This window comes from Tinamus guttatus, unplaced genomic scaffold, assembly GCF_059628265.1.
Source record: "Tinamus guttatus ecotype Peru unplaced genomic scaffold, ASM5962826v1 Tinamus_guttatus_pri_ptg000210l, whole genome shotgun sequence".
Classification (NCBI taxonomy): Eukaryota; Metazoa; Chordata; class Aves; order Tinamiformes; family Tinamidae; genus Tinamus; species Tinamus guttatus.
This window is the reverse complement of record NW_028288744.1, coordinates 879006-951094: the sequence shown is the minus strand read 5'-3', so window position 1 is coordinate 951094 and position 72089 is coordinate 879006.

The following is a 72089-nucleotide window of genomic DNA, read 5'->3' as shown; positions in this document are numbered from 1 at the left end:
TATACTCCTATACTTCTGTACCAAAATGTTTACTAAATAATTTTCTTGCTACCAGCCAGGACAATTTAATCAAATCCATGGAACAAGAGAATTATAACACTGTTGTTCAGGTCAGCAAGTTATCCAGAGACAAAGTTTGGACCTTTATGTTAAAAATGAACAGTACAGAGTACAAAAGGAGCACGGAATCCTGAAAGCTACCTTTTATTGGTCTGTAACACCAAATGAGAAATTCCTAAACAAAAGAAAAACATTGTTAAAGTAGAAATAGAAAGAGCTTATAAACAAACTCCTTTTACCCACTGTTGTCCCTATGAAGCAGACCCTTCTCCTGAGACTTGATTTCAGTCTAGAAAAATCTTGCTTCAGCCAACTCGTGGCTCAACCTTTTCATCTCTGGTCATCCTGCAGGATCTCTTATATTTTTAGCTTCTCCTCTCATCTCTTCCCTATAGAAAATTCACTTACCTGAATATTGTCAATGATTTCCAAAGTTGGAAATATATCCCAACATAGGAAAGCCACCACTCCAGGTTTGTCCACTTTTCTCACAGTAGACTGATTCATGGAAGTCACCTATAGCAATGTCAGGCAGGCACTGACAGGAAAAGCTGGAGAAATTGACCAAAAAGTCACAAACTCTTAAATCTCAAAGGAGCAAAGTTCTTCAACAAGACAGGTATATAGGCAAGGCTTTCACTCACTCCTTTCAGGGAGTTTCTGAGCCATGAAATACAATGAGGAGGATAGCAAGTGTACATGGGGGCTTACGAGCCTGATCAGCAAAATAACCCTCCTAGAAAATGAAAACACTAGAGTCTGCAAATATTTCAAGCTTAACAGAAAGTCAGAATGAGCTTGGAAGTGATCCAAGCAAGAAAGCAAGCATAAGAGGAGAGGTGAAAAAGAGAATTAATAGCAAAGACAAAGGAATGTCAGACAAAGGCCCTACTAGGAAGCTCAAGAAGACCAAGTCTACTCAATATGAATCAGAAAAAAAACCCCAAAGCCACCCACAGCTACAGGTGCAAAAGAGATTGAAAGCTTGATCAAAATAAAAATGATGAAACACAAAGCAGCAAAGATTCAAAATGTTGTCTATGAAGAAGTAAAATTACTTAAATTGGAAATGGCATCTGCTTGTTCAAACATACATAAATACAATAACAGAGGCAGAAGACTGGATCAAAATTCTTTTCATTATCCTCCTGGCTCACAGTAGAAAGGTGAACCTCACCCACTCCCTGTTTTACCAATGTTGGAGTGTGCTGACTGCAGCAGGGAGTCTTGAACTTGGTTGATTAGTCCATTGCTTGATTGTTTTTGAATTTAATGCACTCACCTCCAGAGAAGGAGAAAAAGATCAGCATTATCATTTTCACAACCATCCCCACTGCTGCCATTTGGGCTGGCAGTGCCTCCACAATCAGGAAGAACCTCGAGAACGACAGCCCATCCCTCCACAGAGGAAGAACTGAGAGCTCTCTGAGGCACCATAGGTAGCAGTGCTGGGAAACAGTGCAGTAAGTAGCACCTCCCGGGCTTTACGTTACTGTCCAGTTACGTTACGTTACTTCCCCTTCTTACTATAATTTCACAGCTGATCATATCTATTTATTTTCCATTTACTCTTTAAATGAGGTACGTGCTGATATTTGTTTTGTTTATCTACTTATAATTCATTTTGCCTTTGGCACTTCTTAAAGCTCTTTTTTTTTTTTTTTTCGCTGCTGATGACTATGCTTTTTCACAGCTTGATTAAGAAGACAGGGTGAAGAAGAGGAGCAGTTCCCTTGTTGTTAATGTATTTTTTCCATTGTATCTGTATCTTTCTATCTTTTCCATTTTCTAGAGTTGTTTTTTTTTTTCATTGATTCATCTCACCCCTTTTATCTAACAGTAATAGATAAGACTATTTAGCAATCTTTGAAGGAAACATCATTGTTAAAGTTATTATAATACATCCATATATATTGTATATCTACATTAAATGTATTTTGGATATGACTATTTTTTTTACATAATCCTGCTTAAACTGTAAACTCGTGCTTTAGCACTTTAAGCTTCTCTAAACAACAGGAGCACCTGCCAAACTATTTGGGTTGCTCCATCAGCTCTTCCTCAATTTCCTAACCAAAAGTTTTTTTCTGGTGATTTTAGGGTAAGTTTAATCAACTGATGCACAATTCCAGTTGTTTGATTGACAAACATATTGGGATATAAACAAAATTAAGTTTCACTTAATGACAAAAATTCATTAACGATGTTATCTGAAAGAGTAAATGAACCTGCACATAGATATTAAAAAAAAAGGACTAAAGACTATGAGAACTGGTATACTTTTTAATAACAGTGAGGTATTACCTTAAAATATAGAGAAATAGTGTGAACACGAATGCTTATTATTTTTCTGATTATGAAGTTCTTGTTTATCAAATGTCTTTGCCAGCAATACTTTGGTTCATTAACAGATAATAAATATTTTTTACAGCAATATTTATTTAAAATAACTAAGCACAATTTCACATTTAGAAGTATTCTTCTTTCAACAATTTTGAAACACTGGATGCGGCCCCAAATGCCAGATATTTGTCTGATTCCAACATATATGTGTCTGATTTCCACAAACTGAAAATGTTTTTTTAATGGCTGTATTCTAGTTTAGCCACAATTTACTGGGTGTGTTGAAAGAACAACTAAGGGAAAGTTCATGGCCTATTCTGTGCAGGAAATATGAATATATGAGCAGAATGGCCCTTTCTGGTCTTAAAAAATCCATCAATCTATGAACTGAGTCCAATTTCAGCAAAAACTAGCAGAGCTCAGCTTTATATAGGAGTTATAGATGAGCCTCCATTCTCCAAATAACAGTGCTTAGGATCAGGAGTATTTTTTAAGCATCTTGATAGAGTGTGAAATAATTACACATAATAAAATTATTAGACTCAGTAACATCTATGGGACCACAGTAAATTTATTAGAGTGTGTGTAGTATGTAAACAAAGCACAGAAATCTACCTCTCCCCCTCAAATGTTTTTTGTTCTTCTTAAACTGTAAATCTGATTTAGAATTTTATATAAAAAAATAGAAACTGTAGAAAAGAGATATTGATAGCAAGTTTGGAAAATCACTGAAGAAAATAATGGTTTGTTCAAGATTATTTCTCCACTACAGTCAATCAAAATAATTTATGAAAGATAGGAAAACATTTATCACACTTTCCCCTTTTTCTGGCTAGCTCCCATTTTAATCTACAGCTCTCCTGATTGATTAGGAGAAGTCTAATTAAGAGACTGCCATTCCCTTTATTTATTACTGTCATTCTTTCACCGAGTGAAATACAAGAGATGCTCAACTATTTCTGACCTGTTGCTACCAGGTCATCTTCCGAGAGGGATCTTTAGCTCTCCCCTTCCTTCCTCACCAGTTGCTTATCAAAAAGACTGAAGAAATCTTTCACATTATCCTTCCATAGCTCTTGTTAAATGCAAGGGTAAAGTGAGATGGCATTCATAAGGTATACATTTTACTACTATTATGTTAAATACTATGCTCGTGTATCTGTTGGCAGTATTATTTGAACTTTTGTTACATGTATCTAGGATTCCAGGTAAGTTCCTACTGTAATTTTATACAACTTTCTTGGGAATAAGTAAGTATTAAAAAAAGTACACGGAACTGGAAGTATGTTGGATTTTTTTTTCTTTTGACTGACCTGAGAAATAACATAGCTCTATTTGGAATATTCTGTAGCAGACCAGAAACACTCTGAAGTATATGCACAATTAATAAGAACAATTTATTTACACTTTATAAGAACAAATTAAAATCCTTTAGTATGTTCCTTCCCTCACTGACAGCTATAGACCCAGCCCTTGCCTTGATCACATAAACTGTAATAATATTTACTGAAATAGTTCTGTAATAATATCACAAAGTAAGAAAAGTAAAGTCTTGAAGACCAACACAAAGGAGTACAGTATATTGAGAATTTGATGTCTTGCTTATTCATTAGCAGCAGAAATGTGCTAATTTACTGAAAAATTGTGATGAAAAAGGCCTTTCATAATAAACCAAAAATGTAAACATGGATCCCAACTTCTAGGGGACAAACAGTTCTACAAAATATCACCTAAATTCCTGAAAAGGGCTAAGAATCAGAGTATGAAATTCAGACACTACACTGAGCATAGACCCCAGAGATGGGTGTGGTTAACATTTCTGAACTATACAGATGCCTGTAAGATTTAAGCATTTCTGGTGAGTGTATCATCAGAGACCTCTCTTTTATTATGTAATATAAAGAATAACAGCTTCCATAGATAAAATGAACACATTCAGAGTATCTGTAGTTCAGAAGCTAAGGCACATACTGAAATATCCAGTCCAAATTATACACTTTTGTCCTAGGTGAGTATTTACTTCACTTTTTTATGTAACGAACTAAGTGTTGGTGCTACATCACCTCCTCCTTTAGCCCTAACATAACCATGCACCTTAGAACTGTCTATGCAGTTGGAAGTGCAAAAGGAAGAAATCATCACAGTGGGTATGGCATGTCTTTCTCGTCCATACTGAGGCCTGTTTGTGAAAAGGTCTGTCAGCAGGAACAAAGAATGTGCCTGTAGGATCTATGGCTTCTTTTTTTCTTTTTTTCTCTCTAAACAGACTATTTGCTATCAACACAGAAGTAATTTATTTCCAACAAGGACAACACGATTTTACAAACAGACTACTTCTGTTTATCTTCTGAACTTGCATTACTCATTTATGAGAGTAAATCCACATTATCAGAATGTCACAGAATCACAGAAGGGTTGAAGTTGGCAGCAATCTCTGGAGATCGCCTGGTCCAGTCCCCCAGCTCAAATCAGGTTGCCCAGGACCACATCCAGTCAGGTTTTGAGTATCTCCAAGGGTGGGACCTCCATAAGCTCTCTGGGCAACTTGTTCCAACATGTAATCATCCTCTAAGTAAAAAAGTTTTTCTTTATTTAAGTTCCTGCATTTCATTTTTTTTACTTTGCCTAGTGCCCCTTTTACTGAGTATCACTAGCATATTACTGGCATCTGGATACAAATTTCCTGATCAAAACAGCCATTTCTAGGTTGATTTGGCTGATACATGATAGCACAAATAGCATCCCACAAAAATAACATACATGAGAGTACTGTTAGAACTGCTGAGTTAATTTTTGGTGGCCATAAGTTTGATCTCTGTGCTAGAACTTCGAAACATGAAAAATTACTTCTTCCAAAAATCGTTTCTGATCTTTAGATTACATCCATTATGTTGCTTCATTTAAAGGGGAAAAACCAAACTACAGTATTTCTTAACATCAGAAGAAATAGTTCCATCTACTGGCACAGAATTTCATAGCACTCTGGTTCCCTTGGAGGTCTTACACTCAGCTGCCTGTCCAGCCAAGGCTTCTTAGCTTGCCAGAGCTGATGATCACAACTCGAGGTGGTGTACCAGCAGGTTTATTACCTATTCATTCCGTTTCTGGTTGCTTAGGACCGAAACAACATTTTCAGCATTAGACTGAACATTCTATTTCCTTTGTGTTACTCCAGCCTGAAGCATTCTCATTTCGCATGGCTGAAAATAGATATGATAGTGCACTGTTTTCCCGATCATTGATACTGATTTGGTCACATTTGTCACAGCTTCTGTTGCTTAAGGATAAATCCCAGTATAGTGTATTTGCAATGAATCAAAAAATTTAGAATTTAGAATACTAGAAGATTGGGGAAAAAATCTAGTTAGTTCAGTAAATTCACAAATTTTGCATGGAAAATCACATGCATTTGTCATCTCTGGATACTGGAATATATAATTTTATTCTAAATGTTAATCATAAATGTTAAGTCATTATCAAGATCTAACCAGCCTATAAAGCTTAATAATAAAGTTGTGCCATGTTATTAGTAATCCTGGATGCTATAGTAAAGATTTTCTATTTTTACACATACAGAAGTAGTTGTCTTGGATTGAATAAAGCCTGGTCTTCTATATAGGAACCAGTCTTGTAATATTACACTAGTTGTAATATTACACTAGTAAAATGCCTTAATATATCGCTTGTATTTTTATTATTTCAAGAACACCAAAGAATAATTTTAAAATGTGAAACTTATCATCATGTTATTAGGGATTATGTCACAAGTATCAATTTAAGAAAGGATCCCTATTGAAACTATAGACTTATAACTGTAATTGCAAAAACATTCATGATGGATTGTGCACAGCATCTGGCATGTATGTCTATGGATGCCACATATATTAATCTTATTTTAACACTGCATATACTTTTTATATTAATACTTACGCTTCTACAAGTTGTTATTAACAATCAGTAAGGATCCATACTCTTCTAGCAGACTGTTTGATATCCTTATTATTATACCATGTACCTGCCAAGTGGCATAACGCTGATTGTGTAAGTTAGTAGTATACTGCAAGATGCCTTCATATAGGTTATGAAGATACACCTAGGGTAGGCATAGGCAAGAATGGCTACATTTGTATAGTCTTCTTTTTCCAAGTCTTAAAAAATACATATATAGATTGAGAGTAATTTCTGGGGGTCACATTTTTTGCTTTTCCACAGTGATCTAAAGCAGTTGAAGCTTCACAAGTTTTAATGTATAACAGGAGAGGTGGATAAAAAGCAGACCTGTAGTATGGGTCACAGAATTCTCTGCAGGCTATGTTCTTAAAAGCCAGTGTAGAATAGGCTTTTCATGACTTTAGTATATTTTATAGATTTCTTTTAAGGATGAGCTCATGAGATGATAAGACATGATGCCTGATACCTAACCAACTGCAGACCTTACTCAGGCAAAATTAGAAAAATAAAAAATTAGTGAAGCTTATAGATACACCAAAATGAGTTCACATATACATGCCCTTACATGCTCTACTTCTTATATCACTACTAAAAATAGCATGAAGATATGGTAGCAAGGACTTGTCTCTGAGCTGTCTACATACAGGTCATACGGCCATATCACCACCTCCTCACCACTAGTAATTCTTATGTAAACTACAGAAAATTTAGCATGTGCTTACCCTGTACATCACACAGAAGTGACTGCATATAAGTTCAGATAGGCTCATGGCTATCTGGAATACTAGTACACTCTGTGTTTGAAAATCGTCCATGAACACAAGATTTTCTCCACAAGCTTTTCTTTCTATTATGAAAAATACTGGTTATTTTAGTAAAACAAAGAAAAAACAATTATTCTTTGTTCTTTTTTGTTTCCAAAACAATAAGACAGGACTCTATACATAAACGTATTCAGTCTAATTTCCTGTGGCTTATGGTAGTTACTCAATATGCAGCAAAATCTATCTGAGAAACTGCTCCCATTAGGCAATTGTTTCTACTGAGCAATTACCTTGATGTATCAATAAATCTACTGATTTTGATTCTATCCATCTTTACGAGAAATCTCTCTCTTCAAGGGACTGATATTTGTCTATTACTTTCAGATAAGTTTCATGTTGTCCTGATATTTGGAATTTCATCTTCTGTTTATAATTTAATTCCAGGTATTTGCTTGGTGAGCTAATAACCTACATAAACACCACATTACTTCTGGGATTATTTCTCAAACGCAAAATGCGCACATACTTTCCTTATGCACCTTTCCTTTAATCTCATTACATTAAAGCATCAAGAAACTTACTATGCCTTTTGGCAATAAAATATTCCTCTAAAATGTACCTTTCATTCTAAAATTTATATTCAGTCATAACACTCCTGTACATGTATGTCTGCAATATTAAGGTGTGTGTGCAAAGCTTGTGCTTGAACACATGAACAAACATATAGTTGGAACATATAGTTCACATATGGATGTGAATAATTTTGACTACAAAACAGATCAGAAAATTTTTAATGATGGCCAAAAGAAAACTTAAAGCCAGGAAATAACCAGCCTGAACAAATATGGTGTTATTCTAAGAAGTCTTTCCTTATTATATTTCCTATCTACTAATCAATTGTCCAAAAATGAGAAGTCAGGGAAATTTGGCTTGGGATTTGATTATGAGGATATGCACCTGTGAATAATTTATTACGAAGCAATGTAAAAATGAAGCTTAAGAGGATAGACTAAGCGAGTTGGGCCTGTTTAGTCTGGAGAAAAGAAGGCTGAGAGGAGATTTGATCCACATGTTCAGCTACCTGAGGGGTGATTGTAGGGAGGATGGGGCCAGGCTCTTCTCCGTGGTGGCTGGTGACAGGACAAGGGGTAACGGGTGTAAGTTAAAACACAGGCAGTTCCACCTCCATACGAGGAAGAACTTCTTTACTGTGTGGGTGACAGAGCCCTGGAACAGGCTGCCCAGAGAGGTTGTGGAGTCTCCTTCTCTGGAGATCTACAAAACCACCTGGATGCCACCCTGTGCCACGTGCTCTAGGTGATCCTGCTGCAGCAGGGGGTGGGACTAGATGATCTCTAGAGGTCTCTTCCAACTTTAGGCTTTCTGTGATTCTGTAATACAGAATTTCATGACCTTAAGTGCATGCTAGAACATTTTGATTCTGACAGAATATCAGAAAACACCTCCAGAAACTCATTGCTAGTAACAAAAAAATAAGTACAGTATAATCTATTTTCTCTTATACTTCTTAGAACCAAAAATTCTTCAACTCTTATACTATACCAATGAATTCGTGCTATTCAATATTTCATGTTTCAATGTTCAATACAACTCTTTCCTCGTGGGAATACTGTAATAGTTTGTACTGTAAACGAATAAATTTTATAAGATACCTATTTATTATCATTGCTACGGTATTAATATACATAGTAGTACAGTAATAAGAAAGGTGATTGATAGAATGAATACCTCAATTATTGAAACAAACAGTACTTGATAATGTCATTACTGTAAAATTTCTGTAGTGTTTTGGTGACTTAGTTCTTTCCTGCTTAGTTACTTTTCTGCAGTAATTGGAATTTAAGTGTACAGTGAGGGGATTCTCTTGAGTTTACTTAGAGGGATTTGTGTGCAGAGCTACATACTGTAGTTTTCATTAAAGGGATAATGACAAAAATCATATGTTATCTTGAGTTTTAAATTTTACTCATAATAGAGTGGTGACAAATCCCATTACACAAGCAACATCTGCCCTTGGTTCCTTAATCAAAATCTCCCATATCATTTTCTTTCTGTAAATCTTCAAAGCACCATGGCTTGTGACTGTTCTGGAGGGAAATAGCATTTCCCTCAAGCAACCAGATAATCTGGGGCCCCTTCATAATCAATTAATTGCCAAATGTCTCCTCCTTTGCCGTATCCTTCCTTATTCAAGAAGCTATATCAGAGTTCTCAAGCAGCAAGAGGTCAGCAAAAAGAAAAGACAGAAAGGGATAATTCCCCCCAAAACAAACAACTGGGTGGGATTTACTTGCCAAATGTTAAACCAAAGAATTGTCCAGGAGAATTAAACGGGGCTGAAAATGAACATTCAGAATAGTAGCTTGCAGTAGACCAGTATCCGCAGGAAGGAGAGGCTGCAGTGCTCCACTAGCGCGGGCAGATCCACACTAACAAATGCCACCAAGTTAGGAAATAACCAAAATGTACAAACAAACAATCCCCACCTTGTATCCTGAAAACCTACAAAAGAATTGGTCCATCCTATGTAGTAGAGAAGAGATGATGCTCCATTTATGAATTACAAGTACTTTCATCTTCATTTTATTTCAGTTTCAGCAAAACATTGATATGTGGGCCTTGACTAAAGATTAAAAGAAAAAAATCGATGGGTAAACAATTAAAATTGAAATAAATATTTTGCATTCTAGTTCCATAAATAAATAAATAAATAAATAAATAAAAACAGTTTAAGCTTTTAGTTATAGTATGTCTCACTTTATGAGACATATTAATAGCCTCATAATGCAGGGATACAAATATATCTGATTTTAATATATATATTTTCTTGAATAGTCATGCTATCTTAATCTAACTAGTATAGGTAATAATAGAAATGAAAGCATGGCTTTTAAATGTGCTAAATGCTATAAGCTACTATAGTGCACATAAGAAATTTTAAAAATCCTTCAGTCACACTAAAATAAATTCTAAATTATTCTTTAAATTTACATTTGAATATTACAAACTAAATAATTTAAATAGCATTTGGCTTTTTTCCCCGTTGTCTACACCATATTTGGTTTATCAACATTCTTATTAATTATATCTCCAGGCCTGTTCAGCCTGGAGAAGAGAAGGCTGAGAGGGGATCTAATCAGTGTATATAAATACCTCAAGAGAGGGAGTGCAGAGGACGGGGATGGTCTCTTTTCAGTGGTGGCCACTGATAGGACTAGAGGAAATGGCCGGAAACTGAAACATCAAAAATTCCATAGGAACTTAAGGAAAAATTTCTTAACAGTGAGGGTGACAGAGCACTGGAACAGGCTGCCCAGAGAGGTTGTGGAGTCTCCTTCTCTGGAGATCTTCAAAACCCGCTTGGATGCAGTCCTGTGCCACGTGCTCTAGGTGTCCCTGCGTATGCAGGGGGGTTGGACTAGATGATCTCTAGAGGTCCCTTCCAACCCTAAGCATTCTATGATTCTATGATTTTTATATAATTCTGTAACCATTTAAATATTTGTGTTTATCTTTAGATCATACTGTTCCATTCCCTCACTGGTAGAAATGAAAAAGACAGGAGAAGGAGAAGTTCTGCTGCTATGAAAATAAGCAATCACAAAGGAAACTAATTTTAGGTGGATGAACTATGTTCTTAAAATACTGTAGTTGCTCTAATTTCACAAGACTACAAGATTAAGGATATAATCACAAAAAAAAAAAAAAAAAAAAAAAAAAAAAAAACAATTTCAATGCAATCTGAAATAACCACAATTTTGTTTAGCAGAACTGAAACACTAGAATCAATGAAGAGATCGACTAAAATACCAAATATGACACTTCATAGCAGAAGGTAACTTTCTCTCAACTAAGTAAATCCACAGCAGGAAATTGCCCAGAATACAGCTGTGCCTCAGGTTCTCTGCCATGCTGCTTTGGCCTGTTCAAGAGCACTGCAAAGGGAACTGGATGCAGTTGAGGTCTTCAAGGGTTTTCTTTGACAAACTGTACAGCTCTGGGTGGCAGCACAACCTTACCCTTTATTTTTTTCCTTCTGAAAGCCACAGAGAAGAACCACGCAGAAATCTTTAGGTGAGCACTAATTTTCCATAAATGATCCTTGAAATTCATTGGAATTTCTCTTTTTTCAATTAATGTTCACTAACTAGAAATAAAAGGAAGCACAGACATGATGCAATTGATTCCATGAGCCTGAAGCACAAGACTATTCATAAACCTTGTTTTTACCACTGTTTTAACTGCATATGTCTATAGGCAACTTTAGTGTACTGCTACTACAGATGGAGTACCTAGGCTTCAAAAGTATTGTGGAATAAAACTTTAGTATGATATATAGATTAAAAAGAACAATTCAGTCTTTAATGTGTGGACTAAGTAATGTAACAATGAATCCATGGCGACCATTTAAAATGGATTTCAAGAAAAAGAACAGTTTATTTGCTTCATAAAAACCTGTGAAGCATTCAGATTGAATAACGTAAGCAGAATGCAGCAATATAAATCTTCTTAATTTACAACTAGGGCTTCATTATGCATATTTTATAGCACTCCGCAGAACTTTAATTTACAGTTTTTTGGATCTTTACCAACCCCAAAAGAAGTATTAAACATGCCTGTTGGAACATTTAACCAAAGTAAGTCACTGGAGATTTCCTTAATGAGTGCAGAATTATCATTTATTTGCATTCCTAGTAGATTTAAAGCAGTAAGGCCTATTAACAAGATAATGGTAAATGCTTTTTGAATGTTAGTCTTCAGCAAACTATTCACTAAAATGAATAACTCAACCTACAAATTTCAAAGTATGTTACTGAATTGAGCCAGCATTTCCTCAACTCATTTAGATAGGTAATTTGACTCAAAATGACCACTTACTGAACAATGTGCAGTTGATCAAACTCAAGCAAATAACTCCAGTAAAAGCTCTAAAATACATCTCTAGTCTTTGCTGACCTTCACCATTAATTTCCCTAAATATTCAGCAGTGTATACAAAACGAAATAACTCCTTACCACTACAACTACGCTATAGAACTAAGAATATTTTGGCCTTTTGGTGAAGGTATAATCAGAGAATTTAACAGTTCTTTTATAAACCTACCTGTCAAGAAATTTGGCAGGTTAAGTGCAATTACACTTTTACAGAATCAAAATGCCGAGTCTTCATTCTAGTTCTAAAAGATATAGTGATTTTTAAGGGCTTGGGGCAAGGCAAATGTTGAATTAAGAACAGAAGCTGGTATCCATTGATGGGAAACACTTATTTCTATAAGAAGATGTAGTTCTAGCGTCCATCTTCGGGAAATAATGACCTGCCAGAGTATGTGTGCATCGGACTGACTAGTTTTTCTTATGTCACGGAGCTAGAAAACTAATTTCCATTACGAGTTATAAAATACATTTCCCATGTGAAAAGTGTTTTCTAAGAAAACTACTAAAATTAGAGTGAATTAGACAGCATTAAGCTCTGTATGAAATTTGGCTGGTCTCTGGACCTTACTAGAAAAAAGTGCACTTTATCAGTGTAAGTTTGGTTTTTCCTCTAAAAAATATGATTTCTTCTATTAAAACAGCACATGAACTTTGAACTTTTTCTCTCTCTCTCTCTCTCTTTTTTTTTTTTTCATATCAAGTGAGTAAGTTTTCAATAAGACTGAAGGGAAGAGAGACAGAACGAGAGTGTTAGGCTTCTAAGATACAGATAGTTTGGTCTTAGTCTAGGGCTTTTGTGTTGTTATTGTTGTTGTAGTTTTTTCACTATTTGTTTTTTGCAGTTCGTTTTTGCAATCCTTTGGCTCTCTCCACAATGTAAATACACAAGATAATTCAGGAAATAAGAAAAATATAGGATTTTCATACTCATTTTTCTATAGGGCTGCAATGCAGCCAACAAAAACGTCACAGAATCCCGGATTAACAAAATCATCAGCAGCTAGTTTAGGAAGCATCTCTTGATCCTAATTTATCCTACTACACTGCAGATTTCTCTCCCCAAGTTTATGAGGTGGCACAAATTGAATTTCTTTCAACACCAGGTGTAAACCCTGGTATCCTAGGCCAGACTTGTACCTCCTATTCATAGACCCTAAACGCCTTTGAAGAAAGGCAGGGAATACAGATTTCTACATTCCAGTTTCACAAGCAGCTGGAACAAAAACAGCATCTGGAAATCAGATTGCAAAATGCACCATAAAGTGCACTTGTCATTCACGGTATAACAAGGGTATAACAAAGCAATGTGCCAGACGCACAGGCATAGTTTTCAATTATTTAAAAAAAAAAGTTTTGTTAAATCCTGAGACATGAACTATTTTTGAAAATAACATATGTGATGCTACATCATTTATATACTCAAAAGTGAACAGCTGAAAATGACCAAAGCAGATGCAAAAAAATCACTTGTTAATTTAAGGATATTTGGGACTCTGCAGTTGAAACATTAAGAATATATTTTAGCTTAAGTTAAATATAACTTTTTTTTTTTTTTTTTTGACAAATCACCTCCAAGTGCAAAGGACCATATTTTTATTTTCTTTTCCATACAACAAATGATCATTTTTTTCTATCCAAAAATTTCATTTTGCCTTGTTGAAGACAATTAGGTCAAACTTCTGGAAAGCAGAAGATGCGAGTTTGAATTAACTTATAGAAAAAGGAAGAAGTAATTCCTAATATTCTGAGTACTTCATCGACTCAGCTACTTAATTAAAGATGACTTTCTTCTCTGCTGATAGTTATGTGAAATTCTAGTTCAAACCCTTCTTCTTGCCCTGCTGCTCTGCTTATTTTTCCATATTAAAATTGTTGTGGATTTAGCTCAAATTCAGAAATACTTGGGAGATAACAGAATGTTTTTGTCTATTTGATAAAACTTACATTTGATTTAATTGCCAAGCAAAAAACTTTCAAGATAAAACTGCAGCTCTTGCAAAATGGTGCAGATGAACTTGGATACCATACTCTTAGGAGCTTATATTATGACACATGCTGTAGAAGCATGCTGTGAAATTATGTCATGTAAAGGTTATAATTTGCATAAACATATATATAGCTTTAAAAGAAAAAAAAAACAGGCATTAAACAGGATCAGATGCATTAGATTCTGAACATTTGTAATTTCTTTTTAGATTAATACTATCTGCAAACAGTGGGGAATTTATGAAATATTTATACACTGTTAATGAATGACCTCTAAAACTGATGATTACTGTTTTATTTCTCAATAACATATTAACATCTCCAAAGACAAATGCTGAAACATGATCATATAACTCCATTCTTTCAGGGTTATATCAAATGGGATTTTTGTTCCGAACACTTTTCTTTTGAATAAACGAAGCTTTAGTTACAGGGACCACATATTAATGAAGAATATGTCAATGCTACCAAGTACCAAAGTTGGGGAAATTTACACAACTTTCACATTTACTTTCCCTATCACGGGACAGGGTCTGGTGTATGCAATTTAAAGGTAAGCATGGACATAGATAAGAAGAAGAGAAGCTTTCAAAAGGTGAAAATATACATGTGTTTGCCAGTTCAGGTCTGTGACCGTAAGGCCAATGGACGGTATTATAGAAATATGATCAAGTGAAATGAGAGAAAAAATGATGTTGCCAGGTAGATGTAGCTCTGTGAATTGTAAACTGTCCTATTCATTTCAGCAATTAACTTCAAACTGGTATCCTAAAGGTATTCATTTGTAATTAAAAGAATAACAGAAATGCCAAAGTAATGAGTAACAGGTGTTTTTTTATGACTGACATGACATAAATTTTCCTCTTTTTAAGTGTTCTGACCCAAGAAATCTGAGTATGTAACCTAGCTGACCTTGTACCTCGGGAAATTGGTAGGCTGACGCAAAAAGAGACTTTTTAAACTTCAAAACGAAAAATAAGAACTGTAGACTGTGCCACCACATCTTCTAATATGCAAGATCAGAAACTAAAAGTGAGTTTAGAAAAAAATACCAGGTAGAAATACTTAGGAGGCAAAATTTTAAAGAATACAGTGTTAGCAGCATATCTGGCAACATGGATGGGGAAGATCTTTCTTATGACATTTGTTATAAACATGAGTTTGTCTGCATGCATATAGATTTCTATGTATTAGCTGCCTCTTCTGTGAAATTCCTAGTTCTTTCTTATTTGTGACCGTAGCAGCAGTTAGTTAACAAACATTTGTGCCCGGTGTTCATTCGTAGGACATTTTTCAGTTTCATACTAAATTTACAACGTTAGCTCAGTGGTTTATACTCCCCTACAAAGCAATTACTGATTTTTCTGCTTGCTAGGTACACTTTTGGAAGCTAAGACCTTTCAATATAATCAGGGGTTAGGTGACAAGTACCTTTGTATAAGGTACTCAATTCTTTTGTAACATGTACCTTTAGGCTTATCTTATGCTGTCAGAGACTGCAGCAGGCAGTAAGTTTTACTCCCCATTAAAAATAAGAATGCTGCTGCCTTCTTTTAATCTGGCATTTTATTACAAGCAAAAATTCTATCGATATATGACTCCCAGGCCCCGTACAGCTATCAAATAAATCCATGCTATCAATAACTCTTACACTATAGCTGCTAGAGACAGATCCAAACTCACACACTAGTAGGTCCCTGAATTAACATTAATAAATACTGCTGCTTACTAAACTTGGTTTCTAGGCAAAGTTTTAATTATCCACCATGAATCACATAACACTGCAGTGCCACCGTACTTAAGGGCTTTGTTAAGATCACTGAAGACGGTGTAATACGAAAACCCCAGTAATGCTGCCAGCTATTTGGACTTTTCAAGAATATTTTTATTCAGATGAACGAGTTGTCATTAGACCCAGAAGGATCCGTCTACATAGTGTGTCTCTTGCCATAACAGCTCCAACGCCCTTCAGGTGAAATCAGGCCTACGCAGAAGGCAGGCTAAAAACATAAATTACTAACTCCATATTCTGAAGTTGTAGGTGAAACATGAGGGAAGTATCATCCTTCAAATAAGGATGCATTACACAACACAGAGTCTCTTGGGCTCATTATTTTCCTCAAGAGCTACAGGCCTAATGATCCTGGAAGAGAATTTCTTTGTCTTTAGTTTTGAAAAACATAGTGTAATGTGAAACTAACTTCCAAAAAGCATTACATTTCTGGGATTCTCAAATTTAAGTAAGTAGTAGTGGCATGTTGGAGCTTGTTTTTCTAAATCTAGCCATAGACATAGCTGTAATTCAAGATCCTTGGTACTGCTGGTAGAATTTCTCTCATACACAGCTGTTTTAGAAATACATTCAGGTTCAGGAAATTTTTAGTAAAATGATAGACCTATTCTTTCCAGAAGAAAGAATATTTTTACTTAAATATTTTTAAGTGCAGAAAAAGGGTATTGTATAAATATACCGATACAAACATATACAGAAATAAACATATCTCCATCCTAAATGTATCATATATACATATAACACTAAAAAGATCAGAAAGAGAGACATCTTATTTTGCCATTGTATACAGTAGCTTTACTGTCTTGAATTCTCCTTAGAAAAGCTAAATTATTGAAGATAGAAATATTATTTCAAATGTTTCTTGATTTTCATAAATGAATTACTCCTCTTTGTGATCACTTTTCCAATGTCTGTCATTATCTGGTAGCCTTTAACAGATTTTTGTTGATCTCTCTAATGCTTGAATGCCTTCTGGGTTATGTGAAACTGGATTTTTGTTCTGAATAAAAACAGTTATCAGTTACTTTGAATAAAAACAGTTCTAGCACTCAAAATCACAAAGAACTCCTTACATTCTAGACTTCTGCATTGCCAGTTACGAGCACATTAGCTTCACTAGCACATTCAACCCTCTACAAGATTTTCACACTCGCCATTTTAAAGCATGCTCCATAAATGGAGCAGTCTGCACTCATACATATATGTCCACAATACGGAAGCAAGATCCAGGGAAAAAGGTGCCATATAATGCAAGAGACAGAAGGTCCATCAGCACTAGGAGACAAAATGCAATTGAATCCATTATTTTTGTGACTCAATATTTATTCCTGCAAATTTTATTTAATAATGTGTATTTAGGGAAAAAAAAATAAAGAAAAATAGTTTAGGACATCATATTAAAAATTGTGCAGTAGGATTCTTGCTTTCATAACTTGAAATCATGAAATTGGTGGGAAGCAATGTACATAGTGTTCTTGGAAAGGTGCCTATTGTCTGAAATTAGACCCTAACAGAATGATTGCAAGCTATAATATTAATTTAAGAAACAAGACTGGAATTGGGAATCCTTTGCTACATATACAGCTCTGCTCTTTTGTATGAATTATCAGCTAAAAATAAATGTATGCACATCCTCAGACGCTGTTCTAGATTTTTGGGGGGAGTAGAAGAGGGGAGGACAATCCTTACAGCATTCTTCAGCCATTATTTATGGTAATTATAAAAGCCTACAGTATTATGGACTATATGAGCAAGTTTTATTTTCCTCTATGACAAGCACAGCTTGCTAAGGAAATTACAGCCTTAAGCAAGTAGGACTGTAAATTCCAAGAGCAGTAAAGACCATAAATGTATTGCTTCTGCATGCTAAAGTGCTATTTGGAAATTCTGTACTGATGGCTAAATAAAATCTTTTGAACATGAAGAGACTTTACTGTTTCTTAATATTTAACAGGTTATATTTTAAGATAAACTGGAAAGAAATTATTAGGACCAAGTACATTTAAGAAAAAGGAATTTGAATTTTCTTGCCATTTATGCAAAATTCTCATCATTATATGAGGTAATACATATAAAGAAGTCTATTTTAAAAAGATGTACATAGACCTCTGTTCACACTAATCATGGAAACAAAATTACAAGCAGCTGCCTTCAGAGACAGTCCAATTACTCATTCATAGGCTAATTTGCTGTCTAATTAGCCAGCTCGAGTTAAGATGCAAAACTTCTACATGGTGCCACACTCCAAGTCACAGGCTTGTGGGGCAAACTGTACTAGCTTACTGCAGCTCCATGTAAATGCAGCTATCATTTTTCTAGACCAGATCTGGTTTGGTGCTATAGCAACCCAGGCCCGAGGCAAACACTATCCTGATTTTACTGGGAATAACAGTGCAATGTTTCACAGTTCGCAACTGCGGTCTCTCTTAGATTTTTTTTTCTTTTTTGTACTTTGTTATTGCATCCATCTTTACCATGAGCTAGTCCTGTTATCTCTGGGGAATTTTATAACCGTTGTTGGAATAGTCAAAATAAAACAAAAATAAAAAACGAACAAACAAAAAAAAGCCAAAAGATCTTTATTTCCACGTCTAGTCTTAACTACTGTGTAGTAGCCAAAAACATGCCACTAGAGGTTATATATGACAAAAAATAAGCTCTAATTCTTGTTAATGAGCTACTACTGATATGCAACATAGCAGCATTCTCTTTCACCGTCACTCTTTTTAGTGTCTTTTTTACAGGTGAATTTTTACAAGGTGAGTCTCAGATGGGTCCTCGGGTATATTAAAAAAGATTTATGAAATCTTTCTTTTTATAAAAAAATGAAAATTTATGAATATAAATCATAAAAAGCAAATTATAAAATCTTCATGAAATCTTTGTTCTTATAAAACTAAATCCCATTCACTTTTTGTATTTTACAGGTATTCTGGTTTTAGCCCTGCTCCCTCTTGATAATCACAGCAAAATGAATTTCTTTGTAGTAGGACTGAGAAGCTTTATTGATTTGTTAGAACAAAGCTCAGAGCTAATATCCAGGTTTTTCAGTTAAACTTTCTAAAAAGGATAAAATATTTCTGACTTCTGATATTACTGGTATTAGCACAGTAAATTGCTGTTCATGCATGCTACTGCTATGACTATAATATCTTTTCTCATGTTTCCTTGATGTGTTTTAGTACATATGCTTGTGCATTGTGAAAATATTAAGATTTGAAGAATCTTTCAAGATTCAGAGGATGCTGAGTTTCTTTTTCTGAGTGCTTCTGCTTATCCCAAAATAACCCACATCTGTCAGCTTTCTCCTTCTGACACTGTTCTTGTCTTCCCATTAAAAACTATCATTAATTTAAATATTCTTTAAGAGGCTTACATTACACTACACATGACTTAGAACTGCATGAGCTGCATGAATGCAGTACAATACACATGGGGCACTCAACTCCGGGCGATCTGCTAAAGACAGCCCTCTGCAGTGAAATTCGGGACACTACTGCCACAGAAGGCTGTAGAGACAGTATCAGCAAGTTCAGAAAGATGAAAATTCCTGCACAAAAGATTAATTTCTTACTGTCTTACAACCTATGTAAAATACCTGCCATTGCGGTAAACATTTTTCCTTCAACATCTTATCATCTCCTTGTCCCATATGTAGACAGGAGTCACCCCTTTTTGCTTTCCTCCAAATACAGCTTTATTCATCCAGAGAAGTGGCCCTAATTTATGATGATGTAAAAAGCATCCTTACATTTTAGGTCATATTACAGAAGGTTTTCCCGCTGTACTAGACTAATTTATCTTACACAATTGTCTGTGCCAAAGGCAATCTCCTGAGATTGTGTAGCCTGCAAAAGAGGTTGGCTCAGGAGCTGGGTGTCTGTGTATGAAGGAGTAACTTCCCAGATCCTGTTTGCCTATGAAAAGGTAAATTTCTCCATCCTTGGTAAAAAAAACACAGAGAAAGAGGCACCTGCAGATTTTTACCAGAATAATAGGAATGCCCCTTAAACTGGATTGTAGCTGAAGGTGACCTCAGGATTTCTCTAGTCTCTTGGTCAAAGAAGGGCCAGCTGTGAGGTCTGATCACACAGTTCAGGACTTAATCCAGTTGAGTCTTAAAAACTTCAAGGATGGAGATTGAGTAATCTCTCAGGAGAGCCTGCTCTACAACAGCCTGCCCATCCTTATAGGGGAGAAATTTCTTCTCATACCTAATCTGAATTTCACTTGTAACAATCATGTATGGCCATTGTCCCCCATCACCATGCGGCTCTGTGAAGAGCCTGGCTCTGTCCTCTCAGTCACACTCCCTGTAGGGGCAGGGCGGCTGCCTTTAGGTCCCCCCAAAGCCATCTCTTCTCCAAACTGAACAAGCCCAGATCCCTCACATCAAGTGCTCCAGATGCACAGTCAGCTTGCTTGCTCTCCACAGAACTCATACCACCTCATCAATGTTTTTCTGCTACTGGGGAGCCACACCTGGACACAAGGACTCTGGATGCCATGTCACAAGTGCTGAGGAGAGGAGGATAACCACTACCTCTACTGGTTCCTGCTAGCACAGCACAGGAGGCTCTTGGCCTTCCATGCTGCCAGGGCACACCACTGGCTCATGCCCAACCTGCCATCCCCCAACATCCTCGGGGCTTCCTCTGCAGATTCCCAGACAACCAGGCTGGAACCTGCAACATGTGTCCTTGAGGGAAGATCTTCCCTCCCATGATCAGGATTTGACACTGCTCCTAGTTGAGTTCCATAAGGTTCCTGGTGTCCGACTTCTCCAGCCTAAGTCCCTTTGGATGTCAGCCCTGCCTTCAAATACATCAACCATTATACTGCCAATTTGGGGTCATCTGCAGACTTAATGAGAGCACACTCCATTCATGTCCTCTAAGCCACTGATGAAGATGAAAGACAGGATAGGTCCCAAGATAGACACCTGTGGGGTAGTCATTTGTTAACAGCCTCCAACCATTTTTTTTTCTGCCCATGTAGCTGTGCACCCAGTCATACTGTTTGATACACCAAAAAAAAAAAAAAAAAAAAAAAAAAAACCTTGATGCAAGAATACTGTGGAAGACAGTGCTGAAAGATTAACTCAAGTTGAGGTAAAGGGCATCCACTGCTCTCCCACCATCCACATATTCATCATTTCATTATAGAAAGCAATCATGTCGGTCAGGCATGATTTTCCCTTGGTAAAACCATGCAGACTGTTCCAAATCACTTTCTTCTCCTTCGTGTGTCCAGAAATGTGTTCCAGTAGGCCTCACTCCATGATTTTCCCAGCTGTTCCCAGCTAAACCAGGACATCTGGTCATTTCAGCCTAATTCCACTTTCACATTAAACTCATGGTGCAGGTCATAATGAAGTGACGCCACATATTCACTTTCAGACACTAACATCTGTACCAGTGATGAAATGGGGATGATTGCATAAAGTTGGAGCTAAAGATAGTTTTGCAAACAAAATGCTATTATTTGTAAGCAATTTCAGCGACTAGGAAAGGAGCAAGTATAGAACAGGAGAAGGTATAGGATATTTCACTGCTAATCTTTTTTAAAATGCGAAATGTCATTTGTAGCTTTTTCAGACTTACAGTGACTCATTACTCTCTATCTATGATCATTTGCTGAAAGTGTCCAGCTACCATAAGTGTTCAAATCAGACAAATAAACACATAGTCAGGGAGCACCAAGGGTCAGGTCAGCCCCAGCCCTGGGCATTGGCCACCCTGCGAGGCTCAGCCCTGACACCAGACCCCAAAGCAGGGTTCCCTGGGTTCCCACACATATAGTCTATATTGAGAGCATCTTCTTGACTCTTGCCTTTAGAATTAGCAGGTATTTTATACAAAAGGGAACTTTTGACACCTGCTCAGCTGCTGTATATCGGAGCCATTCTTAAAGCTCAGTCTCAAGCACCTCTGCTTGAACTCCAGAGATACATTCAAATTATGCTTATATGCCCCGTGACATTGTAGATGACATGCTTAGAGACAAGGTTAACAGGTACAGTGTTGAGGCTTACAGTTGGACTCAATCTTGAAGGTCTTTTCCAACCATAATGAGTCTATGATTTATACATTTTGCAGACAGAAATTCAAGCTGTGTACATCAGCAAGCAGTATTGCAATATTACTTAGAACTAGACATGTACAGGTTGCAGTGTCCTTAAAGCAACTAGATCAACCTGTATTTTCCCACTCCCCACATTTTCTTTCTTCAACTACAATGATCATAAAAAGGAAAGGTGAGGTAGGAGCCCTTTACCAGTTTTTTAAGTTTCTCTGTATTATAGTTCAACATTGTTTCCTTTCCGGACAGTACTTCTAAATCTAAGCAAATTTTTTACCCTATTGTGACTTTTTTGTTTTCACTCACAGACCAGCGCAGTCACTAAATCAGGAGCAAGTCACAAGTACCGTGACATCCAGTTTCCTCTCTGCTATATTTGAAACAGCAGTATAATGATTTGGCAGTTCAGGCATATAGCTTTTATCTGTGGTTATCTTGCACATTTTTATACCTGAAAAACTTCAACTGCAAATTATTTGAAGCATTTCCCAACTTATTTTCCATTAATTAAAACCTACATAAAGGAACTCCAGGAAAAGCCCACTGAAGCAGGCATCTGCTGTGATGTTAGTATGAAAAATATGGTTGATGTTGATTTGTGGTTCTTTGCATTGCTCTGGTTTTTTTAGTAGCACGGCACAGCTTTATCAAACTACATTGTCAGAAGCACAATATGCAAAGTGTCAAACTGTCATTTTTTGATGGATAAATCCAGAACTGAGCAGGAAGGCCTTAGGGGAAGAATGGGGGTGGAAATTTTTAAATAGAAAAGACATTTGAAAGGGAAAATTAGTAGTATTTGAGTAGGCCATTCTTTTACTTAACTTTTAAAAGCAAAAATTATTTCAATTCAGAAATTGCTAGTGGACACTCCATATTCCAGAGTATAAAGGTTTCTTCTGAAATGGACCTCCAAATTTGCATATCATTTTGAAAGAGAAATTTTGTGAAGCCATATTATAACCATCCTCATGTTATTGCAGTGATCCTTAAGACAAAAAAAATACTGTTAATCCCAATTTTGCAGCTGAACTTCATATGAATTTAGAGTGAAGGTATAGATGCTCACTGGTTCTGAAAAGGAGACTCTAATTGACCTATCATGTGTAAAATGTTCTCACTGGTTTATGACAAATGAGAGGAACCGTAACTCACCAAGATGTGAATTATGTGTTTTTTGTTTGTTTGTTTGTTTTTTGGGTTTTTTTTAGCTCCCAAAGACTCGTTAGGAGTAAAAAGGGATTTCCTCTAATTTGAACCAGCGTAATTGTCTCCAAAACTCTTCCTCAGAACTACAGTGAGTAGTTCAAGTAGCCCTGTTCTTGTCTATCATACATGAGCCATCCTCTGTTTTTTCAAGTAATTACTCAATTATAAATGAAAATATAATTTCACTCATTTGGAGAATATAAACATTTCAAATTCTGAGCTGTTTTTAATGCTTAGTGCTACATTTTTAACACTTAAGCAGAGTTCGAAAGACTTGGTTTAAACATCATGATCATTATGTACAGGGCTAAGGAGGTGATATTTCTCTGAAAATGGCAGACTACCATATTTATCTCTTTTACAACACACAGAAAAACTGCAGAGAGAGAGTTTTAAGGATGGAATTCTCTGCTTTCAGCTAATGATTATCTCTAGGAAATTATGGCCCTGTGGCCCAAATTAAATTTTGACTATATTTTCTTACACATTGTATTTTCTCTGTATCAAATACTTTCACAGTTTCTATTTCATGTAAGCTTTTTTTTTTCCCTGTAGTTATACAAACAATAATAAATGACTATGCTCCACATTGGAAAGGAAAAATGGAACTCAATGTATGTCCTGGAGTTCTCCAAGAGCCCGAGAGTATGTCCAAGAGTTCTCATAGCCAGGGCATCAGTCAGGACAATTTATTTGTGGATCTGATGAAACAGGAGAATAAAGGCTTCCTATCTTGTGATGAAAAACGAAAGTGTTCAAATGCCATTAAACTCAAACACAAAGCTCAATGAATTTCAGTCAGTGCTCTAGAACTATAGAGCTTTTGCTGAGATTTTAATTTGAGATTTGCTTTTAATTAGTTTTCCTGGAATTACAATAGACCTGCCTGGTATAAAAAAAAATAATAAAAAAATAATAAAAAAAAACAGAACAGTTCATAAAACCCACATTTCTAGGTAATACTTTGAAATTTCAAGTTTGTCAGTGGTTTTGAAAAGTTTTTTTTGTTTTTTTTTCTTTCATGCACACTCAGACAAAAGAGGATGGCTGCAGTGGGATTCTTCATGTTTCAGTAACTTTAGAACATGAAATACTATAAAAATTGTACATGTGCGGGCATATAAAACACATTAATGAATACTACTACTATTTACATTTACAATCAAAAATATTTTTACATCTATAGCTTTGGTTTGCTAGCACATATTAAGATTTATGCTAAATGAACAGAATGATATAAGCATATATTACATGTTTTCAAGTGTAACAGTGTTTTTTTATTGTAGTAGCACAATGTTGGAAAACAATATCTTAGCATTAGAACACTTTGAAAGTAACTCTCAAATGTTTTTTTGAAAAATGAAGATTCAGATAACAGAATTCTGACATTTTTACAAGTCCAATATATGAAGGAGCCTTCTATGAAACTAAAATGACTGTGAAGTTTCCTACATATTTGAAGTTGAATAGGAAAACTTGTGATAAGAAAGAAATTAATCATTTAACTTCAAACTTTTTTAGAATGTACATTCCCAAAGTGGCAGAAGTTAAGCCGTACAATAAAATTTTACTTATTTTCATTCTTTTGAATACAGCACTCAGACTTGTATGGTTAGTTATATAAATCTTAAACTAATCTGTCTGGAACTGTCTACACCACTCGTATGAACCTGCAGTGATTGCTGAATGCCATTGATTTTGTTAAGTTTGCCCAATTCTGCCTATTCTGATATCTTGTTTCTATTATTCCTAATTCTATCAAGATTTAATTGTTTGGATTCAAACATCTCATGCCCATGGTATTTATCATTCTGCTATAATTTATTCATTTATTTATCTTAATTTACAGCAAAATAGTGTGTATTTCTGAAAGTATAGCAAAGAGAATTATATCCTAGTCCAGTGCACAAAATGCTTCATGATGGTTCATCTAAAAGCCTCTAATACAATTAGAAAGATCCCATATGGGTCCTGGACTTGGACTGTCTTGACTATTGTAGACATTTGTGGCAGTTTCATTTTTCTGGTTACCCACTTTTCCTTGGCTTTTAATAAATTCCCTTATCAAAGCTGAAAGTATCTGTACATCTTGCAGGATTCTTCAACAACAAGTCTATCCCAGAGGTAGTTCTGAATTAATTTCAATAGATTTTTGCACTGGAGAAATCATTCTACATTTCAGCACTCACCATCAAATGACACTGTTGCGTAGAGCTTTTTTTAATATTCTCTCCAGGTATACCCCTGTGGCTGCTAAGGCTTCTTGCTCTACAAACTGTTCCTGCCAGGGAAAAGGTGTTGCTATTGCCGCAGGCTAATAGTAACTGCCAAGCCTGATTTGATGTCATTTAGTCTACACCTACACAGATTCAAAGGAACCTGTCTTTTTGTCTCCCCTTCACATCTCTGGGGCTAATCACTATTACTCATCACTACAAAAAAAGTATTTTCTTGCCTCATGGAGTAAAAATACAGAAATTCCCTGCTCAAATTGAGAAGTTCCCAGCTAAGCATGATGCCAGTGAAGACATTCAAATTTGTAATACATAGTTAAGGAAAAACACAGTAGTATACTGAGTTTCAAACTGTCTAATTAATTCCTAATTAATCTAAGAATGAAACTGTCAATTATATGTTTGAAGCAGCATATAGTTTTTAAGCTTAGGGAGAAGGAAGAGATAAAGCTAACGTATGTTATTTTCAAAACTTTATGCAATATTTAATATTGTTCATTCTGCAGGTTAGAATAATTTGACAACTGACTGATGAAAGAAAGATCAGACTAATCAGCACTAAGCCACACTGGAACAAACATGCTGAAGCCTTGCATGTCATATTGTCCCACACATTTGCCTTTTCCCTCAGTTCTAACCTAAGCCCCAAGTTTTTTATCCTTTACACTCGATCTAAGGCGTAGGTATTATCCTTTCTGTCAGGCCTATTTAATAACTCAATGCAAATTACTGTTTTTTTTCCGCTACTACTGTTGTACAGGCTGCCCTTAAGACCTTTCCTATCATTTTTTTTTCCTGCTGTAGCAATGTTTACTGCATGTTCTTTCCTTCTGTTAAGAAAGCTGTTCTTTTAGCTTATATATTAACTGTATACTGAAAGCTGTGTACTTTTAGCTTTCTGGAAGGTAAGGTCACTAAGGTCAAGGCTGAATTACCACCTAGGCTGAAACTCAGAAAGTTCACTTTACCTTGCAAACTTTTCCTTCAGTGTTTTTTTTTTTTTTTTTTTTTTTTTTGGGGGGGGGTTAGTTTATGTATTCTTCCTCTCTCTGGATATTTTTCCTTTGTTTGTTTTCTTCACATCTAAACTATTGATGCACCTGATTATGCTCTTTTTCACCAATCAAGGAATCAACCTGTTGTATCCAATCAAAGGTTGTAAAGCTGTGACTCAGGCCATCTGTGGCTTGGTATGAAGGCTCACTGCGCACATCACTGCTGTTGCCAGGGGTTGTAAACTGTGCCCTTTGATCCAAGTAATTATTTGTGCATATATCAATCTGCTTAGTCCTATATTATTTTGTATCTATATTCAATTTTCACTAAGTAACTCCTTTCAAAAGATGGCCTTCAGTTTGAAAGCCTTGTAAAAATATGTCTGTATATCCATTAAAGGAGTATTCCTAGAACAAGGAGAGATTCAAATGAAATTGACACTGAAGATGCTGACGAAATTACTGTTCCTCTCCTGCTTTATATGTAATATAGAATATTGTATAGAATTTAACAAGTTAAGAGTTACTGTGGTTTCTCTGATGCAATCAGGATAATTATAAATTTTACATTTAAGAAGTTTCTTCCATAATGACAAATAACTGATTCAGGATATGGACCATGGTACCATGTTATCCAAGCTATCATTTCTGTGCAGAGATATGCAGAAAGATTTCTTTGACACAGTAAGCAGACTATCAGTCATGATGCAGCAGTCCTGTTTCTGCTGTTAGTCCTAGCTCCTAGACAGCCAGTTTCAAAATCTTTGCAACATGCTCCCTCTGGCATTTCAGGTCCAGAACTACCTTGCACAGAACAGACTTAGGAGTTTCTGAATATACAGAATAGATGGGCTTTAAATAGTGTTATTTGACACCTGGGATAACAGGCTTTAAAATTAGCTTCCATGTTTGAAAGAATCACATTCCCTGTAGAACTCAGAATGACCCAAGGATTTCATTCATGCATGGCTTTTTTGTTGTTTAAGTATGTACGTGTGTATGCATGTATGTGTGTGTATATATGTATTATTTTTAATCAAAGAAAACACAAAATGTGGCCTATAAATTGTTCAGTGGATGTACTGCTTGATATTTAGGTAAGAGAGAGAAAAACAAAATTCTTTGTTTTTAAGGAATTTTTGTATCCAAATTGCCTCAAAATAAATTTGAAGTGAAAGATCACAGATGTGAAAGGGTAGAGAAGTCCCTTGTATACACTTTGAAAGTAGCCACAGCTGCAATACACTTACTTTCCTACTAAATAAAAATATTTTAATAAGCATTATATCCTTCCTTGTTATGCATTTTTAGTACCTGAAAAGTAAAATATTTATTTAAATATTGCTAATAAAAATCAAACTTATTCTAAACATTCTCAGAAAGAGATTCTGTTTGAGAGATGCTAGGATCTTAATCAAAGAACAGAAGAAACAAGAAATGAAGGAATAAGATGATTTATAAACTGTTGACCTGACAGTTAAGTGCAAAAATGTGCACTAGAAAAACAAACAATCCCTTTTATATTGGCGCTTTATACATACTAATTAAAATTGTTTCAAAATATTAAAATATGCAGGTAGAAATAAGTTAATATAATACAGCGAGTAAAGAAAGAGTGCACAGATGGGCTACCACAATTAGGAGAAAATCTAACATGTAAACCAGTAGAATGACTCCAGTATCGCTCTCTTCTACTCTCTAGGAGAACTAGGTGGAGAAGATGTATGTGTGCACAAAGTAATCTTGTAAATATGTGAATACAGGTACTGATTTAAAAAAAAAAAAAAAAAAAAAAAAGGTTGAATTCATAGACAAAGATTGAATAACTACTAATTTCTAGTTAACTTGTTTCAAAAATCCATTATATTATTACCTAAAATTTCTTAGACACTAGGAAAAAATATTTAGAAATTATAATTTTAGTTCTTACATTTAGGTTCTGTTTGTTTCTGGACCAAAGGATATTTCACCTATTTTGCCAAACATTTACCTTAAAGGTGCAGCTGATGGTAGGTGCTATAGAGGATGCATTCAGAAAGAATAATTAAATTATAATAACATCACATAATCATTTCATTGATGTCTGTAAGCTTATTAATGTTGCTAAATGAAACACCCTAAATATGATTTAAGTTTCACAGAGTAGAAAATAAAGACAGTAGAAGCATTTAAAATAGCTGATGTATCAGATATACTGACATAAAATCATCAGTAAGACTCTGAATTAATAACAAGTACACTGAAGTTCATGGCAGAAGATTATATATCTTGCTGCATACATTAAAAGAAAAATGACAACTAGCTTTACAAAATAGATTACAAAATAAAACTAGGTGGGGAGGTGGTTTTGGAAGCACTCAGGGTAGAAAATGAGTATTTATATATTTTTTTCTTAGATTTTTTTTCTTATAAATGATATAAACTATAGAATGAATTATGATTATTCCCACATGATATTAACATTACATTTTATAGACATTCAATATATGTATGTTACACTAAAATGGTCACCTAACCTTTAATGGTCAAAATTCTGTTACTATCTGGCTGTAATTTAAGGCCTTCCTTCTGTCCTTCCTTCCTTCCCTCCCTCCCTACCTCCCTCTCTCTTTCATTAGAACATTGAGTGAAGAATTTATATTCGCACATACACAAAATAATACCAAATACGATTCATGTTCATCTATGTAAAAGCTAGATGAGTAAGCAGTACGTAGATGTGTAAGCTAAATGCGTAAGCAGTATGTACCATAAAACTATCTAAGGATGGACACTTGTTTTAGAAATGATAGCATGCATTTCTGCAGCTAACCTTTTCACCAAGCCTGAAATGCGAACTTTGATTATTCTTCTTTTCTTTTAATAGACAGGGAAGAAGATGGAAAGCAGTGGAGTTGAAGCAGAATATATACATATTCATAATTCTGGGAAGTTGAATATCAATTGACTACATATTAAGCTTTTTATGTTGTTGTTGAAACAATATGCAACAAAGCGCTGGTATCAAAAAGTTATAAAGGGCTTATTTTTAGATTTGACTTGGGGATAACCATAATGAATACTTATTCAGCGTTACAAGTCTGAGAAGTAATTCCCATTCAAAGACAAAGTCATTATGAACTCAGAACATCTGTCCTCAAAAGTTCTAAAATAAAGATTAGTAATAGACTAGGAATAGAAAACATATCACTCTTCTTCTATCCAGGTGGGCTTACTCCTGTAATTATCCTATCTCATCCTTCCAGCATGCACCTCTGTGAAGAGCCTGGCTCCAACTTCTTGGAGACTTCCCCTGTAGGAGCAGAGCGGCTGCCTTTAGGTCCCCCCAAAGCCATCTCTTCTCCAAACTGAACAAGCCCAGATCCCTCACATCAAGTGCTCCAGATGCACAGTCAGCTTGCTTGCTCTCCACAGAACTCATACCACCTAATCAACGTTTTTCAGCTACTGGGGAGCCACACCTGGACACAAGGACTCTGGATGCCATGTCACAAGCGCTGAGGAGAGGGGGATAACCACTACCCTCAACCAGCTCCTGCTAGCACAGCCCAGGAGGTTCTTGGCCTTCCTTGCTGTCTGGGCACACCACTGGCTCATGCCCAGCCTGCCATCCTCCAACATCCCCAGGGCTTCCTCCATAGAGCTGCTCCCCAGCCGGTCAGCCTGTGTCATTGCAAGAGGATCTTCCATGATTAGGAGTTGACACTTGTCCTAGTTGAGTTCCATATGGCTTCTGGTGTCCCATCTCTCCAGCCTAAGTCTCTTTGGATGCCTACCCTATCCTCAAACATATCAGCTGATGCCCCTCACTTCATGTGCAATCAATTATTAATTGTCACTCAATAATATGAAGTTGACGATAATCTAGGCCTTTTTGTTTTTAAAGTATATTTCAGATTTGTAATAATTGCAAGGTCATAAATTCATTAATAAAAAAAAGTAGAAAGGACACAATACTCTGTACAAAATGTTTTGTAAAATGTGACCATAAAAATAACATTTTCTTCCACCACACTTCTGCTAAAAAATAAAAGCTCTTCTTCACCCAAGTGTTCTGTCAAAAAGATGTAGTAAGACATAGACCACATCATCTAAATGACATTTAACAGTACTTTTATTTAGATTGGCCTGATGTCCTCACAAGTGTTACAGCGAATTCTCCTGAATAAAAGAATTAAGGATGCAAGGAGCAGCATTGCTGAATATTACACTAACATTCAATGCTCAAAATACATATATTATCAGAATGCATATTTGGGACCAAAATTAAGGAGTCTTCTGACAATGTTATAAAGCTGCAACTAAAGTGAATTTTTCAATTAATAGATTGCAGAAAAGATAACTGAGATGTGTACATAAAATCTCATCAGGGAATGAAAGAGGTTATCCAGCCTGTCCAAGTTCATCCATTCTTAGTACTTCATTCCCCTGTGGAAGGCATCTCATTTTTCTCATATGACCCCTGTGTTTTTGCCTGAACAACTTTGCCTGACAGCCTGTTTCACACATTTATCATTCTCTGCATGAAAAAGGGGTTCTGACACCTATTTTGAATGTGATTCTTTTCTCTTAAATTATCACTGTTTTTTCTGTTTTTCTCTTCTATGTTATTCTAAAGATAATAAGCCAAGTATTATCAAAACTATTTAAATTTTACATATTGTAAGCTATAAATCTCTTTAAAATTTCTTAGGTAATAAGCTTTTGGCATAATGTAGAATCCTCAGTTTTAGCTGATCCTTAATTACTTTTTTTTTCTTTGCTGGACTTAATTATCAAAGCGAAATCTTCCCCTAGTCCTGCACTACGAGCTTCCTACAATATAATTCTTAAAATATTTTAGCCTAACATTCTTATCTGGTATTAGAAGTGCATACAGAGCTGCTAAAACCTTCAATGGGCAAGACATAAAGGGGCAATTTCACAGCTAATGTGACTAACAGCTAATTGACAACATTTCATGAATTTCAGCAGTGACGATCTATACTAGTTGAGATCCTGTCCCAAAATCTGTGAAAATGCACAGAGCCTTTTCCCCATGTATATGCTTGCGTATTATTTGTATAGTTTGAAATGCTTCTGAAAAAGTACATTGATTTCCTAGATCTCTTTCTCCTTTGCTTCAGTTCTGTAACTGTTGTCTTAATATAAATTTCCCTTCTCCTGGATGTTTCAGCTTTATATTCCTGTATCTTATTTAAGATCTGTTCTGAATGGTCATTGAATGCTGTCTACCTATTTAAGTTAAAATTTTATTTATGCATCAGTATGCATTTCCAAATGGCAGATCAGAATGCAAATTTGTTTATTGTAGGCTCAAAAATACTGTAAACTATTTCCTTATTATAGCAAAGAAAGAACACAAAGTGAATAAAATTCCTCTGAGACTTGATTTCCTACCAGTATTGCTTTCAAGATGGTATCCGCTGTACAAGATGGAAAGCAAAAGCATAAATTACCCTTTGAGGAAAATGTATCTGTGGATTTTTCCATTCAGATAATAAAAATTTCTAGACTTTTGAGTGAATTGTTATCTATTGATCACTGCCTACTAGAAATTGTTTCTTAGTAATCATAAAATAATATCACTCATGCTTTATTTTACATTTCTGTAAAAGTAAAGGAATATTCTTTCTGCTATATACTACATAATATATTTTGTGATGCCTGTTTGTTTTATAAATTTTCTGAGAGCTGACACTTGACAGATTTGCTTTACCTTAGCACACCAGCTTGTAATTGCTTTGTACAATATTATATATATGAGCTACATATTCAAAGATGCTCTAGTAATTTTAAAGTACAAATATGGCAATCTGTAGCTTCATAGCTCACTGGCCTGATTAAAAACCAGTGGAACTTTTGGAGTAACTACCATAATGAAGAAGTTTGACATCCTGGCACTGTTGGTACATATTTTACCACAAAAGGGAGTTACAAAGCCTTGAGTGCATCGAGTTAAATTCCAAGTTCTACAACCAGGGACAGATGTTCAGTCTTTCCAGTTTTAAAATCCTCCTCAAGTCTCAGAAAAAGCACTTTTAAGTGTTAGCTTGGGAAAACATTAGAAAATCTTTTGAAGCAGAGAAAATCCTCTTCCCTCTATTTTTCTGAGGATTGACTCTTGTTGAAAAAGAACTTCAAATTTACCCCAATGGACTTTATAGAAAGAATAAAACCTGTTTTTCTTTAAACCCACCACTGTTTACGTTTTTTTATCGTCTGTTTCAGTAATTCCCATGGATGCTCACATACATTCTTTATTATTTCAGAAATATTTTCAAGGGCAACGGAGTGGATACTGCTAATAGATTCTGCATTGCGGCTACTTCTCTGACAGGTTGGCTGGTTAGGTTAAGGGTCTTCTTATTTACATTTGCTCTTGAGCTTTAGTGCTTCAGATATTCTGCTTCCACAGCTAACTTCACTAAATCTCATACATAGCACATTCCAGAAATGTGCTTTAATTCAAATTTTCATTTGGCTCATAAAAATCACATTTATAAAATTGTCTTTGGTAGAATACGAACAAAAATAGAAAAAAAAAATCACAAAATACTATTAAAATCTTAAATGTAAGTCACAATAGAGTGCAACCTACTGTGACAAACTGTAGTTTACCCTTCTAATATCTTTCTTATTCACTTAATTCCTCATTTATTAAAATTAAATGGACTATAATAATCCTTTAAAGGAAAATGAGGAAAAAAAGGTTAAATTTTGAGAAATAAACAACTAAAAAATCATAAGCAATTCTTTCTTGAATTTCAAATGTTCAAATTGTTGTAAGATAATCATTTCTTCATAACTTATCAAAGGTGGCTACTATCTGCTATAGTACTAACACCAACAAACTGTTAGTGTTACTAACATTAACATGCAGACATTTTCTGTCACTATCAGCATTAACCATTTTACTGGATCTGCTGGTAGAGACAAATAGTCTTTCAGCCAGCAGCCCCAACTGCCCGTAAAGATCACACTGTAATCTCCTGGACTGGCAGAACCTCACCCTGGTTCAGCAATTGTTTCCTCTATTTGATCTGCACCTTTGCTTCAGTATTTTTTACAGCTCCTTTCCAAGATTCCTAAATATACAAAAATGTCCACAGCATTTTCTCCTTCTTCACAAGTAATAAAGATTTACAAACAGAGAAGGATTTCGGTTTTCTTTGATCTTTTCAGTTCTTTTTTCTCAGCCCTTACAAATAAGCCATTATGTAACATAAAAAAATATGTATTGTTTCAATCCCGGGAAGAAGAAAAATGCAATATATAATTCACTTGTTCCTGCACCTCACAAGCAGCATTTCTGACCTTTTATCAGGTTCTCTTCAACTGAAATATATTTTAGAAAAGAGCTTGCATTCTCTTCACTACTATGATTGCCCTGTGATTGGCAGGTGATGTCGATGTGATGTGACCCGCCTGTGCGTTAGCATTCAGCTCAAGGTTTCACAGCCTCTTGGCAGCAAAAGACTTAAGTATTGCTGACTTTGGTCAATTCACATACCTGTAAGTGATACAATCCACCTAATATGAATCATTAAGAAAAACTGAAAGCATCAGCAGATGCTGTTGCCCGCAAAGTTCAGTAAATCTCTTATGGAATGTGAAAGCTTGGCCTAGTGTGTATATATTGAATCACAGTCTGAGGCCGTATGAACTTATGGACCCTTCCGATTCATCTCATGTCAGCATCTGGCTTTTTATCTGTCTCAAAGTTATCATTGCTTTCTTTTTTCCTGACACATGGAACTGTAACACAGACTGAATATTGGCTTTTCTCAAGTTTGGTTATCATATTTTATACCTAAATAAAATAGGAGAGAGATAGAGAGAGGAGAGAATTTAGGCTGCAGAAGACATCTTTCTAGGAAAAAAAGAAAAAATAGACTGATGAGATGTAGAAGATAGCCATGAAGACCTCGATAATAGCACAGATGTTAGTACTGAACTAATACTGATACTACTGATAATAGTACTGAACCCACAGAATCGCAAATGCCCACACATTAATAAAGCACTTTTACACTAACCAGCTTTTTTTCAGTTTAAGCAATAGTCTTGCTGCTCCCAAATTTCCTAGGTACAGTGATGTAAACCCTAACTATGCTCATTAATCTCTGATGTTCATTTTCTGCTTCTCTTCTTCCTTCTGACTATTGATCAGATTCTTTCCACTGCTCACATATACTTCTTAACAGATTCATTTGAAAAAGCTTTTGACTGCCTTAGATGGGTAACATTTTCATCTTCATGCCTTTACAAGGAGAAAAATGTAACAAAAAATAGGAGGAAGTAAAGCAGAGCATGTCTGCTATCAAGGATTTGGATATTTCATGAACATGTCTTGAATTTGAAGTTCTATTGTTGCTGTAACAATTAGGGAAGAAATATAAACTCATAACAATACATACACCCTGAATTTATTAAAAAGGCATCTTTCTTGGCCTCTTTTCAGCTGAGTTAATTGAAATAATTTGTGGAAACTGGATCATTTGAATAGAGAATTTTTGTTAACATACATGATGACTAAAAAAATGTTTGCAATTAGTGAAACATTATATAAACCTTTGCTAAAACTGTTTAACCTCTTTAAAACAACCCTTGGTGGCCCTGGAAGGCTAACCTTCACTGATAGTTTGCATTTATCAAGGTCATGTTGCAAATGAACTTTCCTTTAGTCTGCGTATTGTGATATGTAACAAATACTGGATTTTGGAGATTTAGACTACTCTGTACAGTATGTATTGCATTTCTTTCACCTGAAATATATTTTGCAAGTGCATATAGACTGCTGTTTGGTGTGTTTGTATGTTAACTTTTTTTTTTTTTTTTTACAGCAGATTCAATGATTAGTATACCAAAAACAGATAAAATTTTAATCAAGATTTTTTTTTCATAATTGTACTATTTTGTTTCTGTTTAGCGGGGAAAAGTGGGGTGGGGGAATTAGGGAGGAATTTTGAACTCTATACTTAAATTTCTTTATGGAAAGTTTCGGCAGATATCATCCTGAAAGCATTTAAGCCTCCTAGTTCTGTATAGGTGGCTGGTGAAGATTGGATCCAGAAGTGGCCAAAAATAAAATGAAACACCCTGAACTGTTTTTTTTTTTTCTTTTTTTTTTTTCTTTTAATCTAATATACAGAAAATAATACACCTTCTCTCCCTCTTCATCTCTCTCTTTCAGTACTGCCAAGGGTGTTGATTGGTTGAGTAGGTTTTTGTTTCTTTGTTTTTTTCTAGCTTTAGTACTATCCCACCGAATAGCCAGTTTGCTGTCTATGACGGGAACATTCTGTAGAAACCCAAAGGACTCATCTGCTTGGAAGTCCTGGCAAGTTCTTATAGATTAGGGAATCAAGAAATCTAAACTCTCAACAGATTTAAGTTTCCAAATTTTTATTATGACTTTGCTTCTGGGAAATCTTTCTGACAAAAATCAAGGAAATAAAAACACTGAAAAGCTTCAATTCAAATGTGACATTTATAAATCCCAGATATCTCTGAAACAAGGAAAACATTTTATATTTAGAATATTATGAACCTAGGAATTCTGTCTAGGTGTTAACATCTTTTGCATCTAAAACCAAAGTTCTGTAGTTTACAGTGGGTTTATGTTACTCATTTGTTATCTCGACTACTGTCCTCATATTTAAATAACAAAATGAATGTAAGCAGATAGGTTTGTCATTTATGTTTTATTTATATATTTTTGTTCCATTCAGATGAGAATTATAGTCAATGACAGCTTTGAATAACTCTGTTGAGTAGTTTTGAATAACTGAGAAAATTGTGGGATTTTGTGGGCTTATTCACACTATGCATTCTTGAAAGGGAGCTAAAAATCCAACTAGGATTCATTTTTTGAATTTGCAGTGCTTCATATTTCCAGTTGTACCTGAAGTATCACAGAAGAATCCCATGTTACATTTTGGTACTTCTTGATATAAAACTGGTTTTACTATGACCTGTACATTTTAAAGAGTGTACCTTCTTTGGTAGTAAAGTACATGGAATTACAGATGTTTTACAGGTTAGATTTACTCTCAAATTTTCATGATGTCATAATCTTGAGATTCAGAATGGCATACACAACTTGATACTCTAAGTGGAATTTTTAAAATATCAGCATAAGTTTGAATATGCTTTTAAACTTTTTTATTTGGCTTCTGTGCAAAAGAACCAAATAATTTGAAATTTAACAGCACAGGAAAATATATTTTCTTCCTAGGGCTCTTTTAGCTACTGCTGCTCAGTAAAGATATGAACTGCTGAAGTTCTTGTCAGCAGAAACATGGCTTTTTTGTAGAAGCACTCTCAGCTTCTTTCTTCTGAATTAGAATGCACTTAGCTCAGCCAACAGGGTTGCTATCATATAAGCAAAAGATTTAATCATTTATGGAATATTACATTAATTTATGCAATTTGTAATTGCAGCAACAATTTACAGAAGTATATAATATTTTTTCTTACAAAGAAATATTCTTAAACACATATAGTCTTAAACGAATAGGCAAATTTAAATGAATAGTGTAACTATTAATATTAAATAGTTTGCATTGGACAAAAACTATACAATCATTCTCAAATCCTATACACATCATTTACTTCTAAAAATTCATCTTTACTGTGAGATACCAATTTAACTATATTCATTTAAAACGTCAGTACAAATAACAGAGATTTGGGAATGAATATAGAGGATAGTTTCTCTCAGTTCACTTTGTGAAGATAAATCTTAGTATCTCAAAAAGACAGCAGCGTCTTCATCTTAGTTTTCATTAACAAGAATAACTTCCTTTTGATGTTGAGCTCTGTGGTTTTCTCCTTGAAATTCCACTTACTGTACAAAAATGTAAACAAGAATGGGAACTTATTAGGATGATACTGTCTTCCTTCATTATAGTTTTTCCCACTGTGAATGTAATTGGCTGGATGACAGAAGCAAGGAACAGTGGAATCATAAGGTACGGGAAAACTGAAGACAGGACATTTCAACTGATATGACAGTCAAACAATGCTGCTAAGATTGTTTTAATCCTTTCATTTTAAAATACTCTCACCACCTTTCTCTAGATAAAACAGAAATTTTGTCAATCATGGCAACTTTGAAAAGGCTTCTAGTGAAATACTATGGTATATTACTTAGCCAGAGGGGAATGCACCTGGAGAATAAAACAAATTTATAGAAAATAGGTAGAAAGGTGCTAATTATTTGTCTAAGCAGAAAACCCAAGTTATCAAGAAGGGATGTAATTTATCTATTAACATATATTTTCCTTTTCTTTTTATGGACTCTGTGTTCTCTGGAATATGAATGCCTGTGTGTGTGAGGGCAGGTGGGATCCAAAGAAATGCCTAATGGACAGAACTATGGTGCCATTGGTGAAGGGCATGAGTTTCGTGTTAGACCCCCATACATGTATTCATTTGCTTGTTTTCAGACAAGTAAACAGGACTCTGAACAATTACCTCATGGATAGGAAAAGGCAGATATTATTTAAAAACTCATAAGACTCTTCCAGTTTACGTTGCTGAGTCTCTCACCCAAAGAGGCTGCGCTGCAACACACAGAACACTTTGTTTTTCCCACAAAGGTTACATTACATACATTAGTGTGAGCTAAAAGTCTTGTACGGTGGTGCAAAGCCTATGCGAGCACTTGGCATTACTATAGCTAGCAGAGAAGCATGATGGTTTTGGAAGGGCCTACACAAAAGTAGTGCTCAATAGTGTAAGACCTCGGCTACCGCCACCCAGCTCGTGCTGACAAAAGTAACCTCACAGGAACTAGCAAAAACATTTAGCAGTAGATCAGCTTCGATATGTAACTGTTGCCAACTCTTCTGTGACACATTCAGAGTGGGAAACCCCAATAACAACAATTTATTTGCCTTACACATGGAGAATATCAAGGAGATTGGCCTGGTGCTACATGTTTGGCCAAGCCATTGCCTGCTTTTGCCAACGGTCTAGCTCAGAAAGTAATATATAGTTTTAAAAATCACCCTCCTTGTGGGGACAAGATTCTGTACAAGGTTGGCCAGACGTGCACATGCCACATGCAGAGGCCAGCCCACCAGCCAGGACTCACGCTAAGCCGCTGCAGAGCGTCCTGTTTCCCTGGGTCCATGGCACTGGTCAAAACTGCACAGGGAGCTGGGACCACGGTCTGTATGCGAGTGAGGAGTGTGAGTGGCACAGAATTGCTGTCCACCTGCTCTATCCATCTCACTTGGTAAATAAATTCTAAATTATAAGTCATTGAGTGGTGTGCTTCTGCTCTTGTGCCCACTCCCTCACCATCCTCACATACCATGCATATAACCACTTTTATTTTCTTCAAGACTTTAAAAGCTCAGATCTGCCAAGTAATAAGACAAGAAGATTGAAGAAAAGATCACAGTTAAGAGACTAGCAGAGATTTTCTATAATTAGACCAGGTAAGAATAACAAAAAAAGTTATTCAGTTCTTGAAAAATTTTTCACCAATTACTTCTGAGGTATTCTTTCTATTTCTTATCTATTATTTATTTGCTTCCCATTATCTCCTTACCCCAGTATTACTAACCATTATCAGAAGGTATAACGTAATGGAATAAACTGTAACTTCTAAAAATTGTTCTTTTCCAGTTTTGACAAAGAAAAACCCAACATACCTTTCATTTATTTTTAATAACTCTAGTGCTGAAGGACCAGCCAAGAACTGGATCTCATTTTTTAGGCATTGTGGTCATCAAGAGCATATACTCTTATTATATTTTCAAGTGTTGTTTTTATATTTTTATCACCTACTGATCTCTCATACTCTCTGGGATACTTTCTGCTTCTGATGTAATTGCAAAAGCTTGAATTAATATTTATCCCTTCTATCTTATTATAGCTTTATATATAACTTGCCAGCATTTGAACATTACTTTTTCCTTTGAAGTCCACCTTCTTACATCTAGTGTTTTTCACCATCATATTTAATCCTGGTATTTGTTCACTCTTTTTATTATTTCACATTAGGCTTTTATTATATTCTATTTAAAAGACAGCATATCCATAACATTTATATTATTGAATATTTATTATAACTAAGTTATACTAAATTTAATATAACTAAGTTATATTTAACTTCATAATACCTCTTTAATATGAATTTGTGTATGCATATAATATATATTGTATGTATGTGTATGGTATGCATGCTTAAACCAAAAATTACCCTAAATAGTAATTTTATTTCTCTATATATTTTTAATTAAAATTTATTTTAAAATACGATAATATGCTTAAAAACAATCACTTTGACACTTGAAATATTTTGTCCTTGTATCTACACCTTCTTTTTAAGTAGTTTTTCTTCATTTTTATGTAGTTTGACTTGTTAAAATTAAGTATTGTTTAACTCTATAGAAATGTTTAATTCAAGTACATTGTCACTATTAAAACAGTCTTTGAACTCTACTTGAACTTTAAAGTTCCACTGAATGACCTCAGCTTATATTAACTTCAGTGGATAATAAATGTATATAACACTTAAATAAGACCTAAACTATTTATGTGACAGTTGCACTTCATATCTACATGCCCAATAACCTCTGCTTACTCATATAGACCAGGATTGATTATTCTGAATAGAAGCATCAGTTAAAACTCACCTTCTGTGGTAGATAGTTTCCATAATTATCGTTACATTTCTACTGAAGTATGTACACGTAATTAAAACTCTAAGTCACTGAAACAGCTGACAGAAAATAACCACTCATTTTATGAAGACTACTAGGCACAGGGTGAAGGAGAGTAACAATGATTTTGAGATAAAAATAGACTTGTATGAAGGGTAACTGTAAACTTCATTTATACCTTAGAAAGGAGAAGGATGAAAAGACATATGATAAACTAAAAAAGTATATTAGAGAAATGATAACATGTAGAACATTCTATTCATATCTCCTAAAAGAGAAAAACACCTAAGGAAATTAAAACAATATTCCTTATTATATGTAATTACACCATACACCTTGCCAATATACTTGAGGTACAAACATAGAAAGATTCAGAAGGGGCCTGGACATGAAGATTCAAAAAATATATAACTTGATATACAGGAAAAGATGTAGAAAAAACATGGAAAAATATTCCTATCTTATGCTAAATCTTAGCTATGACGGTTCCTGTTAGGATCTGAATAAGGTTAATTTACTCTAGATATTTTTTGTATACATATAATAGGAACATGCAGTGATTAAATGAATTATGATATTCTTATGTTGGAAAAGCATTATGGGATTATTTTAGCTTGTGGAAATTTTATCTTTAATTACTATTCACTCTGTTTGCCTCAAGATAACCTTGACCTTTTTCTTCATAATTACATTTTTTTCTGATTTATTCTTTAGTTATTTTTTTTCCTTTTATTAAAGACGTTTTTAACAGGTCTTTAGGGATTTTGTTTGTGTTTATAGTTATATGATAATATGAAATGGTAAAGAGTAACTATCTTTGGGGATGAACACGATTTTTCATCAGTGTGATTGTTTACTGTGAAAAAAAAATGACTAGAAAAACTTGGGAGCTAGTTATAAATATTCTGGTTAAATGCCACTTAACACAAGTCTGGTCAAACACTGTGAGCAACAAAGAGAGATTTATAAAGTGATCTTCAAAACCAGTTATTTCTCATCCTTTGACTCTTTTCTTTCCAGTTCTTCCTTTTACCATTGTTTTCCTATTCCGAGAATTAATACACACAAGCTGTGGACACAATCAAGAAATGTACTTAATTAAAGTCAAATTCAGATGTTGACATTCATAGATGAATATATATTATACATAAATAGGCCAAACATAGCCATCCTTATTACAAAACTATGACCCTAGTAAAAGGAAAAGATGACCAGTGCAAGAATGTGTTCTATGGAATACATAGTTAAATCCGTTTATTTTTGTATATATATATATTTTTATCAGTCACTTCTCACACTAAAATTTCATATCTGGAGTATATATGTCCATTCTATTAAAAGAATGGACATAGGTGAGTTAATCAAAATTTTCAGACACACACATATACGAATGCAAAAAGTCCTGCATTTTAGTATATGAACAGCCTCCAAACAGATGAAGCTACACATACACAAAACACATTTAGGTACAAGCACACACATGTTTCCAATATGAATACACCAGGCATGTCAGAATGAGACTACAGTCAACAGACGCTATCACTTCATACAGTTTGCTTTGTTTAAACCTTATAAATCTTTGCTTAAACTTTACGTTTCTCATATGAGGAAAGGCTAAAACAGCTAAGGCAGCCTGGAGAAGAGAAGACTGAGGGGGGATTTTACCCATGTGCTTGTTGAAGTATCTGATGGGAGGATGTAAGGAGCAAGGGGCCAGACTCTTCTCAGTGGTGGCCAGCGACAGGCCTAAAGTCAGTGAGTACAAACTGAAGCACAGATAGTTCCATCTGAACCTAAGGAAAAGGTTTATTACTGTGAGGGTGACTGAGCACTAGAACAGGTTCCCCTGACAGGCTGTGCTGTCTCCACTCCTGGAGATATTCAAAACCTACCTGGACAGGAACCTGGACAACAGTGACCGGCTCTAGTTTGTGCAGGGAAGTTGGCCTAGATGATTTCTAGAGGTTCCTTCAACCATGCCGTGATTCTGCAAAAAGCTACAAACGCTTGATCTGGAATTTTCCTTTGTTAGTATTAATCAATCATAATACTGAAGTCATGCTAAGCTTTTATTTTTGATTAAATAATAATTCAAAGTGCCAAGCACTGTATACTATTTCTTACTTATTTAAATTTAACACTACTAAATTATACTTCATTATCCCAGCATCTCCGTACTGAATCAGCCAGGTGCATGCTTATATATTCCATTAATCCCCAAAATTTTATCTTGCAGCTCATCCCCTGCACTACCTTGGGTCCTATAGCTCTACAAATATTCTGGAGTTCAGTTGAAACTAGCTCTCTTGTCCATGTGTTTTTATAAGAAAGCATTTATAACAAGTCTTTTTTTTTTTTTTTTTTTCCGCAGTAATACAGGGTTCATAATGTGATATAATGACAGTGGTCCTTTCATATGTGTTCGAGGGGGAAGCAGAGAAAGGTGAAAAATTACTGGCAAATATATTGTCAGCTGATCAAAATAAGAGCAATGAAGCAAAGTATTTGATGAATGATTTTGTGCTGATTATTCATCTAGCTCAATATTGGAATGGGGAAAAGTAATTAAATCAAAAGGAGAAGAGAAACAGCAAAAAAAATCTGTAATGCAGGTATATTTCTAATCCCTCTAGGTATTATGAGAACATTCAAGTGCTCCTGAACATCTAAAAAAAGAAACTACCGACTGACAGATGTTGTAGCTATGTTTGACAGCCATTTAACAATATTACCTCAATTTGTACTCCTGTCTAAATTTTGGAGGTCTTGAATATTTTCCAGAAACACAGCTAGATCAATAGCAGCCAATTCACAATTTATGGAGATCTGTTTCTGAGCTGAAAGAATGGCATTAGAGGCCCTTTAGCTAAATAAAAAAAATGTTGAAGCAGTAGTATCTTCATTATTTATAACCCCATATGTAAAAAGGAAAAGTAATAAAGTCGAATAAAGCTCTGCACATTGGTTCTAGTATGCTTTGATTTTTCTAGTTGTGCTTGACAAGTGTTTATGTCCATATTTTTCTCCTTGTATTTTCAAGATGTTATACCTTCTTAATCTCCACATCACTTTTTAAAGTGTTTAAGTTGAAGAAACTAAGACTGAGGATGAAATAAGTTCTTGACTAGTGAACTAAAGATTTAATCATCATAAACTCTTTTTTTTCTAGCTCCTAATGTTATGCATTAAAGATCCCTTGAGTTCCATGCCAACCATCATTAAGAGCATCAAGACCATTCTTACTTAGTCTTTACTTCCCATAATCTTTGCAATGATCTCTGCAGCTATACGCGTTACATTTGCATATTATAGATCTCTCGTATGAAGAAAACCTCACATGTAAAACCCCTTATAGGCTCACAACTATTTTGCTTGCTGATGTTATAATACAAAGACTGGTATAACACCTGCATTATAAAAAATTAATATGGAAAGCATGCTTTAAGATATATTTATTGGTATGTGAAAGATTACAAAGGGAGTTTAAATCATGTTCTATCCAATTTGATAGTAGTTTAAAACTCTCAGACCTCTCCTCTCTTTTCCCACTTCAGTCTTCCAGGGTTTCAAGAAATAGAAAATAAGAATTCAAAATTAAATCCTGCAACTTTGTATGGATAATAAGCATGTCTAATTTCCCCAGGCTTTCCACAGGTGTTTGATTATTCCTTGTTTCACTGATAAATACTTCACAGTGTTCAAAGTGTTTCCTTTTCCATTTCCATTACATAAACAAACAAGCAGATTTATCTCTGCTGAACTTTAAGTTAGTTAGTTGTCGCCTGCAAATTGACATCAAATTAGCAGCCTTGCTTATGTTTTTAATAAGCATAAATGCTATCTCTCCCAGTACCTACTTACAAACAGTCTTTTTTTAAATAGATGAAAGATAGATAATACAATAAATCTGAATGGTCAAACATGCACAGCATTGGCATGAGTCTTATATGGCCAGAACGCTAAATTCTGTATCTTCCTAAATGGTCCTGCTCCTCTTGAAGTCTTTGGAGCTCTAACAGGACAAGACAAATATATAAATCAGACAGAAAAAAATGCAAAAAAAAATCATTAACATGATCTGAGCTACAAATGAATCAGAATAGTAACTGAATCAGAATAGTAACTGAGCTACAAATGAATCAGAAAAGATGCATTACTCGCATACCTCAAGCAGTGGATGTTTGACTGCATTTCATGAGTGAATTTGACTTATATTGTGTATGCTTCCTATATCTAGGAAGCCAGAATACGAATGGTTCTGCTGTTTAGATAACCATGAAGACATATTGCATGCAGCCTATTTCGAGAAGCCATCATCTGCATATAATTATTTCCCTTCCAATAAGACTGTAATGCCTTATTTCTAGAAAGATACATAAAAATACTAACCTAGAAGTGGTATGCAATACATAAAGTTGATAAATGTGACCAAATTAAAATATTGCACAGGCAAATTACAAAGAAAATGAACTGTTTTTCCAAATGCCTAAAGGGAGCAACAGATATTTTCATTCCTACAAATCGAGGCTAGATCACTTTCTGGAAGGCATTTTTCTTCAGACTATTGGGCTTGGTGATGAAATCCAATGGAGTATGCTGCCTTGGTAGTCAAATTAGATGATCTACCATTTCCTAGTTATCTGCAAATCTGTCAGTTATATTTAAATGAGTTCTTTCTTCATATTGTCATTCTATGACTTGGTGGTTGAGGGTTGCCTTAGAATACCCCAAGAGCAAGACTTATATTTAAATTAATTATTTCTTGATATGATCCTTCTATAATTGAATTCGGTTGAGACTTGCCTTACACTATGCCCACAGCAAAACTAGGATATATAACAGCACATGCAAAGACCTTTGTGGAAATGATAAAAGATTTCAAAGAGTCTGTCTTTCTGGCTTTGTATTGAAGAATGGAAACAAGAGAGCTAAGCATATATTGCTCTGGCTTCATGAGAGAAGCTATGGCTATAATCACGGCAGACATCAGAAGGGCAGCCATCATGGTACGAGTTACAGTCATTTATTATCTTTACAATAGGAAATAGATTGTTAACTTTTAAATGTATCAGATTAACAAGATGTTACTTCCATTAAATAAGGGAAGAGGCAGCTAAGCTAAAAGAGAAGAGAATAGGGAAAATGGCAAGAGATACGAGTCTTCGAAAATGTCACAATTTACAGTCAGAAATCAAGTACACCTCTAAGGCACTGCTGAATATAACAAGAGTTACTTAAAAGATGATACAATTTCAGGAAAAAAATCTTGTTGGGAGACATGTCTACTGCTTATAGCAAACCATACCTTTTTCTGGGAACAGTCCCATTAAAATCACAAACTACCTCAGGAGCTGAGAATTTTGGTTTACTATGCTGAAATAAGGCCATATTTATAATCTGATTTTAAATTAAGCATGTAGATTTTATTACTGATGTAATATTTTTATTACCGATATAAGTTCAATTGACCATATGCATCAGGATGAAGTTCATAGTTTCATTTATCAGGCATCAGCTTCAAGTCTATATAATTAGCCAATGAAAGAATGACTGTAAAAATTTATGTTTTGATAGAGAAAACACCAACCTCTCCCTAAAATGTTCACATTTAGAAGGAAATAAGTTGCTGGTGGACTTTTTTTTTTTTCTTTACCTTCCAAATAATTCGCAAAAAACATATTTTTTTCTGTTTTAATGTTTTAATCATAGCTAGATAAACTATATATATTATATATATTTAGTGTGTGTGTATATATATACACATATATATAAAATTTAAATATCCTCTCTACGTTAGTGGTAAACTTATGCTTCTAAAAGCCTTCTGGCTCCTTCGCATGCAACTTCAACTTTTCTAATTCTTTGCTTATAACCTAGACCCTGGAAGTATTATGTTTTGACACTGATGTATTATATGCTCTTCACTGCTAAAAATATGGTACAATGTATCTTCTGCTAAAATAATATTGCATATGAATAGAGACTTTGTATGAGATTATTAAAATGTCTGAGTGAAAAATGGAAAGTAAAGCAGCAATCCAAGAGCAAAATTCATTACCACGTTTAGCATTAGAACTCAATAGGATATACTATACAACACTGTATATGTACTTATATAACCAAAGATCAGAATTAATTCAAGCTGATCTTGTTGGAAATAGACATACAGAGGAAATATTCTACATGGCTTTGTGTTATTTAGAATACTGTTATAGAAAGAACTTACAAATATATTTGGCCTGTGCAGTATGTGAAATAACAGTAACATTTTACAAGACTTTCAACATAAAATCCTATAGTCTGTTCTTGACTATGGTGTGAATTTGCTGAGGGATACTTCAGAGAATTATATAGAATCACATTAGCGATTTTTTAGGTCTCTTTCAGTGTCTCTGACTTCCTACATGAAGATACATCCACCCACACAAGATCTATGACTTTTGTTATCTGGATTTTCTACCTGTCAATTTATATTAATGCAAAAAGATTTTAATGGTTGAAACTTAGAATATTTACCTGTAAGGCAAGTCTTACAGCCACTAGTAAAATAATTTCCAAAATGACTGACGGATTTTATAGAAGATGTAATTTAAAACTAGTTTTATAATTTTTCCACACTTAGTGGAAGTCTTTCTTTTTCTTAGTTTTGTTTGATTTAATTTATAGGTATTTATAAAGATGGAGAAAATTCTTAAGCAGAATTAATATAAATTCAGAATTAAGCAATAACACTGGACAGCACACATTTATAGACTTATTCAATATTTATGGACTGTGTGGGAGTGCTTGTAGCTTTAAAGTTCCTCTTAAAGTTCATTTAATCTAATCCACTCAGTAGTCTCAAGAGATAAAGTTCCTGATTTCGTGTCATGTCAAGGCTTACTCAAGCCTTTGCAGTGTCATTGTTTTTGACACGCTGCTGAGATTAGAGCCTTTGATTATGAAGGCTGCCAAGTGGAGACATGAAACTGAAATGATTAATCAAATTATTTAAATAAAAGAATGAAGCTAATGGTCTTTCCCTGAAAGAGATATATCAGAATTTATTTCCTTGAGGTAGGTAGCTCAGGGATAATTTTTTCGTTTTGTTTTGTTCTATATTTGCATAGACTCTAACATAATAAATTCTGGTATAAGACTAGAATACTTATTCATTACTAGTAATGCAAAAAGATCATATCTGTTTGTGGAAGATCCCTTAGATGCCTTAGATTCCTGTGCACTACTCCAAAAAATGGAAGAAGTTGTGACTGGCACCACAACGAATTGTCAACCTCAATATATAGAAGAAACTGAAAAAACAGCAATATGGAGATCAGTGAATATTGGATCAATAGCCAGATTTTGACTATTGTAATTTGTTCTAAATATACAGACCGTAAGATGTGGGTAAATGATATAACCTGATGTCACGGTTTCTTGTTATGTTTGTTTTGCAGCATATACAATTACACTGCACTTTTGACTCTAAAGTTTAAAGGCTTTTCTGTTTTTTAAGCCACCCTTTTTGTAGTTCACAGTCTTTATATTCACCTCTCCAAGAAGCCCAGATTTTTTTTTTATGTATTTAACATTTTTAGGTTCTTTCCAGTAAATATAGCTTCTGCATTTGCAAAGCCTAGGCAAAACAGTTAAAACAAGATATGCCATCCCTTAATATACCAATTCCTGTCTAGGTTAAAGATTTCTGTAAAACAGAGCAATCAAACATGTAAGCTATATATGATCCACCCAGCTTGGTTTGCATGGCTTGCTAAATAAAATCAGATTTTCAACAAACCCATCAGATGGGCAGAGGGTGGATATGGAACAAAGATGCAGACCATAACTTAACAATGTGTACATGTATATGTCATACATGTGCTTAAGTATACTATATACATGTATGTAGTTATATGAATAATTTTGAAATATTTTTATGTGTGCATACATGCAAGATGAAAACATTTATATGAGTAGAAAAGAATGTATGTTTTATATTCATATTTGCATATAAGAATATTTTATACTTATATTTATATATTTTTAGATATATTTATACATACATATATATATATACATAAAATGCTATTTCCTACTGAGAAACAGGCCTTGATCATAAGTTTTAATTTGAACACAGTCCTTAGGCACAAACCCATACGTAATCCAACTATCTTAAGTGACATGCATCACTTGAAGTAGCTGTTCTATACCTCATCAAAATGTTATTCTTTCTCCTTCCAAACTGATGTTGTCAATTCTACGATTTCTCCTGGGCACCATTCCTGTGTAATCAAATACTATCCATGCCAACTTCTATACTTACATTAACATTCTGCTTCCCCTTTTAACATAACATCCACAACTGTTTTCCAAGTGGCTTAGTACCATACCCAACTAAGCAGTATTTCTGCCAAGTGAATAGTATTTCTGGAAACAAATGAGAAGAATCTAAAATACTCCTATATTTTCCCTTTGATTATATGCTGTTTCTTTTCCTTGGTGGTCTACAAGACTTTGGTTCACAAGCATGAACTCGGGCAGCACAATGCCACTGCTCTTCCACTGTCTTGGAGTGTGTATTTCTTCTGGGAGCTAATCTGTGTTTTCCCAGACATACTAAAAAGGTCATGTATCTGCCTATCCAACAACTCCTGGTTTCATAACTATCTTGCCATTCTCGGCCACTCTTATAAGGGAAGAACCAATGTAGGGGGACTTAACAATTATTGAAAACCTCTCACTCGGAAGGCACTTATAAGACTTGAATTTTCATCAGTTCACTAACAGCTCTTGATCCACCTGACAGAGCTAATCTATTTGGAATGACTGTGTGCCAAAAGACACTGAAGGTTTAATTCCAAATGAACCAAAGATCTTCTCATTAATTGCATGAATTGAAACATAACATGTGGAGAATTAAAAAATATTACAAATCCTTTGTTCTGGAGACATTAAAAAATCTAAAAGTACATTGACCTGTCTACACACTTGTCTATCTGAACCATCAGCTTTAATCTGTCTAATTAATTTTGACTGCTTGAGCAAGGTCTGGTAGCTGGTCTCTGGCAGCTGGTAGCTCACCTCAGCTGCTCTTTTGGCTTTGATACATCTTCCATGGAAAGCTGAACTAGCCTTTCTCATAATGACCCAGAAAATGCTGTTAGAAATCTCTGTTAAAGAAGTGTCTTCCCCTCTGCAACTGCAAATGTCAGTAACACCTGGAACTTCAATGTGAAGATATCTTGCAGCAAGCCAGCGCCAACCATCACAGGCTTAATCTTATAGAGTTTTTCCCACCAGTACTTTCACAAGTATTTTAAAAATGCCTCGCTCTTGGCAAAACCTGGCAGCCTGCAAAAGTGAGTGTTTCCAGGCCCCACTTCGCACCCCTAGTAAGGTGCAGAAGGTCTTCCATGTACTGAAGAGGTCAACTGATTTCTAGAAATTCAGATATAATGCTGACTTTATTCAAGAAAAATGGGCTTTAAAATCTCTGCTGCTCTGGGAATATTCATGAATCTATCATTCTGAAAGCACAACAAAGCAGCTGCTGTGCCATTATCTACTCCTTGTATGTATCTAAGCAGAATAAGGATATTGTAACATAAAGCACAAGAGCCCATACCAACCTAAGGACTCATAGGTCATTTGCCATCTGTTTTTATATCATGTGGACCACAAACTGATTGTCACATACACAGAACTTAATTCTTCTGTTGGCAGACTTCTCCTGCTATATCATTACTGTCATTAGAAGGAGAAGAGAATTCAAGTTATAATCCTCATAATAATTTAGATTTTACAGGCTTGCACCCATCTTTGATCCCACATGCTCCTCATGTGGGAACAGATAAATGGGTGAGTCCAAGTGCACCTGCAGTTCCCTGTTCCTGATCTCCACCAGCCATACAGAAATCATGTTCAGTTATGCAAGAGGGGAGTTTCATATCCTCATATACCCCTCAGATTTTTTCAGTCTATGCAGGGCTGTTACTTTCCAGCATAAAATATCTTACACAATACTACCAACCGGCAGTCCAAATATAAATGCCCCAGAATCTTGTAGTGATTTTACTTGGCTACAGATCGGCCTCCTTAACTAATCCTTGGAAAGCTGAGAAGCTCCGACTGGTGTTCATAGGGACACCTAATATTTTAGTCAACACGTACAGTTTTCCTCTCTTTTTTTCTCAATCTTCTCATTATCGCCTTGAATGCAGTCAGAAGCTTACCACTCTCTTCCATCCAAAATCTGTCTAAAAACCAGAAGACTGGAGAAAATATAAAAAATCTTGATTTCTCACATAAGATTCATGTTTCAGCACTGAGCTGAGGTTTTCTTCTACCCTTCAGTCTATAAACTGTAGAAGCATAAGTTAAGCATAAGCACAAAGAAGATTCATGACTGTCATGAAGAAATGCTGCTCCCAGAACGCAGAACAAACAGATCAGGTCATCAGCTTGCATGAACAAAATGCAGTTTTGCAAGCAATACATTAAAGCCAGAAGTTCTGATTGCTGAATTTCCTAAGCACTGCACTGAATTTGGCTATAATTTTACCACATGCCCTAGATCAGACAGTAAATCACCTCATACCTATCTACCACCTTTGGACATAAGATTCAGAACAAAGACATGTAGATTCCTCTTTGCTAATTACTTGAATGAACCAGCAGCTACACCTATGGTCGCTTGGTCCAGTATTTCTTTGGTCACTGTCCCTCAGTTACTAATTTCAGAGTTTTCAGAGTTCTCAAAACAAAATGGCTCATAACTGTATCACCTCACATTTGAAAATAAAGTGAGAAGTATGTTATTTCCCTCTTTAGAGGATAATTCATTAGTGCACTTTGACTAGGTTTTAGTTTACCACCTTTCGTGTTTTGCTGCTGCTTTATAACGGGTTAAGCGATGTGCTTATTTGAGAACCATTTCCCACTCGTAGTAATTGAAAACTCACAGCAATTGAGCCTAGACAGCTAAATACAGTTAATAATATGTAGATGATTGATGTTATGACCCCAAACCAACTGCTTAAGTTGCAGCAAAAAACTCAGCCTTTTATATCGACTATATCAATGGGATCCTGGGGTGCATTAAGAAGAGCATCTCCAGCAGATTGAGGGAGGTGATCCTGCCCCCTCTACTCAGCCCTGGTGAGGCCACATCTGGAGTATTGTGTCCGGTTCTGGGCTCCACAGTACAAGAGGGATGTGGAGCTGCTGGAGAGAGTCCAGCGCAGGGCTACAAGGTTGATCAGGGGCCTGGAACATCTGCCCTACGAGGAGAGGCTGAGGGAGCTGGGCCTGTTCAGCCTGGAGAAGAGAAGGCTGAGAGGGGATCTAATCAGCGTCTATAAGTACCTCAAGGGAGGGAGTGCAGAGGATGGTGCTGGTCTCTTTTCAGTGGTGGCCACTGATAGGACTAGAGGAAATGGCCGGAAAGTGAAGCACCAAAAGTTCCACAGGAACTTAAGGAAAAATTTCTTAACAGTGAGGGTGACAGAGCACTGGAACAGGCTGCCCAGAGAGGTTGTGGAGTCTCCTTCTCTGGAGATCTTCAAAACCCGCTTGGACGCAGTCCTGTGCCTCGTGCTCTAGGTGACCCTGCGTGTGCAGGGGGGTTGGACTAGATGACCTCCAGAGGCCCCTTCCAACCCTAAGCATTCTATGATTCTATGATTCTATGACTAGAGCTTATCTTGCCCACCACTACTTAGAAATTACTCTCAATCTTCCAACAGTAGGAATACTGACTTTGGTCTTCTAGCCCAGACCACAGCTGATGGAAGCTCTCCGTGCTTTTGTTCATGGATTACCACTACTGCCATGGAAGCAATGTTTTTGCAGGCATTTTTGACAGTAATTTCTTAGAGTGTTCTTTTGAGAAATGCAATCGTCACTGATTCTTCACTCATTTGATCTGACATAGTTGTGTTTTGACAGTCAATGGTCAAATAAAAAGCTTTTGGAATAAAAGCTAATGGAATAAATTTGCCTTAACAACAAAAGTAAGTTTTGCTTAGGAGAAAAGAAACAGACAGCTGGTGAGGAGGAGTATGATAGGACAGTGTATGAGCTTTAGTTTTTCTCATTACTAGATGAAAGAGCTCACCATACTCATAACACTGATACAGAACTGAAAAGAGAGTCTTCTAAAATATCATCACATGATTCCCTAAGGATTTCCTATCTAAAAACAGGACAAGAAAACTTATACCATAGACTTAGTAAGGTATCTCCCTTTAAAAGTCTTGTGACTTTACTGCAGTAATTGTCACAACAGTCATAAATTTTGTTTGTAAACATAATCTCCCTCCTCTGACAATATACTTCTCTGTTAAGACTTATGGAGAAAAAGACATAAAAAAACATTAGATTTCCTACAGCAGATGAATAGTGACGTTGCAAAGTTTTCTCATCCTTTTCTCATTCTTCCTCAAAAGTGAAAGCAGTAGAAGCTAAAACTCTACAGATTGCTAGACCTTCTCTACCCAGCAGAGAAACTGTAAAAAACCACTGCAAGCCCAAACAACCTGATGTTGAAGGATCTCCTTTTAATTAAAATGAACATTCAGAGCGACTTCATACTCGATGTGTTGGGTACTATCTGCTCTAAGCAGAAACTCCCAGTTGGAATCATGTAACACTCTCCTGGCCAGCAAACTGGCCTGTATCTATCTCTTCTATGCTAAATTCCAATTTCCAGAAGTATGTGCTGCAGTTCAATTCATGCAGTTGGCTGTACCATTTTCCTAAGCTATTTGGTGGATACACATGTATTTTTTTTTAAGATACTGGAGCATACGAACGTATCTTTTTTAAATGCATAAATCATTGAAAGTAGGCAAGTAAGAGAATATGATTACAAGCAAATCCAAGAAATAATACTACTCAAGTTTTAAGAATGAGAACATAATTAATTAGGCTGACATAGCCCATCAGGTCACTGGCCTAGCACGTTGCCTGTTCTGCTATTGAGTAGTTGATGATTCAAAGAAGAAATAACAAGTGTACAGGAACAAATGTTTTGCTCCATTGCAAAGCAGAATGATTTTTCCTATGTTGCTTAAAATTTGTGGGGAAGAAAAAATTATTTTCTCTCTGAAAATGGATTGTTCTGTCTTTACTTAGGTGATCAGATGAGCTATTGGGAAAGTATTTCCTGTACTTTTTTTTTTTTTAAAGAGACTACTTTAGGCAATTTATGTAATTACTGTTACTTGGAAGCAAATTAGAAAGTTCCTGCTAGCACTAGACACAATATACAATATACACAAGTGAGGTGAAGCTCTCAGTTCTGTTCTCCCAAACACTAGCATGAACTTGACCTAGACAAGAAAAGAATTAGAGCTAATAGATTTGCAGATACTTAACTAACCAAACTTTTTTTTCTAAGATTTGGTTGTTCTGTGTTTGGTCATGATAGTTGTTCTTTTCTTATTAATTCCTATGTTTGTCGTGGTCCAAATTCAATGAGCTGCTGCAGCAACCAGTATCACAAATCTGAGACTGGAAAACAAAGGCTAAAGAGTATTAGTTACACTAAGAGTTAACAGAAATCCAAGTAAATCACATCAGAAGAGGTACTTTGCAGTATGCATGCATATAAATGCATATAAGTAGAAATGTGAAGATAGTATCGCTTCTAAATGCAATGCTAGTGAGACTATTAGTGTGCCTTCAAAAAGTTTACAAAAAATTGGAAGAGGTTCAGGCAAGTCTCATAAGACGGATTCAAGGCCTGGAGTTTGAGACTTAAAAAGCTCTATTTACTTAAGTTTTCAAAGGGAAGGTTCTTTAATCCACTAAACAAAGGCATAACAATATCCAATGACTGCAAGCTGAAATTAGATAAATTGCAGGCTAGAAATAAGGCATATTTTTCATAGGAAAGGTAATTATCAATTGGAAATCATTTACTAAGGGATCTGATAGATTTTTCATCACTCAAAAACCTTCAACTTAGGACCAAATATTTTCTTAAATGACACATAAACACTAAAGCAGAAGTTACAAACTTGCTGTCTGAAACTGTAGGCAAAATCCTGCTTTGTGTTAGGAAGAAAATCAGACTGTTTCATCACTATTTATGGGGCTGGCTTCTTTTCAGTGGTGGACAGCGATAAGACTAGAGGAAATATCTACAAACTGAAGAACCAAAAGTTCCACAAGAACTTATGGAAAAATTTCTAAACAGTGAGGGTGACAGAGCACAGCAACAGGTTGCCAAGAGAGGTTGTGGAGTCTCCTCTGGAGATCTTCCAAACCTGCCTGGATGCCACCCTGTGCCATGTGCTCTAGGTGACCCTGCGTGTGCAGGGAGATGGACTAGATGATCTCTAAAGGTCCCTTTCAACCTTAAGGATTCTATGATAGCATCTTCTTGCTTTAAAATCCATAAATTTTTAAAAAGAAAGAGATAATTTTATTCCGTTTTGATGCCATCATTCTCTCTTGTGGAAATGGGCTGAAATGTTACTGAAACAAAGTCTATTTTCCAAAGATCCGAATGACCACTCAAAATAGGCAAGGGAGATATAAACAGTTGTGTGGAGTGATCATATTACCTGTCACAAGACAATTATATTACCACCTAGGTCTATCAACTGAAAGGCAATTCCTCTAAGGCAATTATTTCCAGTGGTTAGTCATTGCTAAAGATCTCCTGAGAGTAAATAATTTCTTCAAGTAAGAAACAACTAGAGCTGGGAACCAGGAGTTGCTGCCTTTCAGAGTCAAACTTCTCTTTTTCTGTCTTTTTTTTTTTTTTTTTTTTTTTTTGGAGATGTTCAGTCTGAATTAAGCAGAATGTGCTAGAAATGTGCTCCTGCTATGTGTGGCTAATACAGGAAATAAAAAATCATAAGTTTCCTACCCCCTCTTAGAAATTGATAGTAATTAATGCAGTTCTCACAAAGTTCACACAGTGGTAAGCTCTCCTCACCATTCGTAAACTGTGAAATGAATTCCAAAATACATTTTGTTCTTGCATTTGGCATTTCCAGCTTACGAATTTGACAGCCACTTGGCTCAAAATTATTACTTAAAGTTCTTTCTGTAGAAGCTTTTAAAGCAGTTTCCAGCCCGATTTAATAGAGAATTAGATTAACATACTGACTTGAGCTGTAAAAGTTACGTATTTTATCTCTGCCAATAAGGACTATTTAGGACACAAGTGACTGTGTAAGAGACCCTGCAATGTACTCTTTCTAAGAATACACTGAAGCTTTTGAAGTTTGTTATTCTTCGCTGCCTGCATCTGTAGTTAACCATCATTCTTTAGTAGAGAAGCGAAGGACCAATGGAATGTGGGACATGAAAAAAAAAGACCTTTCCACACAAGTTATTTCTAAGAGGTGTCAATGCCATGATGGATTGATAACACTTTTTGAAAAAATCAGATTTAATGCTTGCCTTGGCTGCAAATTGGAGCATGCATTGCAAAGATTCCAAATCTACCTACTCCATTAGTGTTAAGATAAAGTGGCTGCATCAGCAACATTTTTTTTTATCCTCAGCAAGAAAAGTATCATAAAAGAGTAGTTCATTATGGCTTATTCTTAGACTTGAAGTTTGCTAATGGTAGAAACTGACTTAAACCAACTACTTAATTCATACTCTTCTACCATATAGCTGAGCCTAGCACAGATAAATGTTAACGATTTCCAAAAAAAGATCAGATCAGGATCATCAGACACAGACATAAAAGATTTTTAGGCATCAAAGAAATATGTGTTTACGTTATGTGTTTTATATTTAAATGCACACAATATAACTAGCTGAATCCATAATAAGGTCTCAGGCTCAACAGAGAAGGTTGTCCTTATATTCTCTGAGAATCCAGATTTGCATGATAGGCAATAACCATTGTGCAAGAAGTAAAGGAAGTGGCAAGTGGTTTTCTCTTCTTCCTTAAGATTTTTCCTTCCCAAGGCAAAGTGAGAGATTCACATTTCCCTAATATTATAACCAGTGTAAGCACTTCAGTTAGGAAAGTAATGGTTCTTTATGTTTTGCTCTAACAATTATGTACAGCTAAATAGGTGAACATAGTGATTTGTATCAGTTATTTTAGATTAAAGAAGCTCACACCATACCTATTACAAGTATTGCTTTTTGACTCATCCCTAGCAAAAGAAGACTTTCTTGACCTTAAGGAACTGTGATGACAACAGATTTCTAATATTGCTTGAATGTTTTCCAGCTGTCTGAAAATTGCAGAATTCTAACTTCTCTAACATGAAACAGGAATTCTCATTTTGCCTCCAGTACAGAAGATAGGACGAGACAGGATCATTTCAGTAGTTAAAGACTACTACTTATCACTTCCCATAGAAGCATGAATGTGAAAAGCAGTTACTGCACAATCTCAATAAACTCTGTTTTACATACAGTTGATGATACCCTTTAAATAGATACAGAGAACATTATTTCAATATATTATTTTTCATAGAATCACAGAATGGTTGGGCTTGGAAGAGACCTCTAGAGGTCCCTTTTTAGTTTATCATCCTCGGAACTGCTCTCCAAAATAAAGAATTATAAAACAAAAAAGAGCTTAGGCCTTCCTTTCTCATCATTTGCTATTTCATGATCCAGTGCACTAAAGGTAAACTTCACTGATGTTCAAATCCATCAGGTTTCAATTAGAAGCCATGTAACATTTTGGTGCTTATCTTAAGAATGATAGACTAGGCATTGTTAAGAGGCAAAGACCTAGAAAAAATTGGCACAGATTTATTCCAGTGATTTCTTAGACCTCCAGCAAAACATTCCACTTGCTGAAAGATTAACTTCCTCAAAAATTCCATTTTACTGCAAAATCCCATTAACTCCTGCTAGTCATAAACAAATTAAATAACAACCACTGACATTTTGACAGTGCTGAAGAATTTGTAGGCAATTTTAATGATGGAAAACCTACCTCATCACATTTCTCAGAGTTGATCTCTGGCAGCGAGGCTGATAATTTGATTGTTCTGTAATGTACAAAGGCATAATTTTAAGAACAGAAATCATTTTACAGAGAAACTAATTAAATGCAAATGAAGTCCCTGTACAAGATGTTAATACAATAAAGCGATATATACAGCTATAATTTAACAAGAATAGTAAAGAGTGCAGCTCATTTAAATATCTGATTAGAAGATTAAATTCTGATTTTCACAGTTTCCAATCAAAACATCTATAGTGGTATGATATAGTCTATTGCAACATTAATAACATTACCATGAAAAATATAAGATCCTAAGCAAGCCTTTGCTCCTTTCCTGCCCTCTTTCTATTCCCTCATAATTTTAGATTCAAATAGTCTCTTAAATTTGCCGTGCTCTGTAGCAATCCTATTAAAACAGAATGAAGAAACACAGGTAGACTGCACAAAGAAATGGAATATCTGACAGTGGTTTATAAACCTTAGCTCAGTGTTTCATTTCACACTGCCAATGGACTAACCAATACTCATTTTATTTTGTTATGGACAGAAACATAAATTCCAAATATCCCTGAAAAAATATGCATTCTTTCATGTATTTAAAAACTTCCTATTCGGCCCATGGTGTTAAGGTAACTTTAAAAAGTTTATTGACAAAGACAGTGGGAAAATATATTCCCACCCCTGCAAAATAGTGAATTACAAGGCACATCTTTTATATGTTTCAGCTGTCAGGATGCATTGCCACATCACATGCTGCAGCACTACATGCTGCAGTGTCTACTTTGCCTATAGACTGCATAACCCCACACTGGAAAACCTGAGCTTCACCTTTGTGCTTCTAGTTGATTTATCACTCCATTGGTCTCCCAGGGAAGAGGGAGCAAGTAGCTGTTGAAGCCACGCGAGCTGCTTTAACACAAACTTTCTCCCTTGTTTGCCCTGCTGAGCACAGAAAATATGACTACTCCTGCTGTTCCTTGCACTGATTGATAGGGAAATTTGTGAGTTTACGGCAACCCATGCAGCTCTTTCCAAGGACAGCATTTGACACGCCACTGTTTAGACAACTCTATCTCTCCGGAGCAGTGGGAAAATCTGGCTCTCAGAGGTCTCCCTCTCTCACACCTTCCCTTCTCAGCGCTCTCCAGTAAGCACAGAAAAGCTAGAGGCTTTCCCTGTGCTTGGATCTTGAAAGCCGAGTCACAGGGGACAACAGAAAAGCTGATCCAAGGCTCTAGTGAAAGTTTAACAGCTTGGTTGTCAAGCGTAGGCCTAACATTGTCTAAAACCAATCTCAGCTCCAGCAATTGGTACCAAGGGACAGTAACTACCTGGGGGTGGTTGGTGTGTCACACTGCAGCATCAACCCTGTGCCACGTGCTCTGGGTGTCCCTGCTTGAGCAGGGGGGTTGGACTTAATGATCTCTAGAGGTCCCCTCCAACCTCAACGACTCTGTGATTCTCTAATGCTGTAACCCTTCAGAATTTGCTTCTAGAAGCCCGGAAAAGCCAAAGCGGGAGGACCAGCGGCCACCAGGCCAGGGCAGGGCCAGGCATGGACCCCAGGTCCCAGCCAGGCGGAGGCAAGGAGCAGGGCCGAGGAGCGGCACAGTCGGGGCAGCCACAGCACCCCACATCGGACCCGCCGCAGCCAGGCCCTGCGGGGTCAGTCCCGGCCAAGCGCCTGTGCCTCCGTGGGCCGCAGCTCGCGGGCAGTGCCGGGCTCCTGCCACAGCTGCACTGGGCTCGGGCAGCAGAATACATATATGAACATTCATATATAGGAATATACCAGCGAAGGGCTGATAAAGGCAGTGCGATGGCCCTCGAGTGCTCCGGTCACCGGGATCTAGCTGATCAGCAAAAAAAAAGAGATCCTCGAAGCAAGGAAAAGTGAGTGTTATGGCCCCTCTTCCCAATGGGGTAGAAGAAAAGATATACTGCAGAGTTTCTGGGGTAGGGCATGCACAAGCCTAAACCAGAACCAAGCACAGTCATCAAGCAGGGTTATCTCAGAAGGGTATGAAAAGCAGGGGATGCTGAAATTGCATGTTCAAGAACAACTGAACCTTAAAAATCAAAGATATGAAAGATAAAGGAAAAAGCATAGGTATTTAAAGTGAGATTTTTTTGACGGATGAAATGACGAAAGAAATGTCCTTACTACCTTCAGTCAAATTGAGAATTGATTGATCTTGGTCAAAATGTTTTAAAAATATTTTAAAATTCTGGAAGCGAATGAGATACAGATAGACATATTATGTTGGTAGTTTTATTCATTTCATGACCTCTTGTTAACTTTCTAGATAATAATCTTATTCAGATTTGCTTATATAACTAACTGGCTCCATGCACATCTTCAGTGGGGAATTGGACGAGTAATTTAAAAGTCAGTATTCTTGTTTAATCCTGTTGATGTATGCGCGATAATTAGCAATCTGTGAGCAGCTGCATTGTCCGATATCCAAATATACTGCACCAAAAATAATAATTTGTATGTTGTGGGCTTAGTGGACAAAATGAAAAAGGACTTTTTATCAATCCTTGTGTTTTTCATATATTTTATGAGTTAATAGGGTTCAATTGACATTGCCAAGTTCTGTGCTTCTTGCGCATGTCTCGAGGGTTTTGCAAAGTTGAGAAGAAAGCTTAATGAACAGTTGAACAGTTATATTGGTACCCTAGTAATTAGAGAATGGGTAATTAATGTGCATCTGTGGTAGACTCTTGGGTACCGTCAATGACCCTGCAGTGCAGTAGAAAAAGGAAATTATGAGCTTGGCAAGGGAATACAGCTTTTCCTATTTCCTTAAATTTTAGATCTACATCTGTGTTTAATTAGAAGAAGAAATGAATTACCATTAATACCATTAGGCAATAAGCTATGATTGCTAAGGTCCATGTGGACTGTGAAACCAATGAAGAAAACTCAGGAGATAAGAAGAGGGCATTTGGGTTTTCTTTTTCCTATGATGGCTGAAGGACTTTTCACAGAAAATACTAGACATTTAGAAAAGAAAAAGTTCACAGGCTGCAATGCTGACTTGTGAAAAATGTCTATACTTTTGCATAATTGAAATAGTATCATAATATTTACAGTTACCAAATGACTCTTGAAATTAAGAACCAGTCAGGGCTAATCCATTTGGGTCATATCTGTTCACAGCTGCAAAAGCTACAATTTAGTCTTACTTAATTTTAAAAGAAATACAAAAAGTATCTTTTTCATGAAACATTTAGTTTGTAAAAGCCTAACACAAATTAATAATAGTGAAGAATGCCTTTTGAAAGATAGCCCTCAAAGATGTTACAGATGACTAGGTAAGCTGATGCACCAGTTTCTAGAGGGATTCAGATGAAATTGCTTTCATCTCCTGAAGCAAAATAGCATTTCATATTTCACATGATAATAAAATGTACCTTCAGCTAAATAAAAGCTGTCTGTACTTTTAAAACAAAACAGCCACAATTGAATTAGTATGCAAGAACTGCATTTTAAGGGAAGAAATAACTCTCCTGAGCTTACTATTTTAGCAGCCTGTAATGTCTCACTTTTTTTAATACTGTGCTAGTCAGAAATTATCTGGTTGGGATGACAATTTTTATAAGATTCATCAAAACTTTGAGCATCAGCTAATACTTTGAGCATCAACTAATAGTTAAATGACAAGGTGTTCTTAGACACACATTTTCTACAGTAGACTCTAATTTAGGAATCTCTTTTATTATAGCCAAGTTTGGGGTTATTTGAAATTTCCAGTTCGCTTGAAAAACATGCAGATATATCCATACATCCATAGGTTAGATGGTTATATAACTGAAAGGTACATCAAGGCAAATACTATTTCACATCAGAAACTGAAATATTTTTAGAAGCTTTCAGTTATAGTTATTACAGAAACACTTAGAAATATTTGTCTAGAATATTTATGAAAAATGGACATTTTTGTGAATTTAAAACTTTACTTTGTAAGAACAGTCAAGATAGAGATTGAGCATTCCTTGTTTTTGCTTGGTTATTTTTTATTTGGCTAAATGTAAAATTGTCAGTTCAGATGTATTTCAATAAATGTGAAACAAGCCATGTCTGTAGTCTGGATAGTAATATTCCAAATTGTTAAACATAAGATAATTTTATTCCAAAATGATATTTTTTTTCCTCCAGGATAGTGCTTAGCCCGAACTAACATATTTGAATATCATTTTGATTGTTGCAGAAATATCTGGAGTTGGAGGATGGTTATAGTTATCTTTTTAGACAAAACATAGGGTATCTCCAAACTCATACTCTAAAAAGAAAAAATTGCCCAGGCCAAGGGCAGAGAGAGATTTGTCATCAGTGAGTTTCACAAAGCATTATAGATCTTTATTAAATGCATTGTTATTTTCTATCTGTTTGCTGAAACCTTATAGAAGTTATGCCTTTTTACTTTCCTTGCATCTTACAGTCAGAAACAAGAGAAAATAAAATTGATTTAACAGTTCATTTCTTTCCAAATACTGACAGCCTTGTATAGAGCTCCAGTGTCTTCAACAACAATGTGGAGGAACATTTTTAAGATCTCTATCCATATAGAAATAAATTTATAAACCAGCAATGACTGGACAAAAGCAGGTACTTGAGCATGCCTAGATAAATATCCCATTAATAGGAATGCGAATCATCCTTGCTTCTCAGTTCTAATGTTTGAGACTCTATAGACTCTAAATAGTAAGCAAAGAAGAAAAGAGAGAAAAGCAAATATCTGAATAGATTTAGATGGATGTGGTGGTACATAACTCTTTAAGAAATTTATTTTAAGTTACCATAAACAAAAGAAAATGCTGTATATATTAATGACACATGCACAATGAATAAATGAGCTAAACGTTAAAAAAAAGGAGGAAAAAAAGTTTTTTTTTTTTTGGCTTTACAAACAAATAACTAGGTCCTGTTAAAGATTTGGGAGCCTTCAAAAGAATATTTATTAGGCTAAAACATTTATTAGGCTAAAATTAGCATCAGATCTCCATTTTGCAATGACAAACTGCAGAGAAGTTTAGGTATGTCAGAAAGCTGATCCAAAGCATAGGAGCAGGAAAACTCTTCCCGCATTTTCTGATGGGATGTGGCATATAAATCCTGCGTAACACACCTAAATTACACAAGTGCTTCTGGTCAGGCAGGGTTTTGTACACTGAAATCTTCTGAGCTCAAAGCTCCTGTGTACCAGTTTACAGTATTTGTTTTATACTTCTGTATAATTCAACCACAGGAGATGGTGGTATTTCTGAGAGGTAGCAGAAATAAATCCTCATTCATTGTTTACCTAACAAAGATTGTGTACAAAGCACAAAAAAAAAACGCTTTCCCAGCATTGTTTCATGAACAGCAAATTCACAACTATGTTTCCTGTAGGATTCCTTCCATGCATGGAAGACAGTCTCTGGAGCATTTCTACAGGACTGCTGACTCCAGGGTAGTTACTAGATCCCAATCTGCTCTAAATAGAGGAAGGGAGATACCCATTAAGACACAAATAGGCACTGGAATCAGAGGAATTACATCTTGCCATTGCTGATCAGCTGCTTCTCGTATTGTCAGATCAGACAGAAGAGGCGCTAAATGACTATGATACACCAGGCATAAGTGTCAAGTGATCAAAGGCAGGTAATAATGCAGACATAAAAGTCTAAAGTCACCAGAGTTGGGTTATTTGTTTGTTTGCTTTGTTTTTGCTTATCTGCCTTAAGTTATTGCTCAGTATCTACTAGAGGCTTCCAGATGTTACTCAGGCAAATCTTGGCCATTTGTATTTAGACTAACAATATGTCATCTGCTCAGATGACCCAGTGCTTAAATTAATCCATGAGTTGAAACACACCATGTAAGTAAGAAAAGTAGCGGCTTTTATTTACTATTGCTGTTCCTGTCATTGTTTTCTAGTATTCCTTAAAAGTATTTAGTTAACCTGTGGTTTGAGACTAAAGCCTAAAGAGCAAAATCATTCAGCTTACCACCTACTACTTTCTTCTTCTTTTTAAGTAATACTCTGTAGGAGATACTCTCATGCTCTAGGAAATGACTTTAGAGAAGCATTATTTAGTTGACCTCATATTTCTAACACAGTGCAGGATAAGTGTTAGACTGATCTTACATGTGTTGGGTAACAGCAATTTCTTAGAAACTAGTTAAATTCACTCAATACATTAAACTATTGGGCTAGCTTAAGCTTCCTATTAGTAAAACATTATTTATCAAATTCAATTATACATTAATTTTGCACTTTCACAAATTCCTTAAGGTCTCATTTCACTTAGAAAAATTTTAAACTTGTTACACCTGGGAGGGAGAAGAAATAAGAAAATGTTACTGAACAAAGACTCTGTTAACCCTTTCAGATGCAATAGTCTGCATCTCCTGCTGTGAATAAAAGGAACATCTTATTTTAATGCAAAGCACAGTGAAATTCTGACTTGTGGAGCAAAAAATTACTTTGAAAAATGTTCCATTACATTGTAGTTGAAAACATAAGACAAGTGGGAGAAAGAACTGCTGATATCTTACTCCTTGTTTAAAAGTAAACAAAGGGAACAACATCACACTTAGAATAGCCTATCATACAAACGCATTATTAAAATATATTTTAGTATTTATTGAGAGAGACACCTGCTCAGAATGCTGAGTTTCTTGCTCTGAAGGAACAGCTACAGCAGTTTTCCTCGACCTTCAAATTTATAATGTGAACTTCCCCAAGTAAGAGAGGGAGCTAAAGAAATTCAATAAAAGCGGTCAGCAGTGCTCCTCATTCTCACCTGGTACTTCTAAAGGAGAGTCCTGCTGAAGTCCTTAAAACACACACATTTCACGTCCATATGGGGTGCGAGGGAATGCAAATGTGATATTGGATCTGTTGCACAGAGCCACAGAGAGAGAGGAAGAACCTTTTGTTTACTAGCAAAATTGGTGAAAAGTGCAGAACAGCAATTTAATTTGTCTACTCAAAAAGATAATAAAGTCTCCAGGGTGCGTCTCTGTTGATTGGAGTGGCTCAGATGTGCACACCTTCCCGCTTGTCCTTGCGTTACTGCAGTGCATCCCAATGGACACAGGTTCACTGTGTCTCACCCTTGGCAGGCCTTTGCCTGCACTGAGAGCCGTGATTCCCTGGATTAACTCTGCGTCTGCTCTGCCTGCACCAAACACATCTCACTCTTCCTTGCACTAGCCCAGAAATTTCATGGACCGAATTTCATGCACTGAATTGTTGTTCATGAGCTTAAAAAGGAGCAGGCGGCCAGACTAGGATCATATGCATCCTCATCATGACATGTTGAGGAGTTTTTATATATGTTGGGCACGGAAGATCGTCATGTAACGGCTGTCCCTCCTGGGCAGTCTGCACCTGCCTACAGGCAGGGCAGTCCGGGAGGCCATGGCTGCCCCGCTTCCCTTTGCTGCTTCTAAGTGCTCTTCCAGTTGCAGGAATTACGACCAACTTCTCAAAGCTGTTATCTGGAAAATCCAGAAATCTCTGGATTCTGTGCTGCCTTGCAGTTGATGCAGGGGCTGTAAGGGAAATGCACAGGAAGCTGAGAGGGGAGAGAAGACACCCTTGAGCAGCTTCCCAGTAAGTCTGCAGTGGTGCAGCACCAGCTTGCTTAACCGAGGTGGTTACTGTGCAGTGACTTACTGTGCTTATATAGCCTTACTAAAGCTATAGTTAAGCAGTAAACGAGTAACTTGCTAAGTGAAGCTTACAGGATTAATTACTTTTGTGTTTTGCATTGACCAGAGAAAATAAATATTTATAAAAACACAATTGTATATAGGAATGGAAAAGCATTCAGCTCATTAAAGAGAATAGAAAGTATGCAAATAATACTGGTCAAAAGTCCCAAATATGCTGTAGTTTTAGATTCTCAAAATTCTTTGTCCACTAGTGCATTGTACATTTTAAAACTCTCGTAAATAAACAGACATGCCTGTGAATTGGACCAAGGTATTTGAATAAGCCAAGTTCCATATAGAATATCTGACACAACATATGTTTATCAATAGGTACATTTTGTGAAAGATTATTTTTTAAATCCTAGGTTAGTTTTCTTCCTCATATGTTCCCTATATATATTCTGTGTGCTACTCTTTGTTGCATATATTTTGCTCTAACTATTTTCTTAGAAGGAAAAAGGTAAGAAATTGTCAATAGATTTACCAACAGATTTGCTGTATATTGGTCTTTCTCATAAGAAAGATACAGTCTATTAAAAAATGAAAACATATTTGCAGAGTCATTTCAGAGGAACTTCACTGCCACAGTAAATTTGTTCTCATTACCTGCAAACTTATTTCATCTGTGCAGAGGTGTTCTGCACATTTGAAGTAATAAGTGTCATCTTTGAAGACGTTTGAGTGCGGTGAAGAGTAAAATAATCAGAACTAACTGCTTCTTTGGAGTGAATCTTCAATACTAAAAGAAGAAAAGGAAGGATAGTGTGAAAAATACATATATATTTTTTCTTCCTGAAATGCAAAAATATTTCCCTGAAGATATTACATATGGTTTTCAAAACAACCCAACCTTTGGTTAAATTAAATGAAAATAAATGTACTCTCTCAAAGTATCTTTTAAAGAGTAAGTTAAAGCTCATACATAAAAATGTTTAAAAAAAGAAGAAAAAAGAGATGAAAAAAGAGATGAAGAATCAAAAGAGAAGTGAGAAGAAAAAAAAGGGAATAAGAGAATGACATTGTAATTAATGAAATAGCCATTTTCATAATGAAAATTTCTCTGAGGTCAGAATGTTATGATTTTCTGCATAGATAATTGTATATACAACTATGAATGATATCATCCTATAAACTCACAAAATATAGACAAAATTCACACACTTTTGCAATTGCTACAATTCACACTGTAATTGTTGTAGTACTTCAGGCATTCATGTCCCTGTTTATAAACCATTTTGCCACAAAATATCATAGACCTTAGAAGGGCAACCTGGGATATGCTTTCTGAGCAGTAGCTTCTGCTAAATGCAGACAATGCAGATCTTTTAAGATAAATGCAAAAGTTTAACTTGTGGACCCCCCAAGTCTTATCAATCCAATTGATGCACAGCCTCCAGAAAACTGGATCCTCTTCCTTAACTTTTGGAAGAGGAAATATGAAGCTATTTTTGTTCTCACATTTGTAAGAAAGTTTTAGCCTTGTGAAAGAAACGCTCATATCAGCTTCTATACTGACAAACAGAGTATAAGAATGAAAAGAGACATTTTGATGCCTGAGATAGATAGAATATTAACAAATTCAATCTGGACAGTAAATCAAAGTAGATGCAAACATATAAACTATTATGAAACAAAGTCTTGCCCACCAGGATTTCAACAGTATATAATTCTAATTCATCTCATGTCTTTGAAAGCCTGATTTACTAAGTAATTTTATTTATTTCAACACTATTTTCTCTGCATGATACCAACATAAATGGGGAGAATTCAGCCTATGCTTACGGAGAACTTATTGTTATAGAATGCAGAAAGTAATGGAAATATTCCTGGGGTTAAGGTGATAAGCAGCATGGACATGGGTATGAAGAATGAATAGAGCTATAGTACAAGCAGAACAACTTTTGAAGAAATACAATAACCTTTAGCATAACCTTTTATAAAAGAGAAATCAAATCTTCTAATCCTTTGTTACTTATATGAAATAAGAGTTCTTTTGATCACCTGGAGATGCTGTGCTTTCATTATGTCAATCAAGATAGTCAATCAAATCTCTTACATACCCTTTCCATCAAAGAGAAGGAAATCAGTTGTCTGTGTGAGAGAAAATAAATTTCCTTAAACAATCAGTCAAACAAGTGATACTTTCCCATATATTGTTTTTGTTTATTACAGCTTCTACAGTTAATTGTGCAGTGAGGATGGAGAGGAATGTGAGAGCGCCATCATTCACAGAATCCCAGAATCACAGAATGCTTAGGGCTGGAAGGGGCTTCTAGAGATCATCTAGTTCAACCCCCCTGCTCCAGCACGGACACCTAGAGCAATTCTGTATAGCATAGTTAATCCTCCATCATGTAACAGAACTGTTTAACATTTGAATCTTCTACAGCACTTCTATTTTGCTTCTCTTCCCTTTGAATGCAGTCAATTTAAGTTAATGTTTTTAGATGGCAGTTAAAAGCACACCCTTCGTGCTGGCCTCATTGGCAACCATTGCCCTTAGAATAAAAACTGTGAAGGATCACAAGGAATTTCTGAATCTGTTCGCCTAGGTCATGCTATGTTTCCTAACAACAAGTAATTGCTGGAGATATTCAGTTGAACAGCTTGTGCTGCATAAAACATTATATGCTTCCAATCACTTTTCTCATACAAGTGCTTTAACTAGATAAGCATACAGTAATATGTCAATAAGTTGATCAAAGCCTAGATATTTTATTTCATAGACAAATGCAAGAGGTTTTTTTGCAAGCCACAAAATATCTGTAAAGCAAACTTCGAATGAGGAAGGACTTCTACAAAACTTTTGATGACACTGCAACCTTCTTTGGCTTTATGATTTTTTGTGATCTTTCCCTCCTTAACACCAGTAGATGTAATTTTGGGATATGTTCTGGAATTTTAAACTATTTGACAGATATAGCTCTTATTTAATTAAAAAGAGAATGTTCACTTAATGAGATTATTTTTTAAATCGTCACCTTTTTTTATATGTATCAAGACATAATGAAAGCTAGTTTTTGAAATGTTCAAGGATCTTATCTCCATCAGTGAACAACAATGACTATTTTAGAAGTATGATATCTCTAAAATAGATAAAATGAATTTGCATAATATGCCAAGCAAGCAAATTATTCCAAATTCCAGACAGTTCCTATTTGGATATTCTCTTCATAGAATATAATAAGCATTAAAAGAAATTCTTAGTGTTCTTAGTATTCTGTAATTTGCACAATAGAAAAAATTAAAAAGTTCTTAATTGTAGGTACTGAAGGTTGGATCTCCATTATTTTTTGATTTGTGTAACTGTTTGTCTGGTGACATATAACCTATGCATGCATAAAGGATAGTAAATGCCAAGTATAAAGCCAAAACTTATTCTACTGTGATCAGTCTCTTTTGTTTTGATAGTTTCTTACTTCAAAAGTGCAGTACTTCAGGCAAACTGTCATTTTGTACAATGGTTTGTTTTAGAACAAGTATAGAAAATGGATCCAAGATACTACAAAGCTCCGAGCTATGCCAAAAAATGAATAAAATGGTTCCTAAAATCTCCTGTGTTGCAGTGCTCATGGAGAATACATTTCTCTCCATAAGGACATGGATTGTCCCCTGTGAACTATGCAGACAGTCTCTGGAGAAGATACATTGTTTCATACTGTTAAATTTTAAGTGGCAAAATTAAAAAATCTCTAAAACGTTGTTATCTGAGTCATCTGTCATGACTCAAATAGTATTGTTACATGTGCTTCATAGTTCTCTAAGAGCAAAATCTGCTTTGTTTTCATGCAGTTCTTTCTCCTCCTTTTTCTCTCCCATTCCCCTACCCTGCTTGGAGCGTATTCTTCTACCTAGTTCACTGGAAAGTACTTTTTTTCAAGATTTGATGTTAAAAAGATAACCCATAGATTTTTTCTTTAATATTTCATACTCTACATGCTCTAAAGATTTAGAGTTTTTTTGTTCTACGGGTGATAGTTTGATGTCTTAAAAACTGCTTCTTGATTATTTATTATTTTATACTTTCTAAAAAGTGTTTTTATTAGGTGTCTGGATTTTTTATTATTATTTTTCTCAGAGGCCTGATAACATAATCTTTCCAAGTGACAAACTTTTTATGCATTATTTTGTTCTTTTTACTCCAATAGTCAATATTGTATAAATCAGATCCCATAATCTAGTGCAAAGCTAGAACCTACTGTTGAAAAAATAGACAGCATTGTACTCGACAAGCTGAAATTCCTCTTGATATTACTTATCTTACTACATTATTTACGAAATATTACTTGGATCTTACCCAGTTCTTATATTACAGATTTTTATTCTGTGTGAATTCCGGTTGTATATACGGGCTTTGCAGCTGATTGATCTATCCAAAGAAAAGTCTAGTGTGACACAAAGCAACAATAAGCAATTCTATCCAGTTCCGTTCTTGGAGACATTCTTAAATTTAGGCCAGTGTTGGGCATGGTGTATCCCTTATTTGATCCTTTGAAAGTTCATTTTTATTTTATATCTGTGTAAAGCAAGTATCACACAATTTCCATCCTCATATTGTATGTCACTGCATTTAAAGAGCAGCAAAGGCAGCAGACCAAGCAAGTTTTCAGAGAAGTCTAGTTAAGACTGCAGGTTTTAAAGAATAAATAAAGAAAACATGATATCTGCATTACAGCTTGTTTTTAACAACTTACTTGTAAGCAAAATTACAAAAAGGGATGAATCAAAATCTCCACAAAACTTTTTGTCTCTCCAATCTGTAGCTGTACAGAAATGCAATCTCCTAAAATTATTGTCCACAAAATGATTTTTCATAATCTGTGGTTAGCCACATTCATGTAACATGTCTAGCGCTAGACAACTGTACAGCCAAGGAGACACAAGCCTGTATATCTGGCTAATTAAGCTATAATTAGCATATAATCTATCCAAAGAAAAAAACATTTCTGTCTAAGACATAAAGATATTGGCTTGTTATTTAAGTATTTTCATAAAGAGGCCAGATTCTCCCCAAGCATTTCTAATGGAGAACAGAGAGAGACTTTTGCCACAGAAACACCTACTTTTGATTTAGTGTGCAATTAGTGCTACATCTGCCTAGAATACTGTTCATTCCCTGTTACACCTGTTGGTTGGAGAGAAGCTTCTGCTTGGACTGAAAGCAGTCTGTGATGTTAGATTTATACCGATGGGAGAAGTATGCTGCGTGCGATTATCCTTTTCTAAGAATTTTGCTCTAAGTGCTGTTAGAATTCCAACAACAGTAGGTGATAATTTGTTAAATGAAATGTACACTTTTAGCAGAGGAATTATAATTAGATGTCTTAATGCCAACAGATGTTGTACAATCATGAAAAATATGTCTATCAGATGCTTATAAGTTACACTAAATAATCACTTCTCTCTCTCTTTTTTTTTACAATACATGGGCTTGGCTTTACTAATAACAGAATTATCAGAAACATCCCCCTGTGCACATTAGACCAAGCATTTCTAATATTTTAATATTTTTACTGAGTTTCTTCAAGAATCTGATTTTTAAAAGCTGTGTAGAGTTAATAAATAGTATATCATAGAGGACAAAAGGCAGTTAAGGTGGGAAAAATTTAATATCTCCTTAATCTTTGAATAAACATATTCCTGATATATTCCTTTCTTTTCTTCCCTCAGCATTATTTATTTTGTACATCTACAAAATGCCAACTTGAAGGAAGTTATGCTGTTTTACTGATGCAGCTGTTTTTTGACCTTTTAATGCCAGGGCTGAATTTAGCACAGAAATACTGTGATGGGGTTTAATAGTGAAAAACTTTCAGACAAAATGACACTCCTGGTAACCACATATAAAATATTTTACTTATTTGAGTCCTCACATTGTGTAAATAAGGATAAGTGAAAGCCAATGTTTATAGCTGTCAGCTGTTGTCAGAAAGACAAAATAATTAGACTAGTAGCTGTAACCTTGTAACTCTTGTTTGTGCAAATAGTAACAATAATAATCTTGGACTAATTACATGAATATTCATGTTACAAAGCTGAGTTCCTAGGAATGTAATTACACCTGTAGTTACTTGAAACAGTAGGAACTCCTTGAATATTTTTCAAGATTAGCAACCAATACCATAAAGCTCTATAGAGCAATTTAGTCCTGCTTTGTCATTTAAAATGTTATATTGAAGCATATGTTAAATGGAAGCACATTTGCCTTATAAAATGTGATTATAGCACTGCACTAAGTAAAAATGTTTAAAGCACTGTTACAAACAGAAAATAAGTAAGGGCAACAGATTTGATATTCTTCCAGGCTATTACAGTCTCCCTGAGTCCCAGTGTGAAGGCCTGCAATTGAAAATTACTCTCTTCCTGGAATTTTAGCAATTAAATCAGATCCATTGAGTATGGGATTTTGCTGATTTTTTTCTTGGTTTAACAGCACACATGGTCTTAGTGGAGATAAAATTTGAAATGTTTTGGGAAATTGACTGCACTACAGATAGTTGGTACCCTGGCCCCTACACTTATGCAATATGTAGTTTTTGTCTTATCTATCAATAGCTACCCAACATTAACTTAACAGATTATAATGAGTTATAACAGTTAACTAAGAATTATTTATTCACAGAGTTAATTTTGATGTGTTAAGGCCATGTGACAATGTTTTGTTGGTCTACCTTTTCTAGAATTATTAATACCAGGCAAAGCTTGTTTGTCACCTGTGCCAGGATGTGCTAAGATGTGAATGCTCTAATTTGTCATCATTTAACACAGTGCTTGTGTAAATGATAGTGAAATGATAGAGAGTGGGAAGTAGAGTCTCATTTTTGTGTTCCTTTGACAGAAAAATCTAGACTTCCTTATACCAAAAATGTAATGTTTTACTATCAGCTTTAGCAAAGATAGACCTCAAAAGTGCTTTCCTCGGTCAGGATCTGCTTAAAAGATTTCTTGACTGGTTCCTTCATGAACAATCTATTTTTTTTTTTTTTTTTTGGTGACTCTAAGCAATTCTATACTGCATTTTGGCTTTTTCTCTTTCCCTCTGTCTCTTTGCCAATGAATATGGTGACTACTACTTCAGAGTGGGGACTTAGGTGTCAGATGAGCGAAGATCATCTTGTCTGTCTCACTGGCAGTATTGATGAAAGGAGAGGATCTACAGGGAGTTAAAATACATTCTGGCAGCTGGAATAAAGGGTTTGCTGTCATGAACCAGAAATCATGGTGATTTTAATATTGTTTGTGGTTTGGTAAAATGGGCTTAACCAGCCCATTGATTTTTGGAAGGATACATTTCTTGCAAATGAGAATGACTCATGCATTTCTTGCATAATTATATTGCAGAAATCCATCCAGACTAAAAATTAAAACTTACAGCACAATATAATATCTTAAACTCTTCAGAGAT